Source organism: Mauremys reevesii, linkage group 5 (genome assembly GCF_016161935.1).
Source record: "Mauremys reevesii isolate NIE-2019 linkage group 5, ASM1616193v1, whole genome shotgun sequence".
Lineage (NCBI taxonomy): Eukaryota > Metazoa > Chordata > Testudines > Geoemydidae > Mauremys > Mauremys reevesii.
The window spans coordinates 37892367-37964455 of NC_052627.1; the positions used below are offsets into that span (position 1 = coordinate 37892367).

A 72089-nucleotide genomic window follows, 5' to 3' on the forward strand; every position below is an offset into this window, starting at 1 on the left:
GAAGAAATTTTAGTGTTTGGCATAATAGAGACTTTTTCAGCAAGAAGGGGCTTTCGTATTTTTCTAAATGAAGTTCTTTCAGATTGTAGAAAGGAATACTTGAGTTGGACTGCTACCATTTTTCTGAGACTACCAACAGCTAGAATCAATAACTCTGGAGAGGTGTGTTCATATATCAAAGGTGATAACTCAAACATAAGGCTGACAATTTAAAAGTACATAGTAAGGGTGAATCCTGGCCCCACTGAAGTCAATGGTTGTCTTACCATTGATTTCAGTAGGGCCAGTATATCACCCTAATTGGTTTTCTGTTGAATATTTTTAGCACAAATTTTCAGTTATGAGGGGATAGTGACATCTTCTATCGCTGCAGAAGATGTGTGTTTTGTGGCGAGAACTCCCTGTGACAGCTTTACACATTTGATCCTCTTCCTCCATGAGTACTGTCCTATGACCTTATGGACAGAGTCTGTACTGGCAGCTCATCTTCATTCAACTGCATTCAACTGGAGGGAGGATGTGGTAGTTTGCACAGCCCAAGTGGAACTACCAACCTATGATTCAACCTTAACACTCTAAAAATATCCATCAGTCGTATGCATGAGACTCATTTTAATGCTTGTTCCAGCACTGGGATTAACAGGTACTGCTACAATGGGCTATGATAGCCATAGGAGTTGGTAGGCCTTCTAAGGTCAAGCAAGGCCTATGTCCCAATCTGCAGTGAGTATCCATTCAATGTACAACATATCATGTGGCTCCTTTTTTAAGGGCAGTCTGTGTAACTATAATCAGTTATATGGAATCCAGAAAAAAAAGCAAATATTACACATATAGAATGTACTATAGTGCTGACAACACCACATTGGTCAGTAAGCATTTACAGACACAAAATAGCTAGTATATTAGATTTAATGGCCCTTTTCCTTATCTGCCAGTAGTGCTAATGTGTAACCTCACATGCCTTTTGTATAAGTATGGATGTCATCCCACAGATCTCTGGCCACTTTGAAAAAATCATTTTATTTATTGGCCTTTCTAACATACCCATCAAGCATAATACCTGATTACTGGTGCATCTGAATGTGTTCTTTGAAATGACCAGCAAAATCCACAAGAATGCAAAGCCATGGATTGTCAGGCCATGCCCACAGATGATCCAACCAAACTATCAAAAGTACTTTTTGAGCAGTTTCTTTCATATGCACTCTACTGCCACATACAATATTTGTCACTTGAAATGTGGTGAAATAATAACTTGAAGACCCCATCAGGTGTAGCCAGACCAAGCCTCTGACCTGGATTAATAAAATATTAACTCTTCTAATTTTCCTTAATTCTCTTCCTGCAGCACCTGATTCAATACTGGAGACAATGAGATCTACTAGTGCATATTTTAGATATAAAACTTACAAAACTGTGTTTTGCACTCCTCCCTTAAAGAAGATGTCATAGCATACATTTAAAAAAAACCAACCACCTCAGATATAATCTATAAAATGTGTGCTTAGCAATGATAATAGGAATAACCATTAATTAACAGAAATAACCAATCTTAATTACTACGAGGTTCATATACTGGATTACCCATTTACATGACTTGTCTGAAGAATAAAGTTGGCAAATTGGTTCACATGTGAGCACCTGCTTGTTAGCAGCTAAACTTGGGCAAGCAGTTCACAATGAACAACAATTATATGGCCTATCTGCTCTGTAGCAACGCCTTCTGGTAAAGCATGGCATAGCTGGTACTTTCGGCCTCAGTTTCCCTCCCCAGTGCTGTTCTTCTCAGCATACAGCTATTAGTCTGTCAGACGTATGGTTTAACCTTCCAGCCAAGAAATAAACTTAACCTCTTCCAGGACACCAAGACTCCAACTAAAGAGTCCCAAACAAACAGAGGTTCCTCTGCCCTTTAGAACTGTTCTTCATTCACCCTCAATTTGGAAGCAGTCAATTAATTATGGTACGGGTGTGGCTGGCCCTATCTTCATTAAAGGGCTAGTGACCCTGTGACAACACCACATGCCATTTCTCATTCATGACAATGGCGTGTTTACACGTTTGCTATTCAGAATTGCTTGAATGTTTTGTTCAAATGTGTTCCAGCTTATTGTTAGTTCATGAACTGTTCTCTGTGAACAGTGATGTGAGAATTTGATATTTTTCACTTGATATTTGAGTTGTGGTGTTGGTCATGGTATTTAAAGCTCATCCTCCTAAAACTGATCTTGTTTTATAATTGACTTTTTTGACTTGGTGTTTATTTTCTGCAAATACTCCTGCCAGCAAATCTTAACTTGCATGATTGTTTGCCAAAAAAAAGTGAGAACACTGAAACAAAATTCTAACTATAATTCATTAAAATGTCAGTGAATAATTTCTTTGCACCATTCTACTATCAATGGATGGCCCATAAGCAACATACAACCATATAGTGATAGGGTGAGCTTTTGAACAGCAAAATACCTGTCCTTACATATCATAACAGCTGTTCACAAATGGCATGTTGCTCTCATTTAATGCTATCAGCACGAACCATTCTTGCATTAGTTGTGGCCTTAATCATGCAGTTCCTTAGCAAGTAATTCCATGAAGAGTTGCAGGTGGGAATGTAACTGCTAGTCATTAGTCCTATTAGTCATTGATTGCATGCACCTGTGGCAAACTTGTATATAAAACTCACCTGTGCTAGCTCTTAACAGCTGCTATTACTGCTGTTATCACAATGTATACAGCTCTCATTATTGCTGGCTCCTGTACTATTATCTCATGCTATTCTATTTATGGTGGCTGTCTCATCTTTACAGGTATGATATGAGTTCTGCATAGCCATTGGTTGTACAGTAGACATTTATGTATGTAGCACATTTCTAATGGTAGGGATGAGCAAACAGGATTGATAACAGTACCTGTTGGTTTAAAGTATGTATCAGATAGCTCTTATTTCAAGCACATGAACTGCATTGTAGTACCATTAAGAATATTGGTGCTATTAGGGAAGAACACAAGTTCTTGTCATGTGTATTCACCACGTGGAGGCGTATACAGATTTTATCACCATTTGCAACTATTCAGCTTGTAAGCAAAGCCCTGTTACAAGGTACTATCTAAAAATATGATGCTGTTAGGAACTTGCACTGTTGCTTCAGGAATGTGCAGTTTCTTGTGATAGATGAAACTGTCTCCCCAAAATGCATATATCAAAATGTGTAATATTTTTGCATTGGCAGACATGCCATTTTGGCCCAGTGTGATCTTGTCATGTTCATTTTGGGGACATTATGACATGAAAGGTACACTTTGCTGCTTGTATATTGTCAAAAGATGTGTGTGCATTTAGGCACTGGATCACTCCAGAGCGGGGCCAAGGCAGAGGTTGGTATGTACCTACCATGTGGTGATTTCAACAATTCCTTGATGCTATCTTGTAATATTTTACTTCAAACTTTCCACTAACAGTACTGAGCTAGTGAAAATTATGGATGATTTCTTTGCATATGCAATTTGCTAACATCCTGGGTGCCATCAACTAGCCACCAGCTGGATTGGAGGTGGAGAGGAGTCAGAAATTGAAAGTGTATCCCAACATAAATGTGCAAGCAACCTGCAATTAATGATGTAGCAACCCATAGTGGATACCCTCATGCAATATCTGGGATGAGAGCATGATTCCTGCACATTTTATGTATCTCTCTGCAGTTACAAATATTTGGTTATTGGGTGGAACAGTATCAGCTAATTTGACCAGTGGCATCAATATTAATCTTGGAGAGTTGATTGCTAGGTACAGGTATTACAATATTTCTCTACTGACAGATGTTACTCCTTTCGGATCATGTGCTTTTTACAGTGCCAGCAGTATTGCTAGGTGCTTTGTGTGAGAGGACTGCTCCTTACTGTGTGTATATTACTAAGGCTATTTAAGTTGCTTTGCTGCATCAGGGGAAATTTCCAGTACAGTGCTTGCCTTCCAGCACTACAGGATGGACAGCTTAGTTAGGCAGCCTTAATAGTATCTCACTTGTCAGAAATACTGTGTACCATCTTGGCAAGTGGATTGTATGTTAGCTAGACACCTGTACAAACTCCTTCTTTAGATTGTAAAGGGTGTTGAACATGAGCATAGGCCCCAGTTGTGCAAACACTTTTGCCCATGGATGCCTAACTTGAGTTCAATCCAGTGATTTTAACTGAACTGCTCAAACCGGTGCATAAACATTTGCAGGATCAGGCTCATAGAACGCATGTGACATTATACATCTTTTTACCCTGGGCATTCAGTTCCCAACACCACACTTTTTCTTTTGAGTCAGGAAGATCAAATTGCTGATGTCTATTGTCAAATCAGTCTGCTTTTTGCTTAAGAAAAAGGTAGCAAATACTTGTTAAGGCAAATTTGGCTAGGTTTGATTTATGTGCACATTTCCCCTGGTACACTCTCTTATGGTGAACTCATGCCGTCATTAGTGCCATGGAGTTGTGCTAATTTCTGCCATGTGATGCCATGACACAAGAGCATTTTGTAGCAACTAATGGTAATATTTCCATGTTTTTAGTGGACATGATGTTAATCATAAGGACAGACTTTCACATAAAGTAGATTAAACAACATTGCTTTTGTTCAAAAATGATTTTTCTATTAGGTGAATCTTAACGAGGCATGTTTTCTTGATCCATTGTGACACTACACCCCATATTCATCCTAGTAATACCTTGTTTCTCAAACTGGGGTCGCCGCTTGTATAGGGAAGGCCCCGGGTGGGCCAGGCCGTTTTATTTACCTGCCCCGATTACCTGTCCAGCTGATCATGGCTCCCACTGGCTGCAGTTCACCACTGCAGGCCAATGGGAGCTGCTGGAAGCAGCGGCCAGTATGTCTCTCCACCCACACCACTTCCAGCAGCTCCCGTTGGCCCAGAGCAGTGAACTGCCGTCAGTGGGAGCCGCGATCGGCCGGACCTGCAGACAGTGCAGGTAAACAAACCGGCCCGGCCTGCCTGGATCCTTCCCTACAAAAGTGGCGACCCCAGTTTGAGAAACACTGTAGTAATATGATTTGATTATGGTATAATTGTGATGAATTTTGTACAAGATGGGTTGTGTAAGATGTCACTGGAAAAGTTATGATTTGCTTAATATGAATATCCTACTTGTATGCATGTATTTTGTATCTGTAGTTATGAATATTGACTATGTATCTGTATTTCAAATGTAGTTAAACCTGGGCAACACCCACTAGACAAAATGCTTCCAGTCTAGATATATGGCTGTGATGGGTCTAATCAAGGTAATGTGTCATTAGGAAAAACAATGGGCTTTAGGAGAAGCTTATCCTCCACCCGGTGAGCCTTCCTGAGAACGCTGCAGACAGCCTGTAAATAATGGCTGTTATGACTCAGCAAGGTATACAAGGGCATGTAACCAGGCTACATGACACAGAACTCAATCTTGGATACCAGTATTTTTCCTCAAACTGAGTTTGGGACAAAGGGTTCCCACTATATGCTAAAGCTATATAAGGCAGAAAGTGATATCATTGGTTATTCTTCACTCCCCTCACAAGAAAACACCTGAGGAATAAAGACTGAACTGGGGGAAGTGGTGGACCCAGGCTAAAGGGATTTTTAGCCTGTATATGAAAACCTGGGGCTCCCAAGCTGCACTTGCGTTGCAGTTTGGGCCTTGAGAATCTGCAAATCTGCTTGTATCATCAGCCAGGGTGAGAATTTACTAATTCACATCCTATCTTTCTAGTATTTTAGGCTTAGTTTGTGTTTTTTGTTTATTTACTAGGTAATCTGTTTTGATCTGTTTCCTGTCACTCAAAATCCCTTGTTTTTTTGTAATTAATAAACTTATTTTATGTTTTAATCTAAACCAGTAAGTTTGGAGTGAAGTTCCCTTGAGCTAAGATTCCCAAGACAGAGGCTGTTGCATTTCCTCTCCACATTGAGGGGAGGCGAACTCTATGAGCTTATGCTGTACAGTTCCCTGTGCGGCACACAATGGTATAATTTTGGGTTTATATTCTGCGGCGGGAGAATCTCTGGGGAACTGGGGGTTATCTTGGCTGTAGCCTCTCTGTTGTTGGTTCATGCAGTGGCTGGTCAGAGAGCCTGCATGTAAATGCAGCTGGGTGTGTCCCTGCCTGTGTGAATGCTGGTGAAAGTGTAGGACTGGGAATGGGTCTGTAGCTTGTCACAGCAGCACAGTGTGAGAGAGAGCCCAGACTAGTGAGTCAGAAGGCTCAGTGGTACCTAGGGTGACCAGACAGGAAGTGTGAAAAATCGGGACGGGGTGGGGGGTAATAGGTTCCTATGTTTAAAAAAAAAACCCAAAATCGGGACTGTCCCTATAAAATCGGGACATCTGGTCACCCTAGTGGTACCCCAGTTCCAGGTGGCATGACAGGAGGAACCCATCAACTATTATTGAATGGACTGATATAGAAATCAAAACCCCTTAAATACATTAAAATGCAGGTAGACAAGAGTTTTCAAAACTTCCCTTACATGCATCTCAAACATCTTGAAACATAATTTAATTATGGTGACAGGTAATGAATATAGTGTCCTGAACCACAAAATGCTAAAGCCTACCCACAGGATTAGTATTATCTAAATAATGTACCTTCCATGAGCTTCCTTGTTCTGTCATCCAACTGAGCTAATAAAACAACATATAACTTATTGAGACTGGGATATTTCAAGGGGCTAAAGGGAGTTAGGCACTCAACTCCATTGACTTTGGTCCCACTAAAAATTCCAGCCTTAAAGAAGTTTCTCATTTATCAAATATTTTCAAACCACTAATGTTGCAAAAAGTCAGAGACACTCAGATGCCATGCAGATGAGCACCATAGAAATGCCTATAGAAAGTACAAATAAAAGGGACTGTTTTGCAAAATACCAACCATAATTCTCTTGTAGTAAAAGACAAAGTTCTCATTTAATTCAGTGGAAGCAGGATTTATGCCGAAGTGGAAATTTCCATCTTTTCCATCTTTTCTGTGCTGCACCTCCAAGAGAGAATCCTGATGTAACTTAGGTTATTTTATTGTGTCCATTAAAAGAGTCAGGTATTAATCAGATTTATCTTTGTCAAAAATAGTTGTAAATAAGGCGTAACAAGAAGCACCATGTTGAAAATGAAGGTGGTAGAGAAGTATAGCAAGATGAGAAGCCACAGTGGTTCTCAAACTTTCTAAAGATACTTCAGAATAATTGAAACATTTTGACAGAACAGAATAAGTATGGGCACCAATGATTGATCCCTGTTTCTTCAGAAAAAAAATGAAGCCATATTTCCACTAGGGGGTTCAGACATTGATATATTTACCACAGAAAAAACAGCACTGATACTCAACCATTTGCAGCACTAAAAATGTTGCCTGTTGCAAGAATTTACAACTATAATGCAAGATTCATAGCCTTTCTCTTTATTTATTGGAAAATATCTTGCAGCTGAGTAAAGATATAAATATAAAATTAAATTAGAAAAATTACTTTGAAGTAATGCTACCTTAACTTTATAGTGTTGTTTTATAAGTTTAAGGCTGAAATGCTGGGCTGAGATGGATACCCTTTTATTAGCACATCCACTATGTCCAATGTTGCAGCATATCTGATATGTAAAATCACAAATTATTCTGATCCTGGTGTTGTACATAAGCAAAACAGGACAGCAATTTAGATAAAAAATGCATCTTTGAATTTAAATTTCTGTAGATATGAATTGCAGTATCCATGTTATATGCTACCTTAAAGCCATTTCTGTAGTGTGATTTCCTTTTTACTTTACTATAATATGAAAGGGGGGAAGGACATGTAAGTATCTTAAAAAATACAATGCTGAACTACCACAATCTGTCATGTAAACATATATTCAGAAAATTTTAGAAACTGGTATTGCTGCCTGTACGTGATAAATGACAAACATTTAAACAATTTACAAAATACATGTAATGCTATAGTACATATGTGGAAAAGTTAATGCCAGTACATAAAAGCTATAATGATTGTAGCAAGGATACGACTATTTAAAACAAATTAAAGACTGAACATTCAGAGTTCTTAATGTTCAGATATGAACAACTTCAGAGTTATTGTTTTAATACCAAAAAGATGTACTCTGCAGATTCTAAACCTTTTTTAATAATGAGAGTAAAAAAAAAACAAGTTAATGACTTCTTAGCACTTTTACAAAATGCTAAAACTTGTTTTGTACGTTTAAATCTATTAGTGTTTTTAATATTTCTCAATGAGATAGGAGTGCCAAAAACTAGTTGAGGAGTAACAGGAAAATATTATGTGGATATTTTCATTCTTTTAATTCAAAATTTAAAATATTTTTACTAACTGAAAAATAGGGAAAATTCTTCATAAAAATCATCAGTTGTTTTCAAAATCTCAAATAAAGACTATGAAGCCAACATTTAAAGTTGCAGCAAATGAGGTTTGCTTTTTAAAAACATGGTATGGGAATTAATTCAAGTTCTTCTTATACCTATCTCCAGTACTATCTGCTTTAATAGCAATTTTGCCCACTGAGGCCACAATGGTTCTTCTGTGGTGTGTGGGGGTGTGTGTGTGTTTTTGCTGCTGTTGTTTTTGTGGGGTTTTTTTTTGGGGGGGGGTTAATGGAGAAATTAATCTTATGGTTGTCCAGAAATCTGCTGGGTGAAACTACAAAGGTATGTGTAATCTAAATGTTGTAATGTAGTTTGATTAAATTTGTGAGATCGATACATTTGAGAGCATAGGAAAGAAAAGACACAGATGCCAGCCATGCTTTTCCACGGTTTTGGATGTGTTAACTAGTGTTCTGTACTCAAAGGTGCCAAGTGTACCTTTGTGGATCTGAGCCTATAAGTCCCATTTTTAGGTGCCACTGTGATCCACAAAATTCCCACTTGTCTGCCACCTAACCTTGCAGGTGTGTAAGTTTTCACAGTTAAAACTTCCTAGCTATCTATGTTTCTGCCTCTGGGCATGGGTACTGCTGTCTCATGCTAAGCTTCTGAATGCTGATTTCTCACTTAAGCCCCAGAGCGATCTGGTGGAAGATAGAAGTTCCCCCAGCTGTCTCAACCAGGGGGCCCAGTCCAGTAGGAATACTCGGAGGCTGCTAACCATTTTGGGTCCCATTCAAAATCTGGCTGGAGATGATTTTGGTGCCCCCCTTAAACTTTAGTCCAGTGGTTATAGCAGTCACCCTGGGTGTGGGAGACCTAGATTCAATTCTCCCTTCAGGTGGTGAGGGGGAAGAGAGAGACAGGATTTGAACAGGGGTCTACAACACCGCTCAGGAGAATGCTCAAACTAATGAGATATGGGGAAGCTTTCTGTCTTCCCCGTTGAAGCTATTTCACTATCAATAAAGATTAAAATAGTCAAGAAGAGAAAGAGAGAGTGACTCTCTAGCCTGGTGGTTAGGGCCCCCATGTATTTAGGAGGTGGAAGACCCAGTATCCAGGCCCCTTGCTCTGAGAATTTATGTATACAAAGTGGAACAGCTTCAACAGGAGAGTGAGAAAATCCTACATCAGAATATCCCATAGTTCAGTGATTAGTGCACTCGCCTGACAGTGGTAGGAGAAAGGATTTGATCAGCTGTCTTCTCCCACCCCTGCCTTGGGGAGGAATTTAACCTGAGTGTCTCACATGCCAGGTGAGTGCTCTAACTCCTACGTTAAAAGCTATGAGGTGGGAAGTGGCACCACCTTTTCTGGTCATTTTATGTGAAGTGAGGCAGGTGCCTAACTCATTCTCTCAATAAATAGCTTAGAGTTAGGCACCTAAGCCACCTTCTGATGCCAAGAGAGGGGTTCCTGGTTGGGCACTGCAAGCACTCCCTAAATCCTAGACTTAGGCACCTACCTATGTGAAATAGGTGGGGCTTTAGACACCCTCTGTGTCCTCTGCATCTCCTATTGTCTAACTCAAGAGGCTCCCTACCTAGCAAGGTGGCTTTTATGGATTGCATTCTTAGTACCTCTCTCACCATTCTTTGTATAAGAGTCTCACTCTGGCTTTGTGGATTCCATTGTTTCTGTGATTTTTTTTTAAAGGTGCCTAAAAGTTAGGTGTTGAGCATTGTAATGCCTAAGTAGTTCCTTTGTAGATCCAGGCCATACTATCAGATCTGAAACCCACTGAAGTGGATGGAAAGGTAAGCAACTTAAAAGGCAATAAGAGGTTCCTGAAATACATTAGGAGCAAGAAAAAAAAGAAGGAAAGTGTAGGTCCTAGTTAGTGGGGAAGGAGAGCTAATAACTCATGACATCAAGAATGACTATTTCGTTTCAGCTTTCTCTATAAAGGTTGTTGACCGGATACTTAACACAATTAATATTGACAACCAGGGGGAAGGCATCCATGCCAATATAGGGAAAGAACAGGTTAAAGAATATTTAGATAAGTTCAATGTATTCAAGTTGGCAAGGCCTGATGCAATTCATCCTAGGGTACTTGAGGAGCTAGCTGAAGTAATCTCAAAGTCATTATCAATTATCCGTGAGAACTCCTGAAGGATGGGAGAGGTCCCAGAAGACTAAAGAAGCGTAAATATAGTACATATCTTTAAAAAGGAGAACAAGGAGGACCCAGGAAATTATAGACCAGTCAGCCTAATTCGAATACTTGGAAAGATATTAGAGCAAATTATTAAACAATCAATTTGTAAGCACCTGGTAGACAATGGAGTTATAAGGAAAGGAACAAATCATGCCAAAACAAATTAATTTCCTTCTTTGGTAGAATTACTGACGTAGGGGTTGGGGGGAAGCAGTAGACATGATGTACTTTGAGTTTAGTAAGGCTTTTGATACAATTCTGCATGAGATTTTCATAAGCAAACAAGGGAAATGCAGTCTAGATGTATTTCCTGTAAGGTGAGTGTACAAATGATTGATACTTAAGTAGTTATCAATGGTTTTATGTCAAGTTGGGCAGGCATATCTAATGGGGTCCTGCCAGGGTCAGTCGTGAGTATAGTATTAGTCAATATTTTTATTAATGACTTGGATAATGGAGTAGAGAGCATGCTTACAAAAAATTGAAGATGACACCAAGCTGGGAGGAGTTGCAAACACTTTGGACGTCAGGTTTAAAATTCAAAATGTCCTTGACAAATTGGAGAATTGGTCTGAATTCAACAAGATTAAATTAAATAAAGACAAATGCAAAGTACTTTGATTAGGAGTAGTCAATGTGATGCAGTTGTAAAAAAGGCTAATATGATTCTGGACATTAACAGGAGTATTGTATGTAAGACACAGGAGGTAATTGTCCTGCTGGGAATGCCCCAGTTGGAATACTGATTTGCAAGGCTCTAGTTATAAAGAGGATGGTGTTCAATTGTACTCAATGTCCACTGAAGATAGGACAAGAGGTAATGGGCTTAATCTGCAGCAAGGGACATTTAGGCTAGATATTAGGAACAACTTTCTAACTATAAGGGTAGTTAAGCTCTGGAATAAGCTTCCAAGAGAGATTGTAGAGACCCCATCACTGGAAGCTTTTAAAAACAAGTTAGACAAACACCTGTCAGGAATGGTTTATGTTTAATTGGTCCTGCCACAGCTCAGGGGGTTGGACTTGATAACTTCTCGAGGTCTCTGCCAGCCCTACATTTCTATGACCCCTTCTCTCCTAAAACCAATTCAGTCCCACCCTGTCTTTATTTATTTATTTTTCTGTTGAGAGTTAATGAGCAATGCATGGCGGGGGGGAGGCAGAATGGAGATTAACTACTGCTTGGTGCAGAGGACTGTTTCTAGCACTGAAATTTACTTGTGCCCACATATAGCCTATGTTTACATCTGCACTGGAGCTCAGCAGCCTTCAACTCCTGCTTTGACCAGACAAAGAGTTACGGCATCAAGGCCTAAGTACTCAGGCACAGGTTAGCCAGCTGCAAGCTGAGAAAGATAGCCTACCAGGTAGAGCCAGGATCATAACATGGTAATAGGTGCTAGAGAAAGAAAAGGAATAAAGATGACCTGGCTCAGAGATGAATCTGTACTCCAATTATTTTCAGTAATACCTAGCGCTTATCAGTGATTACAAAACCCCTTTACAAAGGAGTTCAGTATCATTATCCACACTTTACAGATTGGGGAAACTGATTACACTAATAGCATTAATATTGACTCCTCTCTGAATTAGGCCTCTTTATACATTTAGGCTCTGCACTTGTAAGTTTGAGATTTTATGGGCTAAATTCTATTTATCAAATGCTTTCCTATTTACTATCTGAGAGCTTTATTTTGGTTCAGGCTGGCCTACCTTAAATCTGGAGCAGTGTGTCTTTAAAAAAGCAATTTTATCAAAGGGCTGGTAGAGTTACAATGGAGTTACACCTAGGTAACTGGAGCAGAATTAATGTATATCTGTACTGCAATCACAGGATATGAGCTAGTCTTGGGTAAATACCCAGGGTTCTAGGTAGGTTTATATGACCCAAACTGAAGCCCATGCTGTCACAGCGTCACTGCTTTGGTAACTAAGCTCAGGTACATCTATTTGAGCTGCTGTCACACCCAGTACTAGCAGTATAGATTATCCTCTCTCACTTTGAGGTTCTGAATATTCTGGGAAGGGGAAAAAAGAAGCAAAGCTAGCTATGTATGGCTGCATGTTATGCTAATCCATTGTGAAGGCTGTTTGAGTTGATCATATTGTGTGTCATGCTGGGAATATAAAGGGCTATGTGAACAGTTAGCACACCATCTAAATTCCAGAGGGTTTCCTTGTTTTGACTATAATGGGGGAAAAATGAAATTCTCCTCTTCTTTGCCTTTATATTTTATGTCAAGTACCTTTAATCAAAAAAACCCTCCCTATGACAGCCATTATCTGAGCATCTTTCATTTTACTTAACATTCAAAATGGAATTGCTCCCTCTGGATGTTTCTTCTCTTGACTCCTTTCTCCCTCCTCCTGGCCTTGATGATCTCTAGTGACAGTGTTATCAAGGGCACTGCCTACCATGGGAGAATCATCTCATTGTTGAGCTGGAATACTGGTTCCTACGCCATCCCTCTCCACACTGCCAATGTAGGATGAATGGACAGAACCGCCTTGGGTCCTTGCATTCTTCAGCTGCCTTAAATGACCCTTTGGGGCTATAGCATCTGATGGAATTTAAATTCCTTTGCTGACTAATCCAGGTGAACAGCTGACCCAGAATCAGGGGAGCTCAAAGATGACATAAAGTCTCTTTAGTTGCAGATGAAGACAAGGGCCATTAGAACCATTAGAGTATGATTTCATCACAGTAACCAATTCTTTGGAACCTTGACCATCTCTTGAAACTGGATTGCATACTGGATTTGGAATCCAGAGATCTTTCTATACATTTTAATTAGAGTGAAATCCTAAATCCAAATTTGGTTAAAACAACTCGCAGATATAGGCCCAATGGTGATCCATATCATGTGTCCCCATGTCTGCATAGGGAATTAAAAGTTTATAACATACCACATAAACTGGTAAGGGGGCCTATCGTAACATGTGGGGAGAGCAGCCTCTGCAGGACTACTACTCCCCCTCCTGTGCAGGTGAGAAGGGGCAGGAAGTAGGTGGAGCTTTGGTTTCCCACCCTGCAGTAGCTCTCACAACTGTGATGACACAAGGAGGGATGTAATCTGCACCAGGTATAGGGCTGGCACAGTTTACCCCCCTTGCTCCCCAATTCCCCCTGGAGTAAGGAGGGAACTTGGAATTAATCAGTGGCGCAGGGAAAACATATGAATCATTGGTTATTGGTACTGGTTAGGGCCCATACCTAGGATGCGGAGACCATAGTAAAGTCCCTGCTCCAACTGCTCTTTAATGATTTATAAATAGTGGAACAGCTAAAACAGGAGAAAATGAGAGCTACCTGTCCTAGAATAGCCCAGTGGATAGAGCACCCTCCTAAGAGGTAGGAAACCCAAATTCAAATAATTTTTCTCAGTCAGGAGAAGGGAGAGCTGAACCTGGGTCTCCCACATCTCAGGTGAGTGCCCTAACAACTCACTCAAAAATCATAAGCGAGGCCTCTCTTTATAAGGTTGTTTTGCAGGTGCAGCTAAGTTCCAACCTCCTACCCAAAAAGTTGACCAAAACTATGCATCAAACTCATGTCAAATTTGCAAATAGTTTCGGGTAGACCAAAACTGCATTTTGTTTGAAGAAAATAAATTATTTCTTTAAAAAAAAAAAATCACAGCTCTGGTACCCGTTCCTTAGGGCTGGTTAGCAACACCATAATGTAGCTCTTTATCAGCAAACTCTCCTTGCTTCACCCAAGTCTTTTAAACAGTCTAACAACCACAGATTCTTACCCTGAATAACCATCCATAATGGCTTTTGAAGCTCTGTACAAATATTAGCTAATTAACTGTGAAATTCCTTTGTCGAAGATTTCAGTTTTTCTATGTAAAAAAATCCATTGTCTTGCACAAGTGCCACAGTAATCTCTGCCAAAGTAGCTGCTTTAGTAGAGCTTTATTATTCATTTGTTCCAAAACTATTGCAATGTTGCCATGACCCATTTGAAGCGCTGCTGTATTCCAACTTGCAGGTGCCTATATTTCACTGGTGATGTGGAATCATTCTTGTATGTATGTATGCAATTTATAGAGTGCTTTGGGATGCTTCTGGATGAAAGACACTGAATAAATCTAATTTGTCTTCTTATTACAAAGGCTCCAGTTAAACTTCCATTTTAAACTCTAAGTAGAAGCTGATATTATTTCTACTACTGGAAACATTTCTCAAATAAACTTTTCCTTCTCTTGTGCAATTCTCATAGCTGTTTTGTAGGTTTACAGCACTTGGGAGAACCCCTTCTGAGTCTTTTTCAGTTTGATAGCCAATCATTGGAGAAAAATCAGCAACAGCTTTGTAATGCAGTAGCCTAAAGCTGTTTGACCTTCAGAACCTTTTTTCTTTTAGTACTTTCCCTTGTACAACCCTCATAAACCCATAAATAAAGGGAAAACAATACAGTTAGACATTGTGAACCAATCCTGAACTTCAATCTACTTAAGTTACTTAATGGACAAATTGTATTATTTCTTCCTCATGTGCAGTTGGACTGCAAACATCGTCTGACTGTGCAGAAGTTGTTTCTCTTATTTACTGAGGTCAGTAGCTCAGCTGCACAAGTGTGTTGGGGGTGAGGAGAGTGAGGAGGAGAGACAGAGAGAGTGGAGGATAAAGATTCTTTTCCCTTTGCCCAGGTCTGACTCATAACACCCGGTTGTGGGGCAGTGTAGGAGCTATGCATCCGATGTTCTACACTACAGCACAAGTAGGTGAAGAAGGATGGGAAATAGGCGAAAATGTTGTTCACCGTTCTTACACGCTGACCAGTGAGTTAGGTGGTTACGGTGGAGAGAGCAAACTGCATCTCAAAAGAGGGTGAAACAAATCACTTCCCTTTCAGCACAACAGGAAAATTGCAGGAGGAATGGTACCTCTGAGTCACAATGGCTCCAAGTGCTCCCCTTAAAGTGCCTTCACATCATCCCATACTGAGGGTTATGTGCAGAAAGGCACAAACTATGCTTCAAATTCCAACAGTTGTCTTTATCTCCCTTTCAAAGAATTGTACACACCCATGATCCTCTGAACAATTCCTGGCCTCCCCAGGAATTTGGGTACTGTACACCACATAATAGGAACCATGCCCTTGGTTAACAATGATCAAGTTTGCTACCATGATTCCATCACTAAAGAGATACTTGGGGGTTTTGGATGTGCATATATTCTTTGATATATGTTGACTCATTTTCTAGATTGACCATGAACATATGCTTTTGATTTGTATATTTCCATTGCATTAATAAAATGCTAAAAATTCATGTTTGCAATAACAGTACTGACTGTGCAGTACTTGTAATGTATGGTTATAAATGCATCCAATGCAAATTTAGTGTGCATGGATTTTTATTTGACTTGGCACATGAGCAAGTTTTCTTTAGGAGTTGAGTGGACCACCAGACTAGATGGGCTTGTGCAAACTTCATTAAGGAGTGCAGGGAAAATGAATCATAGACTATCAGGGTTGGAAGGGACCTCAGGAGGTCATCTAGTCCAACCTCCTGCTCAAAGCAGGACCAATCCCCAATTTTTGCACCTGATCCCTAAATGCCTCCCTCAAGAATTGGGCTCATAACTCTGGGTTTATCAGGCCAATGCTCAAACCACTGAGCTATCCCTCATCCTTGTATAAGTAACTATAGAGCCTGTCTTTTTTTAATAATTGGAGATTTACCTATCTCCTAGAACCAGAAGGGACCTTGAAAGGTCATTGAGTCCAGCCCCCTGCCTTCACTAGCAGGATCAAGTTGTTATTTTTGCCTCAGATCCCTAAGTGGCCCCCTCAAGGATTGCACTCACAACGCTGGGTTTAGCAGGCCAATGCTCAAACCACTGAGCCATCAAACTTCACAAACTGGTTAGTGTCATGTAAAATGAAACCAGGTGTGGCTCAAATCTGAACCTTGTTTATCCAAATCTTGCAAAGATGAATGTGTGTGGCTGGAATCTGATCCATTTTGGCTCCTCGCCACTGGAGAATTGTTTTGAGGCTGGCTGATTGTAAAGGAATAAATTTGAAATATCCAATTACACGGGATTGTATCAAAGATGGGCAAAACCTTGAGAGGTGTGTGTGGTCTGCCAGGTTTGTTTTGCAAACTGAAAATAGAATGATTCATGTTCATGATCTAATCATCCAACCTACCTCAATTAAAGGGAGGGTAAACTCAGATAAATTGTGGTTGATTGAAAAATATCTCCACAACGTAGTACAAATTATTCATTTAAAAATATGATGGAATTTAAACTTTGATTCTGGACATCTCTGAACTTCATAGGTGCTTGAAACATGAATGCAAGGCCATTTGCAAATTTTAGGTCTTTCCTTATTAAAGTATGGGTTTCTTTAGAGAAGTATGGGTTATTAAAACTCCATTGAGATTAATAGGTGTGCCAGCACAAACAGAAGTAGCCCCAGAGCCTAGTAAGTGTTTGGCTCCATGTTTACTGTTAATATATCAATGTGCTTAAACAGAGTGGTATAATGGTTTTTTAAAAAAAGTGGGTAACTCCATATTCCCCCAAATAAGACTTCCCACATTTACCCTTCAGTATGCTACTGTTTGAATAGGTTAATAGTTAGAAAACAATTAGGGTGAGTAGCAAGGGTTTCAAGGAGTTAAGAAAATTCAGCTCCTATTTCTGCTTCTCTTCCCTGTTTCCCTCTGCACTCCTGCTCCTTCCCAGCTTCAGAATGAAATATCTCCTCTGCACTGCCTGAAATATGAGAATATAGCCGTTGCCCAAAGTGGCAGAGGGGTGGAAGTCTCTAGTTGCATCCTGCCTTACATTTTCTGTTGTGACAGCTTCCTTATAGTTTTTTATAGACCAGTCTGGACATCAGGTTTTCCCCATTCCCAGGCTGTGCTGCAGCATTGATTCCCCTCCCACTGTTGCTTCCTAGATTCAGTGACTGTCTAGGACCTTTGTAGCATTATAGGTGTGTTTAGTCCCAGGATATTAGAGAGACCAGATGGGTGAGGTAATATCTTTTACTGGACCAACTTCTGTTAGTGAAAGAGACAAGATCTGAGATACACAGAGCTCTTCTTCAGGTCTGGGAAAGGTAAATACAAATAGGAACAGATATAGTTAATGTATATTCTAAGAGACCATTTAAGGTGACATGACCTGTTAACGCAATAAAGAATCCTGTGGCACCTTATAGACTAACAGACGTTCTGCAGCATGAGCTTTCGTGGGTGAATACCCACTTCTTCAGATGCAAGTGGTGGAAATTTCCAGGGGCAGGTTTATATATGCAAGCAAGAAGCAAGTTAGAGATAACGAGGTTAGTTCAATCAGGGAGGATGAGGCCCTGTTCTAGCAGTTGAGGTGTGAAAACCAAGGGAGGAGAAACTGGTTCTGTAATTGGCAAGCCATTCACAGTCTTTGTTTAATCCTGAGCTGATGGTGTCAAATTTGCAGATGAACTGGAGCTCAGCAGTTTCTCTTTGAAGTCTGGTCCTGAAGTTTTTTTGCTGCAGGATGGCCACCTTAAGATCTGCTATTGTGTGGCCAGGGAGGTTGAAGTGTTCTCCTACAGGTTTTTGTATATTGCCATTCCTAATATCTGATTTGTGTCCATTTATCCTTTTCCTTAGAGACTGTCCAGTTTGGCCGATGTACATAGCAGAGGGGCATTGCTGGCATATGATGGCATATATTATATTGGTGGACGTGCAGGTGAATGAACCGGTGATGGTGTGGCTTCCATACAAACGGACTTCACTAAAATAAGACAGGAGATCTACATCACTCACTTCACCTCTCTACAAAGGAAAAAGGACTGTAAGCTGTCTAAACTCCTACCTGCCACATGGGGCCACAACCGTGGTACCCCTAACCCACCCAGCAATATCGTCAATCTATCCAACCACACACTCAGCCCAGAAGAAACGTCTGTCCTATCTCGGGGACTCTCTTTTTGCCCTGCCACCCCCACCAACATGATACAGTTCTGCGGCGATCTGGAAGCCTACTTTCGCCGTCTCCGACTCAAAGAATACTTTCAGGACAACACTGAACAGCGCACTGATACACAGTTACCCTCCCACCAACAGCACAAAAAGAAGAACTCCACATGGACTCCTCCTGAGGGTCGAAATGACAGTCTGGACCTATACATTGAATGCTTCCGCCGACGTGCACAGGCAGAAATTGTGGAAAAACAACATCGCTTGCCTCATAACCTAAGTCGTGCAGAACGCTATGCCATCCACAGCCTCAGAAACCATCCTGACATTATAATCAAAGAGGCTGATAAAGGAGGTGCTGTTGTCATCATGAACAGGTCTGACTACCAAAAGGAGGCTGCCAGGCAACTCTCCAACACCAAATTCTACAGGCCACTGCCCTCAGATCCCACTGAGGAATACACTAAGGAACTGAACCATCTACTCAGGACACTCCCTACACTAACACCGGAACAAATCAACATACCCTTAGAGCCCCGACCAGGGCTATTCTATCTACTGCCCAAAATCCACAAACCTGGAAATCCTGGACGCCCCATCATCTCGGGCATTGGAACTCTCACTGAAGGACTGTCTGGATATGTGGACTTTCTACTGAGACCCTATGCCACCAGCACTCCCAGCTATCTCCGTGACACCACTGATTTCCTGAGGAAACTACAATGCATTGGTGACCTTCCAGAAAACACCATCCTGGCCACCATGGATGTAGAGGCTCTCTACACCAACATCCCACATGCTGATGGAATACAAGCTGTCAGGAACAGTATCCCTGATGATGCCACAGCACAACTGGTTGCTGAGCTCTGTGCCTTTATCCTCAGACACAACTATTTCAAATTTGATGACAATATATATCTCCAGATCAGTGGCACCGCTATGGGCACCCGCATGGCCCCACAATATGCCAATATTTTTATGGCTGACCTGGAACAACGCTTCCTCAGCTCCCGTCCCCTTCTCTACCTACGCTACATTGATGACATCTTCATCATCTGGACCCATGGGAAAGAGACTCTGGAAAAATTCCACCACGATTTCAACAGCTTCCACCCCACCATCAACCTCAGCCTGGACCAATCTACACGGGAGGTCCACTTCCTAGACACTACGGTGCAAATAATTGATGGACACATTAACACCACCCTATACCGAAAACCTACCGACCGCTATGCCTACCTTCATGCCTCCAGCTTCCATCCCGGGCACACCACAAGATCCATTGTCTACAGCCAAGCACTGAGGTACAACCGTATCTGCTCTAACCCCACAGACAGAGACCAACACCTACAAAATCTCCACCAAGCATTCTCAAAACTACAGTACCCACACGAGGAAATAAGGAGACAGATCAACAGAGCCAGACGTGTACCCAGAAGCCTCCTACTGCAAGACAAACCCAAGAAAGAAACCAACAGGACTCCACTGGCCATCACATACAGTCCCCAGCTAAAACCCCTCCAGCGCATCATCAGGGATCTACAACCCATCCTGGAGAATGACCCCACACTTTCACAGGCCTTGGGTGGCAGGCCAGTCCTCGCCCACAGACAACCTGCCAACCTGAAGCATATTCTCACCAGTAACTGCACACCGCACCATAGTAACTCTAGCTCAGGAACTAACCCATGCAACAAACCTCGATGCCAACTCTGCCCACATATCTACACCAGCAACACCATCACAGGACCTAACCAGATCAGCCACACCATCACCGGTTCATTCACCTGCACGTCCACCAATATAATATATGCCATCATATGCCAGCAATGCCCCTCTGCTATGTACATCGGCCAAACTGGACAGTCTCTAAGGAAAAGGATAAATGGACACAAATCAGATATTAGGAATGGCAATATACAAAAACCTGTAGGAGAACACTTCAACCTCCCTGGCCACACAATAGCAGATCTTAAGGTGGCCATCCTGCAGCAAAAAAACTTCAGGACCAGACTTCAAAGAGAAACTGCTGAGCTCCAGTTCATCTGCAAATTTGACACCATCAGCTCAGGATTAAACAAAGACTGTGAATGGCTTGCCAATTACAGAACCAGTTTCTCCTCCCTTGGTTTTCACACCTCAACTGCTAGAACAGGGCCTCATCCTCCCTGATTGAACTAACCTCGTTATCTCTAACTTGCTTCTTGCTTGCATATATAAACCTGCCCCTGGAAATTTCCACCACTTGCATCTGAAGAAGTGGGTATTCACCCACGAAAGCTCATGCTGCAGAACGTCTGTTAGTCTATAAGGTGCCACAGGATTCTTTATTGCTTTTACAGATCCAGACTAACACGGCTACCCCTCTGATACATGACCTGTTAACGCCTTTGCAGTCACAGGACCAAAAAAAAAAAAAGTGTGGTTAGCAGGTTAGAGATTGCTGTGGCAGGGAGATTATCCATCATAAATCAGATGACCATGAGCTTCTAATGCAGTTCTTTGATGCACAGGTAGGGGAATCTCCAGTAGCTATAGAGCTGTCATTTTTATCTGAGGTGGGTTTTTTTTGCAGGGGGAGGGCACTGGTGAGACTGCTGCTAGAATACTGTGTCCAGTTCTGATGTCCACAATTCACGAAGGATATTGATAAGTTGGAGAGGGTTCAGAGAAGAGCCATAAGAATGATTCAAGGATTAGAAAATATACCTTATAGTGATTGAGATCCTTGAGTTTATCTATTGAGCTTAACAAAGAAGTGGTTAAGGAGAGAGACTTGATTACAGTCCATAAGTAGCTACATGAGGAATTTACAGTGATCAAGTTTATTATTCAGTAGGTGTCATTAGATATTCTTTCCAACTGATTTCCCTATAAATTCTTTGATTGTAAAGTGTAAATATCACCAGGTGAAATGGGTCTCTGACCCTGATAAGGCCTCTGGGTAATTCTGTAATATAATCAATATATAGCAAGTTTTAAAAATTCTCCATCTTCTGGGCCATAAGGATTGTTAATTCAACACAGCTGTAGAAATTTAAATAACTGGCATGTGGGGACAGGCTGAAATTTTATCCTTTTCAAGCAGATTATATTTATTTATTTAGCACTGACATACTGTCATCAACACATGTAGGCACTTCTATTTTTGAAATGTTTCACTTATCACTTGAATGGTTTAAACTGGATGTTCCCCTCCTCCCCAAAGACAGACTGTCCCTTGTGAAATGCTTTATATATTCAGGCAAACACAATTTCTCTCCATGAAATGTATATGTCTGATTAAAAACTTTACCTTTTACTGTGTACTTGTACTACAGATTCAATGACAGCTGTAAATTTTAACCATTTATAGGTCTTTTTTTTTTTTACATCCTTCTCTCTGCTTCATTCTAAGAAGCATTTAGTACTAGATCAGATCAGTTAATAAGGCACTGCTGAGCTAGTAACCTCAGACCTCTGCTTTCATATCAGCATAGTGATCTCACAAAATCCTGTGCTTTAGCATCTTTCCAGTAAGAGTCCCTGAGCCTGTATCTTTCAGGGGCCTATCCTTGATATAAGACCAGAAGGGAAAAGCTGCTGTTAATAGGCTGAAGAGAGAACTGTGCCTCAGCAACAGTCAAACAAGCTAGTCATGCTGAAATTAGTCCAGTCAGATCAATGGTACTGGATCATGGCTTCACAGAGGCCTATGCCTTGACATCAGCCTAGCAAGCTCTGTTCAGTGACCTCGCACAGCTTGTTTCTTGGCGTCAGCATGTAAGAGGTCCTGAACCAATAATTTCAGGGAGTTTGTTTGCTACTATGTTAGTTGTGACTACACAGAGACCAAGTGGTTCTGATGGTTACCATATTCAGCTATTGGGTTTTTTTATTCTGTTTCCTTCCCAATGATTGAATTCCCTATTGATGATTAAAGTGTGTCTTTTTTTTTTTTTTTTTTTGAAGCAGGACTTTATTTATTTATTTATTTATTTATTTATTTATTTGAAGCAGGACTTTTTTTGTTTGTTTGTTTTTGAAGCAGGACTTTTTATTCATTCTAGTGCTGGACATCTTTTATCTATTTGATAGATGCCAAGACTATTTTTACTTGTATTTATTCAGTTTAATAGATTTTCTTTGATTCCCTAATAATTAACTAACTGCCTAATTAAGTACTCATAATTACTGATGTAACAGCTAAAAAGCTGGAACCATGAGAGAGTTTGTGGGAAACATATCTGAAACTCCCTTAGTAATGGAAGAAAAAAAATTCATTAATACAATATAATAATAAATATGAAATTTAAAGTATAACATTTCCCTATTCATGATCTTTATTGACTCTAAAACAAGGGCGGGGGGAACAATTCCCCTGAAACATAAACCTAATTTCAGAGATAAATGTTGATGTAAAAGAGACACCTCCCCACCTTCCAGATTTATGATCTTCCTATACAAAAGTGTAAATCTACAACAGGAAATACATGAACAGTTGATAGTAAAAAATGATTTTTTTCCACTGGATTCAAGGACAACCCTTCTGGATATAATGATGTACCTACTTCTGCTCTCAGTCATTTTTTTGCATCTTGTTTTTCTTATGCAACTTTATGAATCATAAGGTCAATGAAATCAGAAAAGATCCTGACAATACACAAATTTTCAGAATATGCAGACATATTGGTTTGTGATATTGTTAGGGTTGCCAACTTTCTAATCCCATAAAACAGAACACCACTGCCCCTTCAAGCCCCCCTGCTCACTCCATCACTCACTCACTTTCATTGGACTGTGGTGCAAGAGAGGGCTCCGGGCAGGGGCCAAGAGGTTCAGAGAGTGGAAAGAGACTCCAGACTGGGGTAGGAGGCTGGGGTGCAGGATCTGGCTGAGGGTGTGGGCTGTGGGAGGGGGCTGTGGGAGGGGTTTTAGGGTGCAGGAAGGGGCTCTGGGCTAGGACAAAAGGTTCAGAGTGCAGGAGGAGGCTATGGGCTGGGGCAGAGGGTTGGGGTGTAGGTTCCAGGATGGGGTTGGGGGTATGGGAGCGTGCTTAGGGCTGGGGCCAAGGGATTTGGAGTGCAGGAAGGGGTGCAGACTATGACAGGGAGTTTGGGTGCAGGCTCTAGGAGGGAGCGCCAACCTTGTTCAGGGGCTTGGAGTGTGGGAGGGAGCTCGGGGCTGGGGCATAGTGTTGGGGTGAGGGCTTCAGCTGGGTGTGTGGGTTCAGGGATGAGGCTGGGAATGATGGATTAGGGGTGCGGGAGGGGGCTGGGGCATGGGAGTTGGGGTGCGGAGTGCAGGCTCTGGGAGGGAGTTTGAAGGTGGCAGGCAGCTCAGGGCTTGGGATTGGGGTATGGGAGGGAGTTTGGGGTGAGGGCTCCAGGGGCAGTTACCACAGGCAGCTCCCTGAAGCTGCCAACATGTCTGGCTCCTCGGCGGAAGGGCTAGATGGCTCTGTGCGCTGCTCACACCCACAGGCGCCACTCCTGCAGCTCCCAGTGACCATGGTTCCTGACCAATGGGAGCTGTGGAGCCAGCCCTCAGGATGGGGCGCAGCACATGGCCGCCCCTTTGCCTGGGAGCTAGACATGCAGTCGCTTCTGGAAGCTACGCTGAGCTAGGGCAGGCAGTGAGCCTGCCTTAGCCCTGCTGTGCTGTTGACTCGACCTTTGTTGGCCCGGTCAGCAGTGCTGACTGTGTTATGCTTATAAGAAGCACACAGGATCTTTTTCAGGGGAAAAGGTAATACGCTGCATTTATTGAAGATACAACAATTAGCATATGCATTCAATATGTCTCTCACACACACACAATCCCGCCAGTTGATGTTTATAGTTACCAGACTAGGGTCTGGATCAATCTAGTGGTCACCTAGGTTGATCACACGTAGGTAGGAACCGGGTCCTGTCAGTCGCGACATGATGCTCGGGGAAAGTCTTGGCAGGATGAACCCGAAGTTTTATGGCAAGAGACTGTTTATGTAATGATTTTCCTTCATTGGGACCAATACGTTTTGCACTGTCATGCTGTAATCAATTGTTGTTTGACAAGTGCTTGTTTTCTTAAATTATCCTGCTCGTCTGTTATCTTGTTATTTCATCAAGGTTCTCAGGGAGTTATCCCATGCTGGTTTTGATCACACCTATCTTGTCCCTATTGATTAGTGCCTGTCTCATCTTTAGAGTCATCAGTCTGCCCTCCTCTGACATTTCAGTAGAGGCATGTTGCAACCTCCTGGCACCCTTGCATCTGTCTTCAGTTCCTCCCTAGAACATCTGGTCTGGTGATGTCCTTCATACTTATCACTTAACACACACATTCCTCATTCACACACAAAACAGAACTGATTTACACAGAACATTTTGAACAGGAACATCAAGTTGCAATGCAAAAGAAAAACAATCATAATTTTACTTATTTTAAAATGGTAACCTTCAACAAAGTGGTGATCCTAAAAGGTCTGTTGAAATCAGCCCAGACAAGGATTCTGTCTGATTCATCTCTACCAATGGCACATTAGGCCATTCCTTTCTGCTATTCAGAAAGGGTAGCTGGCAGGATATGATCAAATCATATATTAATTATTATCTTTATTCTTTATCCTTCTTACTAAATTATACAAAACACAAATATAAAATCCTACTACTACAACTGGACTGACCAGGGTCTCTCTTCAACTGGCATCCGGTTGAAAACCAGATGCCTGGCATCCCTATATCTAGTAGGTAGAATCCTAAAAAACGATCCTGCAAAGCCAGTGGAAAATTTTGTTTCTGTTCGCAAGTTTATGATGTTCAAAGAGGACCAAATAGATCTTGTGTCTAGAACACACTATGGTATCTGGAATACAAGTGAAATTAGCACAGTAAGCAAGAGACAAAGCTAAAGAGAGTGGACAGGATTTAAAATCTTTGTTGTTGTTAATACTTTCACCTCCAGTGACTGAAACACTTCAGAGAAAATATCTTTGTTAAAGCAACACCCTCACTCCATCATTGGAGAGAGAGAGAGAGAGAGAGAGAGAGATCACATTCAGTATCTATGTCCCGAAGAGATCCAGGAGCCAAACCAAGATGACCAGACTGGACATTCCTTATATTTCTAACAAAATAACTAACTGGATAAAATATCCTTAAAAAAACCAACAAACCTTTGGGGCTCCCTCTATACATCATACAGAAGTAAAAAAGTGACAAAGCTAAGTTTTTAAAAACTCTTTTTTGAAGGTCACTTTTAAGGAAAGCATGAGGCATGCTAAGACTGGTGCCTATATCTGAGGTCTATTGTTTTTATCCACAGGATTATGTAGAGTGATCAGACTTCTTTGGGGCAGTAGAGAGTGCAACTGAAAGAAGCTGATGTTGAATGTATCATGCTCAAGATTGCAAAACATATACTAACAATCAAATAGAGCATTTCCCTCTACACTGCCTTTAAAGAATCCTAAAATAGAATTCTTTATCTCCAGTTGTTCTTCATGTTCCATGGCATTGTATAATTAGTTGCTCAAACCTGGAAATTTTTTTCCTATTTAGGAATTTATGAACTCTTTGATCATCTAACACTCACATTTATCTCTTGGAAAAATACATGGTATTTTACATATTTGTTCACTGGGCTGCTTCCAGAAATGAATCACCAAGGCTCTTGCTCATGAATCTTCAACACACATTTAAATGTGCTATAGATTTTCATCCCCTGGACACCATTCTTCTAATGAGAGGAGAATCCTAGCTCTGATGTTCTGTAATCGACCTTGTCAGAAATAGTGTGGTTTTGTTTATTTCTTTAAAGTATTACCTCAGTAAAAATTAAAACCTCTATTTATATGCAACAGAGTGATGCTGGCTGCATATTGTAATTAAAATTACCTAGAGGACTAGTGAGTATTCACAATAGAATCATCCACACAGACCAATTATTTCTTTAAAACACCCTCTCTAATTATGGTCTGACAAAGGAGAACTGGTAAAATACATCTATTTCCCAATTTCAGTAATACTATATGGGTCGGTGGTTTAAAGTTTACACACCTTCACTTGGCAGGAGTCAGAATCCACTGATTCCAATGACTGTGCTTACATCCACCTCCAAAAAGCACCATAACCTATAATTTTGAGGCCTGTCACAGTCTGTACACATCCTACCTCATCTCCCCATATGCTACTGAGTTGCTGACTCCCATCTTTGCTCTACCAGTAATGTTAATCTTCACCATCTACTTATTAAATTGTTAAACACCTTTGTACTTTCTCCTGTTCTGCTTTTCATGCATCGGAGGAGCTTTGTAAAAATCTTATCTCCCTTTAGAACCTTCCTTAAAACTCTCCTTTGCCATGATGGCTACAAAAACTTGACATTGGTTAAGCAGCTGGTGTGCTGACACCATTGCCTATCATCATTACTGTCTCCTTGTGCTCCCCCCACCCTGCCCCTTCATTTGTTTCCATTTCTCATATTATACTTATGATCTAACTCCTTCGGCTCTGAGAGTGTAAAAAAAAAAAAGTCAGTTTGTGCATTGCACAATCACAATGGGGTCCTGGGCCATGAATGAGGCTCTCAGACACGGAACACGTTACAAACAATATTAAATATGTTAGGGTTTGTCTTCTCAACTGGGGTAAGTCGACCTAAATTACGCTATGCCTAATCTGTGAATAACACAGCTGGAGTCGATGTATCTTAAGGTCAACATACCCTGGTGTTTTCATTATGTTGCGTCGACCAAAGATGCTCTCTGGTTGACTTACCTTACTCTTCTCAGGGAGCTGGAGTACCAGTGTCAACCAGAGAGTGATCTGCCATTGATTTAGTGAGTCTAAATCAACACCCGCTGCATCACTTGGAGCAGCGTCAATCTCCCTGGTAGTGATGAAAACAAGCCCTTAGTGTCTTTTCTAAAATAGATAGAACATATACAATATGTTTATATTTGTGTGTATGCACATAATTATATCAATACCTAAGGTATGCTAGGCACATCCAAACAGAAGAAAAACAAAGAAGAAATGGTTCCTGCTTAACAATCAAAATTAGATATGGCATAATGATGAGTTGAGACAGTTGAATGGGATGGTGATTGCAAAATAGTATTAGCATCAAAAAGATTCCATAGTTACACAGTGAAGGCTCATGTATAGTAGAATGAAGTAACTGTTTTCATAGCTGGCTAATTACATGTAGTTGTGGCAGAGTTGTTGGCCATGTCTATATAATATATTTATTTGTTGAAACGAATGTTAATTGTAAAGGAAAATTAAAGTTCATCTTTATGAAAGCCTTAATGACAGTCTTTCTATTCATAATGACCAGAGCAAAATATCTGTAGTGAAGCTGAAATTTATTCTGTTCCCTATGTGATGTTTTTGGGATCCCCCAGACCAGTAAGGGGTTCTGTCACATCTTCCTTGTAACCTTGGGGTGCCTTTATGCTGTGCAGCTTTGCTTCAGATCCCTAACACCAGTAGCCAGCCCCCAACCACAAGATCTCACCCTGGCTTCCACCAGCCTAGTTATTCCTTGCCTGGTAACACCAATAGCCTTTCCACTCCAGAGACTCCCAAATCCATCATCTCTGCATTCTTAAGTATGAGACACTTCAACTGTTCCCCTCTGATTCATCATGCTCAAAGGTGTGAAACAAGTCCCATTGTTATCAATTCACTTTGGCCACCACAAAGTTTGCACACCAGAAGCCTTATTGGGCAAAAATAAACAGTTTATTTTATAGAAGAAACACAGCTTTGAAGGTACGAGTAAGGGAGAGCAATCCTCTTCAAGATAAACAGAAAATAAGCAGAAAGGTAACTTCAGGCTTCACACTTCCACATTAGGTAAAGTCCCTTTTCTAGTACAAAGGACCTATTCCTTTGAATAGTTTCCTAGCATAAACAGCACCCACCAAGTGACTTCCCCTCAATTTTTGGATGAAGACCTCAGTTTCAAGCCTCATTTTCAAAAGGGCTTTTTCTTTCTCCACCCCCACCCTTCTTGATATGGCGAATCATGGTTATTCAGGGTCAGAAAATTCTAACTGGGATGTTGAAATGTCTCCCTATTAACCCTAATGGCCCATCATTTGTCTTCCTGGGTTGTACAACCCTAGGTGCTTGAAACTAATCTCATCTGACTGGGGAGGCAGCTCCTCCGTGCCTGACTGCACAATATATTATGAGCACAGATTTCTATATACATGAATTACATAAATTCATAGCCACATTCTGTGTACAGCTCATGGCGACTTAAGTTTAGAACATTACAAGCTTTCATAAGAGACCTTATCAAATATACTTTATAGCAGAATATTGTACACAATCAGTTGACTCAGCTGCTTATTCTTTGGGGTTCAGTTAAGGGTTTCTGGATCTGATTGTCACAACCTACTTCACTCTGATTTGATGGAAATGCAATGTTTCTATAAAATGTTTCAAATCAATAAAACTTTAATAAATATAAGGATTACATTTTTTTTCTTCTCACTACCTAGAGGTCAGTGAAAGTTTAAATGCAACTTCTCATAGTTTAAAGCTGGGATGATTGGGTTCTTTCATATGATTCAAATCACACAGTATTTCTTCTTGTGTTCTTATGTGCTACCCATTGTTCAGAAGGATCAGTGGAAATCATTTTTATTTAAGTCCATGTGGAATGGGTGAGAAAAGGATATAACTACCCCAGAAAGAAACCTGTAAAACTACCTGCCATCTACCAATCCTAGCTGTTCCCTCAAAAAAGGAACTTGAGGTAGGGAGGCAAGGGAGTTCTCCATTGGAGGGTTTGTCACAGCTCCTGTTGGGAAAAGGTAAGTTATGTGAAAGCCATTGGGCTTATCAGGAGATCTCCATATTTTTGGATAGATCAGTAAGCATCCAGACTTAAACTCCAAGAGTGTGAATGTAAATCTGAACTGAATTCTGAATTTCTTAAGGTTTCTCCAGCACTGGGTTTATCTGCCTTTTTCTGATACTAAAACTGATTTACTGCTTTTTTTTTTTAAATGAACTTTGCAATTTTGATGCTGGCTCACTGAGTAGTTGTGTATATACATGAGGTGGCTGATTTACTGAGTGCATATTACATACAATTTCCCAATATTCATGCTAGAGTGTACATGCTTTAAAAACATGAAGTATTTCTCTGTTTCTAAAAACAAGGGCAATAATCCTATTTTCTTCTTTATTTTATTTCATTTTGAATATCTGTCAAGCAAACAATATATGGAAAGCATAAAACACTCAGGCCATGAAGCCAAAAACAAATACCAAACCACCTCACTTCATTTCATTTGTAGTGCTAATGTGGCTCAAGAATTTTGTCTTTTGCTGCATGTTGGTGGGTTTGTCCCCATTTTTCCGTTTGATTCCTGTTGCTTTAACTATACATACTACACAAACTTGCTGAATTCTGAGACATCTGTGGGGGCTAGGTGTTGAAGTCTTGCTTACGTATGTTGTTCAATTAAAATGTATTGGTTAATCTATTTGCTGTGTCCAGGCTGCATAAGTCACATTCATTAGGACTAACTCTCCCTCTACTGTTATGTCAAGAAAAATCCAGTGACCATAAACAATTAACTATGATAATTAATGGACTTATTTGCCTTAGTAAAACCAAAGCATGGAGAATGTGTGCAACACTATTAGTATTAGCTTCAAGTCTGAAATATTTCATTCAGATTTCACAAAAGACTTACCCTAAATGACTTTTATCAATGGCTAGATGCTCAGGTAAGAGCCACTTCAGAAATGCTGAGAGATAAAGTTTGGATAAACTGGTGCATTTCGTATTATGAGCAGCTGGGTGAGCCCTGAACACCATCCCCAAGTGATTAATCTTTAAATGGCGTTGAAAAGAGAAGGGGTGCTTAAATAAATCAAAAAGTGATTTTAATGAATTGGGAGCTTTTGGGTACTAAATGTGTCTGCCTCTGATCTGAATTGGAATTACCTGTCAAAAATTCATCCATCATTGCAAGCTCCAGCCAAACTTTCTGACAGCAGATGTTTCAGGAAAGCGACTTCAGATGGGAAATACGCCTATCAGTGTATAGCATACCCAGGAACAAAAAAGGACATAGAAAACATTTCACAAGTAGCAGAAATAACTTCTAAGTCTTATATAAATCAGTAAACTAGGTTTGTATAATTTGTAAATATGAATTCTAACAAATCAGTCATTGAAATTACTGTACTGATCTTAGCTGCTCTCTCTATATGCCACTTACCTTAATTTTCACAAATATTGAGCTATTTCTAACAAACTTAAATGTAACATAATGCAACCTGTGCAGACCCTCTGATTCCCAGACATAATCTACATTAAGATGAGGGTAGGTTTGCGAGTACGTATAAGTAATTTAAGGTAAAATACATTACATGGATGTTGTAATTATCTCCCATACAAGTAATATAATCCCAAGAAGTTCACAGTTAAGGTCAAATTTAGACAAAACTAAACATGTTAAGGTAGGGAAATACTTTGTCTGCTGCTAGGATACAGTAACTAATGCTAATGTATTGACTGGCCAATAGATTAGAGACAGCTTTCTGTTTTCAATTGCTGAAGTGGTTTGAGGATGTCATACAGAAATCAAGAAAACTAGACAAGCCTTTACCTGGATACCTCTTGGAAGACAGAAAAGGAGGAAGGCAACACATCACATAACCATTGAGAAAGATGTTACTGTCATGGAAACAGACTACAATGCAGTAGGAAATGTGTCAAACAGATAGTGGTGGAAACACAGGGTGTGAAAGCATCTAAACAAAACCAATTGGAAATGCACAGTTAAGATTAAGTCTTGCATCTGAAGAAGTGGGTATTCACCCACGAAAGCTCATGCTGCAGAACGTCTGTTAGTCTATAAGGTGCCACAGGATTCTTTGTTGCTTTTACAGTTAAGATTGTTTGATTACCCCAACTCTGCCCTGGAGAAACACCATTCAATAAACATGTTGATTTAAGACATTTTAGATTAAACATACCCCACCTCTCACCCCTCATTGTATCCACCCAGGGATGGGTTAAAGTTGTTAGGATACCCTAGTATGCTTAAAGCTAGGCACATGCATATGCACCTTCTTGAATCTGGACTTCAATACATAGAAGGTACCACCTTTCCATATTATTCTCTTACAATAACTGGTACATTAAAAGCCTTAAGTATTTTAAAGGAAAAACAGAAGAAATTGAAATATGTGCCAGTGTTTTCTAACCATATGTTAGTATGAATTACTTACTGTCTCTCCCAAGAGAAGGTGTTGCAAGTAGGATTTAATTCAATTTCAAATGTACTGACAGGTATAGCTTTCCATTTTCTCACTGACATCTGTCCACTACTTGATTTTGTATTTTGATCCCTTTTGATGTGGTAACAAGGGAATACAATGAAAGGATATCTCCTTGCAACTGATTGGGGAGGGGCGAGGGGGGATGGGACTTATGATGCTACTGTCTCTCAGATGGCATTTTAGTGTACTCTAAGAAAGTGACCTCTGAAGGTAAATTGAACGTATTAAAAAGGTTGTTATTCCAGTAAACCAATATCCCAAAAACTGTTTGTCAGCTACTGTCTCAAAACCCTCCATTCTATTTGTCAATTTTAAGAGCAGAATCCATCAATCCATTACATTTTCATTGTCACAAATTTACTTTTCAACATTTCCTGGTTTACACAGTACTTTAAAATCATATTTCTAACATAATTGAAAGCAATTCACTTATAAAATAACTGCTGACAGATGGATCCATTTATATCTTGTACTTAATGTGCTGGGCTTCTTATCTTGTCACCCATGTCTAGTAAAAGATGAATTCTCAAATATGTTAGTGTCTCAAAAAGTCTCAGTCTGATCTAATACATCAGGACCATAAGAGTTTGAGTTCCACTCTGTCTCTTATTAAACTAGCCAGGACAAATATTTTGAGGAAAACATCTCATTCTGTCTGTTTTTTACTTGATAATTTTCAAAACTACAGCATTGCTGCCTTACACTAAACTTACTGAAGTCAATAGAAAGATTCCCGTCAATGAGACTATAGATAAATCCCTGAACACCTAAAATTAAGTTAATTATAGAGCTGGGGCTGTCATAGGGTCCAGGTGATAGAAACTCTTAAGCAGCTTTCGTGGTAAGCAGGCTCTGCTCTGTGGAGCTAGTTTTACTTCTCTCTGAATGCCATCTTGAACTGGGCTTGGATCCTCCCTTTGAAGGAGCTGCCCTCTCCAGGTTAGACAGGCCTCACAAGTGCAGTGGGTTGGGGCTGACTGCATCTAGAGAATCTCTTCCCCACCTTCCTGACTGAGGTGGGAACTTCTCTCATCACAGAGGTTCTAAAACATTGCCATAATGTGGTCCACTTTAATAGGGGGGGATTTGCTACTTCCTCCGACTCATTTATAATCTCACGGGCCACTTCCCTCCCATTTGTCAGAATATAATATCCCTGGCACAATATTTTCCATGCAGTAACATTAAACAGAATATTCATGTATTTTAGCTCTCTTCTTTTGACTTTATTTATTTGTTTGTATTGTAGTAGGGCCTACAGGCATCCAGCCCCCTTTGTCAAAACACATGACAAGTGTCCCTGCCCCCAAAGATTTATAGTCTCTGTTGAGCAAAAAGATTGCTATCTGTTATTTTCCTTAGCTGACAACAAGGAGAAGAACCAATACCATATGTCCAGCTAATTGGTTATGGACCACCGTGGCGCAAACTGGACCACAGTTCACACTATAATAGTTTTTAATACATTTCGTAGACATTCTTAATCATTATCCCTAACCCCTTCATTAGTTGGAGTACGTAGACAAAAAACCATGTCCTAGGTCAACCAACCTTGATCTCCAAACCACTCCAATTTTATACTGGATAGTTTATCCAGTATAATCTCAGTGTGGGAAATGTGACAGGTGTTGCAGTTACCCTTCCTCAGATCAACTGTCTTTTCATAAACAATAAAAAACACTTTCATGAGCATGGAAAAAAACAGTCTATCCAGTATTTGTTCTGTTTTAAAGTGTGGCACATTCTATTCCTCTTCCCTGACTGAGGGTCCTTTTCCTGTAATCAGCCAGGGGCAGCTGTATATTTATTTTTAAAAAAAGTGTTTGATCTTTTGCCTATTTTGGCATTCTCTGCATGAGAGTTTAGTTTCCAGACCAGAACTCAGGGGACAGAAATTTTAGTCCCAATCATAAATTTGATTTAAGTGCAGTCCACCTTGTGCATATATCTCAGGCTAGAATTCAAATTGGAATAATGTTAGTGTACAGACTAGCCTGCGGCATCTCTGGAATTTAGTGTGAATTGAAAGAATTCACCTCTGATGTAACCTTGAAGTAACTAAGGCTTTTGCTCATGTGGATAATCTCTTCTAAATTAATTCAGGATCACATGTCTTCCATGACAACCATGGTACTATCCCAGGTATTTTGTTTTAATGCAAAAAAATTGTTTTACTCAATCCTAATTTTTGGACTGGATTGGAGAATGGGACGGTTTCTCCCTTGTCATGGTGAATCATTTACTGCCTCCTAGTTGAGAGCAGGGGTCAGTTCTGGTCTTTTCAGCTTGTGAATTAGACAATGGATTCATTATTATAAAGATTGTCAATATCTCCCTTTGAGACGGCAAGGTGCCAGCACCAGTCAAATGAGTAATTGTTAGATTTCCACCTCAAGAAGCCTAATGTTGTTGAAACTCTTTCCAATTGTTGCCTTTAATTTCTCTTTTCTAGGGAAGATTATTAAGAAAATATAAGTTCTTTCCTTATTATAAACTTTTTGATAATTTCAAACTACTAGTAGTATTTCATACCACTCTAAGAGTTACACTCATTCTAAACATAAACAGCCTGTATCCATGGGCCCTGAAAAATATAAGTATCAGGATTCATGCTCATTCCTAATAATGAGTGTGGGACATGACTAATAGCATAGAGAAAATGTTGGGATCACACCAGTGTAGGAAAAATCAAGTATACAGCTAGATGAGCAATCATTGATACTAAAAAAATAGAATCATAGAATATCAGGGTTGGAAGAGACCTCAGGAGGTCATCTAGTCCAATCCCCTGCTCAAAGTGGGACCAACACCAACTAAATCATCCCAGCCAGGGCTTTGTCAATTAACAGTCTTAAACACCTATAAGATCAGCACAGGATAATAATCACGGGAGCCAGGGAAAGACAGTAGCTAACCAAAATGAGTGAAAGAAGCCTAAACCTTTAAGCAGTTACTTAAGATGCCTGTTCCTGAACCTAACAAAACTAATAATACTTCCCTGATCAACCATCCTGAAGATAAGGCTCAAACATGGGCCATTTTCCATTCTTATTACTAACTATTGGTTACCTTATCAATGTGTAATATGATGAACAGAAACATGTACAAGACCTTTAGGATCACTGAAAGCATTTAATCACTGGTTATGATGTGAGTTTGTATTACCAATAGCTTCATACATGGCCACAAAATAAAATACCTACTACAGGTATATCAAACTAAGATTATGAAATCATCATAATGCCAATGCTGTGTTATCAGATTTGTCGTCATTGGAAAGCAGCTATCTTGGCTGATGCATAGGAGCCTAATTGAATCCTGGGTAATTTCAGATCTGAAACATAGGAGACCTCCAAAGCCTGAGGCTCTAACTTGAGCTAATGAGCCAGGATCTCTAGCTAAGAGCCATAGTGCACACTATTTTCTGCTGATAGAACACGGAGTGGGACATCTAACACACACTGAGCAGTGGGTACAGAGGAACCCAAACTTACCAATACAATTTTCAGCCCCTTCCTTGTGCAGATATTTCCAAAGCATAATATGACTCATTGTTAGGCACTTATTCCTGATATTCAGTCTAAGTTTATCTTTACTACATTTCAAAGTATAATAGACTGAGGGTTTGTTTTTGTTTTTTACAAACTTCTACAGTAGGTGTCTTTAAAGCACACATTTTCTACTGATAAATCACACATTCCATTTCTCTTCTATAGGACTGCAATGTGTCTGCTACAAAGCATAGAGATTTCATATATCAGAATATACTGCAGTGTTGGATCAGACAGTCAGTGTTAGCAAGTTCACATTCAGGAAGTCCAGTTCAAATAATGTTCTTGTTTTCAATGTGAACAGTGAATGAATGGTTAGGGAAGAAGTGTAAATTTATTTCAGAAATGTACCCAAGAGGCCTAAAGTTCATTTTTCATGATTAATGTCTCTTTGCTTTAACTAACTATTGTATGCCAGAGGGAATACTTAATAAAACCATAGACTTTTTCTATTTTCAGCAAACTGAGTCTCTCCTTTTAGAATAGGCCTAGGAGATATTTACCTTATTTATCCGTAAAACAGAAAAATTGTTTTGTAGAGACTTTATTTTTTCCATTATATATTCACATACTAAGTGTAGGGAAGATAGTCCATATTAGGATTTAGGCCTCAATAACGGGATAAATGTTTAATGAAACATAACATTACTGGGGATGTTAAAAGCGGCTTTCTGGCTTGTAGGCTAAGGGGTTATTAGAATGAGGTGACTCACTTGCCCTGGACTCTGCCCCCACCTCTCAGAGTTACTTTCCAGATGTCATAATGAACTCACTGTCATGAAGATGTGTGGGAATGAGTGGAGGTGTGGATGTTGACAAGCCATTAATTATATTTGAACAATTAAGACATTTGACTTGACCTCAAGGGGAGGTTTGTCTAACAACTCCATATCACATGCCATCTTCTTGCATCCTGTTTTCAAGAGACATCTGTTTGTGATTATCAACTAATTGCTGCAAGACACATACACACTAACCCGGAATCATCTATGTGACGTCAAGATGCCAGGCCATTGGTTCATGTAAAAACTATGGTTAACTGGCTGCAACATCCACTTGGCTTTGAAGATATTGGGGTGTCTCCTGAGGCAGAGTACAGGGACAGTGATCCCTATGAAAGACCATATTAATAAAGAAGGAGGGTATGGTGGTTCTCTCTCATTGATGACATCACCCAAAGTTGTATCCTGCTCTCTTCCCTGGACTGGCCAACCAAAGAAGAAGAGGTGAGAGATTGACAATCAGCTAAGCCAAGTCTGAAGTTTCTAACAAAGAAAGAAGATCAGACTCCTGCACAAATGCAGAAAGCTTCAAGTTCATCCTATAATAGATTGGAACTAAAATAATATTTATTGGTATTTCTAAGACCAAACGTGACTTTCTTAAAGTTGTGAAAAATCCTTCTGTAGGGCAATTTGAGGCTGTTCAAATTTCTCATGTGCCCATTAGTGTATGTATGCATGAATGCATAGTTAACTGTTCCCCAAATTAGACAATAAACCCATAAGTGTCTTGTCTAAACAGTCAGATATCTGAGTTATTCTATGACCTATGTCATTCTAAAGCTACTATAAGTGTTTACAAGATTATAACAGGGTTTAATATAGAACTAGAAAAGTTCATGGAGGAAAAGTCCATCAATGGCTATTAGCCAGGATAGGCAGGGATGGTGTCCCTAGTCTCTGTGTGCTAGAAGCTGGGAATGGGTGATAGGGGATGGATCACTTGATTATTACCTGCTCTGTTCATTCCTGTGGGGCACGTGGCATTGACCACTCTCAGAACACAGAATACTGGGCTAGATGGAGCTTTGGTCTAACCCAGTATAGCTGTTCTTATTTGTGTAAGACTGCCAAAAAATGCAGGCATCGTATTAAACTAGTGTGGGGAAATAGTTAAATAAAGAAAAGCTTAACAGGGTTTTATTGTACAGTGAAACAATGAGAAAAAAAGCAGATTTAAAAAAAGGAAGCTACCATGAATTCATTTTAAGAGCCAGAATTCCTCAAAAACCATGGCAAGAAATAGCCTCTGCCTTAACAGACTCTTAGCTAAACTGCTTAAATCAAAAGGGAACAGCTTCTGCCCTCAGCCTTTCTGTAAACCCTTAAGAGAAATGTTTTCCTTTTTTTTTATTATAATTGATTTAATTACCATAGTTATTGTAGTAATTAGCAAACCAGACAAATTAAATTGACTTATTGATTATATTTCAATTATAACCTTGATTTGACCATTGCATTGGATTATTGTAAATTAGATTAGTAAAACTAGCTAGTTATAAATTAAATTAGCTAACAACATCTTGCTTAAACTCATATTTGTTTTATAACTGCTTATTTAATCTTTTAATAAACTTATAAACCAGTTCAGTGTATTTCTCAAAACTTCAATACAGATTAAGTATGTACAGGAAATAATTGACATCATTAAAATCATTCCTAAACCCATCCAATGTTTTAGTTACTTAAAACACTTTGTTATCCCTATATAAGATTCTTTCAGAAATAATAAAGATCATAGACTTGGCCCAAAAGCTAATAACAAGGGTGGAGAAGTTTGGAAACTATCATGCCCTGAATGTACAATTTTTCATTCCTCACTGAGTAAGCAGATTTTATGATTTGAACACTTGCCTGTTGCATAATAAAAAACCGGAGCTTTATATTTGTAACTAAACAGCACCTGAGAACCAAAATGAAAAATTAAGAAACTGTTCCACTTGAGTTAAAGCATTATGCTGGGCTATTGAAATGATCACAGATACCTCAGCTGTAGTATTTAGGCACTGGTAATTATGCAACAGATCAGATTTCAAAATTAATTGAGTTTATATGCAGTTAGGACAATGTGGCACTAGGCACTTCCCTGTCTCACTGAGTAATTCCTCAACTTAGGCTGTGAGTTAATTTGCACATATAATTATATATTTCAGCTATGAAACTTCTAGTATAACAAAATCAAAGTAAAAAACTGGGTAGTATTTTTTTTTTACTTGTACAGCCTACTTATTTTTATGGAAGATGAGAAAAGCTTGCTACTAGGCCTTTGAATACATATGGATCCTGATTTAACATAATAAGCTGTTAGCTAGCCAAAGTGTAGTAAAAAAGAATGCTTAAGTGACACGTTTCTATAGAGAAGTTAAAATACCTTTTTTAGTACAACACTTTACTACTTTGGAGTGCAATCATGTTTTGTTCAATAGTTATGTCTATGTGTAAAACAAATTAGAAGCATGTTAGTATTAGTGCATGAGAGTGGTTACCATAGAAATAACACATGAAAAAGTTCTTGTTCCTCTTTAATTTTATGAGCTTCAAGTGACAACTTTTGACATTCTGATCTGATTGAATCTGAACCTAACCCAAATCCTACTTTCCAAAACAAACTTTATGTTGTCAAATTCAAAGCCTGACAATTCATCCAGCCAGAATGGAGGGGGAACAAAGGTTCATTCCTAATAGTAGAGACATAGATTTATCCATGACATTAGGATTCATTGTTAATAATGTTTAGTCTGAAACTCTGTGGAGGAAAAGATTGATTCTGAGTATTTCATAAAGTTTATCACAAATTCTTGTATAATCTGCATGACATTTACTTTTATTCTCTTATATTCCTTCTGCATCTACCCAGCTTTTACCATGATAGGACATGATCAGAAAAGACTGGACATCAAATACCTTTGAAATAGCTGTGAATTATACATTATGCACAGTTGTAGAAACAAAGTGTGCATACTTAGGCAATTTGGGAAGGTGTTTACTATCTAAAAGGTCAGTATTTTCTTAGATATGCTGTTCCTATTGAAGTCAACAAGAGGTCTGATGCTGGCTTCTGTGCAAGCAGACTCAGACCCTGTATGTTTGTGGTATAAAAAAATAGATGACATAGGTGGAAAGAAGTGTAATTTTAAAAAGATGAAAATCTTCATACAAAAAAAGATGGAGAGGAAATTAAAAAAAAAAACAGTACTGAAAATTAGTTACCATTCTAATTTTTGCTGCATAAGAGGGCTGTAGTGACATCAAAGGACCAAAAAACCACCAGTTGTGGCTACAGTAGAATTTGCCTGGGACAGGCACTAGAGAAGACAAAGGCTGCTTAAGTTATATTGGAAGCCGCTCCAGTTCCTAGAACATCCCAGGTTCAGGCAGGTACATGCCACTTGGGAGGTAAATTCTAAGTTGTGTCTTTTAGAAGTTCAGCAAAAAATCTCACCCTGAGAGCTTAATAAGTTATTTCAGTATTAATACACATAGAGTGTTAAGAGTGCAGCACTTAGAACTTTCAAAGTGATCTGCAAAGAGGACACAAAAGCTGCTTTGAGAGAGTCTAAAAGATAAATTATAGATACAATTTTAAAATAGCCACCTAAAGTTGTTCAGCCTAGGCAGGGGACATTTAGGGGGTCTGTTCTGCTGTAGGGATACCTAGAATCCCTGATGTTAATGGGAATTTCATATTGTGGATTTGATTCAACTCTCACTGACTTCAATAGGAACACTGACACTTTAGTATGGTTCAAATAAGCATCTAGTTACTGTATTATCCACATTCTATGACTGTAACACTATGACCCTCCCTGCACAGATCTAAATTGTTCTCTTCTCATCCCTCAAAAGTCACAGCCACCTCCCCTAACCATCCCAGCTCCCTTTATCAGATATGTTAGTGTCCTGAAGCTAGGTTACAGGCTGCCAGGGCTCATCTACCCTGTCTGAGTCTTCAAAAGTAGTTATGGAGTGGCCCTCTAGTGCTACTTCTCCCCTCCCTCCCGTGGGTTAAGGGATGGCAAGATTTTTCAAAATAAGCTGTTTCCCTCCCAATTCACAAATCATCCATCTAAATACTAGATGTATTAATAGTGAAATAACTACAGTTCTCAAAGTGATGCCTGCAGCTCAAGTGGAAGTGGGATAAAGTGGCTTCAAGCTCACCTTTAAGCCATTGAGAAAATCTGTATGCCAAAGCATCATTTATTCACTCAAAACTGTTATACATACCATCTTGTACACAAAGTGAAATTTGTAAACAGAAGCTTTTGGCTGTCTTTTAAGGAATTCATTTTATTTTGCCTCTGCAGTGTAAATCCAGAACAGATATATGAGCAAGATCAAAGGGTAACTGCTGTTTACCATATCACATTCATTGTCCAAGTCATTTTACACCATTTTAGCAGTGCCCATATCGGCACAAATTAAGAAATGATTTTGCATGTTTTTATTCATGAACAGGTTGAATAGTGCAGTAGCTGAGAATAATAAAGAGCAAGTCAAACATCTACATTGAACCAGGGGTGGCTCTAGGTATTTTGCCGCCCCAAGCACTGCAGGCAGGCTGCCCTCGGCAGCTTGCCTGCGGGAGGTCCCTGGTCCCGCGGATTCAGCGGCATGCCTGCGGGAGGACCGCCGAAGCCGCGGAACCAGTGGACCCTCCGCAAGCATGCCGCCAAAGGCAACCTGCCTGCCGCCCTCGTGGCAACCAGCAGAGCGCCCCCCGTGGCTTGCCGTCCCAAGCACACGCTTGGCGTGCTGGTGTCTGGAGCCGCCCCTGCATCGGACATATAGGAAAGCAAGCTCAAAATGCAATATTTTTTTTGTAAATAATATTCCCACAAGAACAATTTACCTTTTCTCTGTTTTCTTTGCCCTCTCCTTATCTTGGGTTTACTATGAGTTTCCCTTAAATTTAGACTATAAGATCCTCAGGGCAAAGTCCTTGTCTTTCTATTTGCACAATGTAGACCTATAGTGATAGATACATAATATAAATTTCCTGGCCTGGGTAGTGACTGTGTTTATATTGTGTACATAGCTGAGGTGACTCCAGTGTTATGTATAATTTCCTCTTGGTCTCCAGGATTTAGTGCTGGTGATTTGTCATGCAAATTCTCCATGGTATGTTTGCCAACTTGATGGTGGATTAATAACATTTGAGGCATGCTTGATATGGCAATATTAAAAAGGATGATTATTCAATGTATACACATGCTCACCCACTGGTACTCATCTATGATTTTCTTTCTGGAAGCTTTCTACAGTAAGTTATTTCACACTGGAGCTTATTTCCTTAACCTTATCTATATAAATATATATCATACTAAAAATGAGTGAACTCAAAAGGTTCAGATAATCCCCTCAAACTTGAATATAGCCATATTTCTTTTTATGTAGCTTCTTTTAATGATGCCCATCACCATAGAATCTGAATGATTCTCAAGGGAGAAAGCAAAAATATATTAATGCAGAAAGCTGAGGCTGTTTTCCTGCTTCTTCTGAGACAATCAGGTTAAAATAAATACACGCTCTCTCCTCTTCTGCTACCCCTTTTGGCTTCCTTTTTATCTGCTTGCCATCACCTCCTTTTTCTTGCTCTTCCTCTTTTTCCTTGTTCACTGTTATGTTTATGGAATGCTACACTGAAAAAGTGAATTTTAGATTCCTTCTGAAGTCAGAAAGATTTATGGTCTTTCTTATCTCCTCCCATAATGAATGCAGAGCCTGGACCTTGTTTCTGAGAAAGCCCTGCCTCTTGTTTTCATGAGCGTCACTCTTGAGGCTGACACTTCGTAGTTCCTGAAATTTGCCCAGGTCCTTGAGGGAGTGAGTACTGATTATGAAGGCTAAGCCAACTTCCTGCTGAAAGTTTGGGTTTTCGTGAACTGTTCAATCCAGTTGCAATTGTTTTTGTATGAATGAATCACTTTTGAACAATAAAATACTGAATTCAGTCTACTGCCTCATTTCTTAAGAACTTACTGATTCAGCAAAGCACTTAAACACGTTTCAGATCCATTCATTCCTAAAATCTTATATTCTGATAGACTGTCGGTTGTTGATTTCAATTATTGTCTTCCTGGGTTCTGTAAGTCTTTAAGGATTTCTCTACACTAGGGACATTTGTAACAATTTTGCTGCCCTGGTGCAACCCCTTGGGTGCTGGCAACAGTTGAAGCATGGACTGTAGGCTGGAACATGTTCATCTTACCACCATGTCATCTAACTCAGAGCGACTATACAAGGAGGCCAGGTCAGAATATACTTTTCACTGTGTCACAGAGTTCAGCACTTTCATGGTAATATATATGCTTGCACTCTGTCTAAATGACAGCTTCTACCACTGGTAGTACCAGTAGAGCTACAGGGATGAAGAAAAATGCTTTACAAATCTAAGGACCAAAATCTGCATAGTGTTGCAGATTACTAAATTTACATCATGATCATTAGGTAATGGGCCATTTTAACCCCCTGTTCACTCTATAAACTTCCTCAGCTCTGAAGGATGCCAGAAGTACAGCTCTTGGACAATTGAGAAGATTCCAATGTTATCTCTGAAATGTTCTGAACTTACTGAACCTTAAGAAAGGGTTCCTCTGTCTGAAAATGTCTTTTCAGTTCTATGGAGCACTTGTTCTTTCTATCTCCACAAACTCAAACTAGCCAGTAAAAAGAGTGAGCTAATTAAGCCTTAAGAACTATGAAAACTCATTTCACAGTGATTCTAAAATGTATAACCTATGATGCACAAGCTTTTGTTTTAAGATTCTAAAATTTCCCCTGGTACCTACCATCACTTGAAAACAAACTCTGAAATTGTTTAAACCTATTTGCAGCTTCATATCTGCTTAGTCTAAAGATTCTAGTGTACCTAGAGCTTTGACTATATTAGAAAATAATTACTTCTTGCAAGACAATCCATCAGCCCAACATGATATAGTAGAATTCACTAAGGGTGTGCTTCTGCTCCTATTTAATTTTATACTATAGGAATTTAATACTATAGGAATATTCTCTTTGGGTATATCTACATGGCAATAAAAGATGCAGAACAAGGCCACAGCTGGCCCGAGTCATCTGACTTGGACATATGGAACTCAAGCATGTGCAGCTATAAAAATCCAGTGTAGATGTTTGGGCTCATGCTGGAGCCTGGCCTCTGAAAACCTGTGAGGGTGGAGTGTCTCTGAGTCTGGGCCCAAACCCATGTGTCTATACTGCAATTTTATAGACCTACAGTCTGTGCCCCAGGCAACTGACCCAGGCTCTGAGACTCAGTACCACAGGTTTTTGGTTTTGGTATCACATTGCAGAGATACACAAAATGTTTCTAACTCATGCATCTGTACTCTGATTAAGGAGTCAGGTGGAAAAAAAATATTATGTGATCATATAAACTATCATGATACACACATGGTGACTGAATTAAGCTTTAATGAGCAACTTTATTTATGGCATTTTCTAATTGTTAGTGCTTGACTTTCCAACCTAAACAATACATATTGTATTTTTTAAAAATGCAAAGCTACATATCTAAATAAGCACACAATAATTTAGTTTATAAGAAAGAACACAATGAAAATAGCAACAGCTAAATTGTAAAAGTAGAAAATCTATATGCAGTACACTCAAAACTTAGGATGGATGGAGAGAAGGATAAAGCAATGGAAAACTGTGTTTTCTCATCCTCTTGTCATTCCCTGAAGACTGGCCAGTCATAAAAACTTTTAAAGTTAATATTGCATTTGTGATTGATGCCAAACTGCATTAAGCTTTTATATCCTATTTGAATTGAGCTGCAGAACAATGAAAGGAATCAATGTTTCCTGAATGCTACAAAACTATATTGGGATTATAGAATCTGAACATGAAGACAAGGCACAGTCTGCTGTTTGAGTTTTGCTCCTGCTACCAAGGGCTAGATTCACAAAGGGGGTAGAGAGGTCTTAAACACCCTGTCATCTAGTAGAATTCACAATGCTGAATTAGGTGTCCAGGCTCCCCCATGCATTGTATGAGGAGTGCTAGGTGTCTAAAAGGGATTCACAGAAGGCCGCACACTGAGCAGAGAGCCACCTAAGATAGCCAGTAGGAAATACCAAGATGGGGCGTGTGGTCCTAAACTCACCCCTCAAAAGATCTAAGCTCCTATCAGGAGTGACAGCCTTGAACCTATTTCTAGTGTTGGGTGCCTAACCCAGGTGAGCCATTTCATGCAAAATGACAGTAATGGTGGTAGTGCCCTCTTTCCCGCACCCCACCCCAAGCCCAGTAGCCCTCATTGGTTAGAGTGCTAACCCAAGATGTCAGAGGCAGATGGGGAGTTCAAATCCCCTCTGTCTGATTCAGAGCAAAGACTGGAACCCAGGTCATCCATGAGTGCCCTGACCACTCTATTTGGCCCAATGAATATGTAAGTATTTCATACCCAGTGGAACAGGTTCTCTTATAAGAGATTCCAACGGCTTTGTCCCTGTCTACCCAAAAGCACCAAGCACCACCATCTCCTCAGCTGCCTTTTGTGTGGATTAGGCATTCTCTGAGCATGCCTACTGGATTGGGCCATATGGGAGAAAGAGGTGAGGAAAGGCAGTTTGTGAATCTTGTCGGGGCTTAGGTGTGAATTAGGCTCTGAACTGCTTGGTGCTGTGTGAATGCCTATTGGTAGAAATGTAGACACCTAGTGGCTTGACCATCAAAACTTAGGAGCCTAAGGAATTTAAATTTTTACAAGGTTAGAGGTAGCTGAGTAGGTGTTTTGTGAATACGAGTAGTACCTAAATATTGGACTCAGGCTCCGAAGTCCCCCTTGTGAATCTAGCCCCTTGGAAGATTTTGGAATGTCATTATATCTAATACAACAAAATAAGGCAAATATTTAGAAATAAGAGTGACAGCACTAATGTGCTGTTGTGTTTTCTAAAAATGTTGATTCTTTATCTCTAAGCAAACAATTCTAAAATATTACAGATTATCACTCATGAAATATGAGTTATATCATCTCTCTTTTCTGAGGAACATAATGTGCTTTACAAACTTTAAGGGTCTGCTTCTGCTGCCCTTATCCATAATGGACTAATACCTTACTCTGCATAAGGTTTGGGGATGAATATTATTTCTTAATACCCATGTTTAAGCTAGTTGCTACTGGTTTATATAAATCAGAAATGTAGAGCTAGGAGGGACCTGGAGAAGTCATCTAGTCTATCTTTTCCATGCTGAGGCAGAACTAAGTATACCTACATCATCCCAGACAAATATTTGTCCAACCTATGCTTAAAACCTTCAGTGACAGGGATTCCACAACTCCAGTACTTAAGTATCCTTATAGCTAGAATATCTAACCTAAACATCCCTTTCAGCAGATGAAGCCAACTAGATGTTCTCCACTGAAGGACAAAAATGGATCACCATACTCTTTATAAAAGCCCTTAACTTATGTTAAGACTGTTTTCTGGTGCCCCCTCAGTATTCTTTTCTCAACTAACATGCCCAGTTCCCTCACCCCCGTATTTATTATAAACTTCTCATAAGTCAGGTTTTCTAAATGTTTTCTCACTTGTCATATTGTTCCACTACACTTTATAATCTGTTCCACACCCACAAGTATATATTTTATAATATTGAAGGGGAATCGTGGTCCTTCACATCACTGGCTCTAGACAGGTAAAGTTTTGAAGATGAGGATCAGATTCTTGAATTAATGCTGATACAGAATGGCAAATTGCTACAGTGGGCCAAGCACCTATGAGATGCGATCTCATTTATCTGTTCCATTGAGGCAGTGGGCTGCCACGTTTTGTAGCCACTTAAGCTCCTGTTTGTCGGAGCAGCAGATAGTATTGGAATATACTGCATTAACAAATGAAACAAGCATAGGCGCCTCCTTGACACTTACTTGTTGTTACACTTAACAGTATGCCACTGACATATCATCTTAGTCAATGACATTGAGATGTTGGTAAATGGGGGAAATGTACAGAAAGTGGTTCCTCACCCCCAAGCATATTTGCTCTCTGATTCAGTCCATTTCAAATGAATGGAAAGCTGGAAGAACCATGTACATGTATAATATTCAGTTTTATCTTTTTCTTTTTTGAAGGCAGGTTTTTAGTTTTTACAATGATCTTTTAGTATCAGTGTTGTTTTGTCATTTCTTTGTAAAGAAGTAGCAGTGCTGAATCTTTATCATATTGATTGTTTTACATTTTTTCGTCTCAGGTGCAGGACAATACACAGCACTGTTATTGCATTATTATTTTTTCATTTGTATCCTATTGATTTGCTGCTAGTAACTTACAGGTCAATTTACAAAAAAGATTGGGTATGATTTATAAATTTTTTCTAAAAGATTATGCCACAATGGGAATGCTTTTATAAGCCTGTCATATCTCCAGGTTTGTTTTTTCTCCTCATGTGAGTTCAATACATTAATAGATTAGTAGCTCAGTTCCACCAGGACATCTATGACTTTCACATAATTTATATCAATAAGTGTCTGTACACAAGCTTATAGTTAAATTGGTATTTTTACTCCTGGGACCTGGTCCTCCTCTCACTTCCACCTGAATAACTCAGGAATAACTCAGCTGAAGCCAGTAGAATTACACTGATATAAAAATGGTGTAAGAGGAGTTTGCATATGCATAACCTTGGCAGATTTAAAAACCAATATTTAAAAACAGAGGTGAAAATTACTGAAAAAAACATTAATATGGCTTTACTGAAATGGACCAATATTAATAAAAAAACAAAACCAATTCTATGTTATGAACCATTGCTGCTCCATTAAGCCACAACCAAGTTTGTTATACTGCTGTGTGATCTCCTCCTAGAGGTATTTCAGCTTCCAGAGCCCCTGATCAAGCATCTTCACCACCAATGCTACCTCTGGGATCAACTAAGTTAGGTACTGAATACTTCCAGAATGAGGGTGTGGTTTAATTGGAGCTAAGACAGAAACTTTCCCCATCTTGATAGAGTTTGAGATTTTGGCTCCCTCCTCTCCCCCCACACACATGCCATCCTTTATCAGCACAAAGTTGAAAGCTCAAAAAAAATTGCAAACTGTTAGTCTGAACAAGAATTCAATTGAGGTGAATCAAAAGGTTTTCCAAAATAAAGTAATTTGGAACTTAAGAATTTTCATTTCCAACTTTTGTTCAAATATATTTGAGTAGAGAAATTTGTAAAAAACAATCATTTCCTGTGAGCGCTTCTGATAAATTGACTTTTTTAATGGGAAAAATGGTTCACTGAAAAATTCCCAATAAGCTCTAGATCTAACTCCAATAATCAATAGTAATGGACATGCAAATCAAAAGTCAATCACCTCAAATGGTAGGTAGTGATCAAAATAGCCTGTGAAATGCTGGATGTGGCTATACTGGGATGACCTCCCAGAGGTGTGGGGGAAAATAGTCCTGGGGTGGAGGACAAAGGCTGTAACAATTGCACCAGATGACACTCCTGAACAAATACTCCATTGCAGATGTGTTGGTATGACTCACCTTTGTTTGTTAAATTCTAACCCCTAGAATTTGATAAGCAGGTCAGGTGAGGGATAGGGCTTTTCTCTGGTGAGCAGGAAGAGGCTGTCAGTCTGACAATGGAATTGCCAGAGACTACTTTATTTGTAGAAATGTAAGGTTTTAGTTGCTTTTCCTCTGTAACTAAGCTACAGGGAACTGTAGGCTTTCTAAAATATTCAGACAAGATATGCTATGCAAACCATTTCTGGATTTTTTTGTTTTTGTTTTTAACTATTCTCTGTTTTTAGTATATCTTCTTTGAGACAACTGTTGGATTGGGTAACTTCACACATACTGGTCTAAAAGAGATGAGAATTCCTCAAAACCATAGAGAAGTGTTGAAAAATAAAGAGTCTCTGGGAGTCTCCTCTCCCATCAAGGTGTCTCAAAGGTCTGTGTCCAGTGATCACAGCGGAGAAGCTAAAATATCAAGGAGACATGAGTTGGTAGTGATGCAAGTGACTCTTCCCCCAGAAGCAATCTTTACTGTCTCTTTTTTCATAGTCCTAAGAGTTGTATTTGTAGCAAGTAATTAGTTCTCTTCTAAACTCCTCTGGAACATTCTGAAACTGATGACTGGCCTACTGAACATATGTCTTAATTTTTGTACATGCTGTGAATCCACAGACTAGCATGGTTTCCTCCTTTTTACATTACGGGTGGATGGATCTTCACTCAAATTTATGTTTTGGCTTATTTTTCCTTACCTCACTCATACTACTGAAACAAAGATGCTGATAAAGAAAATTCATATTACACAAAAATGATGTTTAAAAGAGCATTGAGGTTGCAAAGTCAAGCTCAAAAGAATGCCAGAGTTAAGACTGTCTGTGCAACCTTAATTTGTCACCTTGTGCATATGCATGACACTACAGTCTAATTATATGATTATACACTTCCCCCCACAGGACCTGTCTTATTCAGTGCACAGAATGGACAGTAATCACTTAATGAACATCTATTCAATATTTTGTTTTCTCTTCATTGTTCAAAAGATAGCCCCATGTCTTATTTACTGTACACTATTCATAGCATGTTCTGACAGAATAATTAATTTCTTTATGAATTTTTCTATGGAGCTTATCCCTGTAGTATGAGAGTGCTTCAAACATGAATGAATTTATTTTCACAACATACATTTTACAAATGGGGCATAGACACTTGAAGAGATTAAGATTAGAGTATCCATTAATTTTGGGTGCTCAAGCTGAGCTACCACTGGCCTGATTTTTCAGAATACTTAACATAATATAGTACTTCACATGTTCAGAGCACAGTTCCTATTGATTTTAGGTGCAGTAGTGAGTGTTCCATGCTTCTCCAGATCAGACTACAGAGTCTGAAGTCAAGCACCCAGAAAATGACAGTTAGTGACCATCTTTGAAAAGTCTGATTTTGTCACTTGTCCAGCATCATGTAGGAGCTCTGTGCCAGAGGCAAGAATAGAATCCCATTTTCTAGAGCAGAATCCCAGAGCCCTAACCATCTTCTCTCTTTCAGCAATCTCCCCCCGTCACTCAATACACATCTTCCAACTTCTGCACCAAATGATGCAGGTGTCCTACAAACAACAGCCTCGTTTACTACACAGCCCTGATTAATTCCTAGACCAAATCCATCCTGTGCACCAAATGAGGCAGGGGGCCTGTGGGAAAAAATATTATGTGGTTGTGTAATTGAAGACTGCATCAAAAAGGGGCTCAAATTCTGGCATTTTTTAACATCTGAGTGCTTCACTTTGCAATGTGAATGTTCTTTTAACATATGTGCAATTCCTTGGGTTTTTTTTTAATTAAAGGAAGCAAATGGAATAAACAGAAATTCCATCATGTGGCATCATATTGACATTCATATGGGTCATCTGCCGGGTTGGAATCTTTAGATCCATTGCATAGACCTCTGCCTCTTGAGCTAATGGAGTAACTGATAGCAGTAATAGGTTGTCATCCCCTATGCAGACCACTACCAGAGGGAGATGGGACACTTGGCCAGTGTGTTTCACAGATATATGCTAATATTAGAGGAATAGTAAAAATCCATATTTTAAAGTTCTGTTCCAGGCTTCTCTAGTGGGCAGAAGTCTGCCCATCTACCCATCCCCCAAGCCTTGACCCTTCTGACCCATCCCCTTCAACCTGTTTGTCCCAGTCATGTCTCTTCAACCTAAGACCAATGTTCTCATAGCCAGCCCCAGTCTCCACTCCTCAGTCTTCTCAACCAGCAAGTACTAGTCTCTTCCTCTAGCCACCTCTCCCAGTCCCCCGTCACTCAGCCATTCTCAGTTCAAAATCTGATTTCTCTCCTGCACCCTCACCTCCAGGTTGTCCTCTACCCATGTTCCCCTTCTCCTGACTCCCAGTCCCAAACACACTCCCTGGGATCCTCACACAATTTCTATGTCCCTCACCTGTCCCAGCTTCTTGTCCATGTCCCCAGACAATCCTATAATACCATCACCATCCTGGCTCCCCATTAGTTATGTCTCCCCTCCTCTCTCTTCCATTCAGCCATCCCATAGCTCCTTATCCAATCTCTCACATCAACCAACTCCAAGTCCAATCCCATGACTCCTACCTCCATTTTCTTCCCTGGCTCCCAGTCACAGCCTCCTTGCTCAGCCAGTTGCAGTCTGCTTCCAACTCCTAGTCCACTCTCCCCTCATGCAGGCCTCCAGTCCCAGTATTACCTCTTGTCCCCAAACTCCTTTTCCTGATCTATTCTCCCCCTTTCCACTACAGTCCTTGTCCCCACTGCATTTGAATCAGGCAGTTTCCTCCTCTAGGCTGCCTGGGCTGAGAAGGGGAAGTCATTGAGTGCAGAGGACAGACAGGTTCCCATATCTCAGTTCTGGTGCCTGTACTCTGGCCTAGCACAAGTTACAGCAGCCCAAAGCTGCAATTCCAGAGAAAGTTCTGCTCAAACACAGGCTGCAGCATGCCCGATATAGACAACATCTTTGATTAATTTAACTGCTAAAAAATTTAAGAAATCTCTGCTAAGCAAATGAAAACTGCAGTTTCTGAAAAACTAGCAATTTGGTCAAGTCTAGGGAGATTTTCACAGGAAAAAGGCACATCCATAATACAAAGGTTACCCCCTACCAGTTTCAAGTCCCTTCTCCAAAGCACAGAAAGCTAAAACTTTCTTAAAGAAGATTGCCAATTTTTTTTTAAAACATGGGCAAAAACAATGTATTTGTCACTAGCTCCATTCTCTGAAACGGCTGAACCATTTTGGTTGAACTTTCCCAACAAATTCAGGCAGACACCTGACATGGAAAATCTCAGCTCAAATGGTTAAAGTTTGGCAAAGTTTAAGCAACTGAAAACAGGGTCTTATGATGGGAAGTGTCAGTCAAACTTATTATAAGGTAGTACTACCAGACCTGCCTAATATATAAACAAAAACAATGCTTTACATTCTTCATCTTTTAAATGTGGAATTTAAACAGTTACATGGCAAGCTTTGCATTACCCTTTGATATTAAAGGAAAGCAGAATAACAAGAAAATATAAGCTTACATTTATATCTCTAGAAGTTATGGGGAACTACCTAGTTAATAGCATGACTTGTGGTGTTGTTCAACAATAAAATACAACATTCCAGGTAAGACATGGCACTAATAGTTCTGTGTTAAATTATTCCTTTGTAAATTGTCCGTTTAATGCATTTAGTATTTGATATGGCCCCTAGTCCTATGCAATGTCAAATGGGTCAGATCAAGGTGCAGTGGATCTTTGTATACCCCAGCAGGTCTCTGAAGTGCTGCTAATGTGCTGTCTATTAATTTAGCTGCTAGAATATGAATATTTCATGGCTGGATCCCAAAACAATGAATAAAGTGTTTAACTGCAAACCAGGGGGAAAAAACAATATAGATTTAACTCAGTTACTTAAGACAATGATCTGACAACAGATTCCTCCTTTCTAAAATGTTCACATGTGAAGTCATTTCTACTTTTTGGTAAGTTATGAAAACACATTACAATATCTTGGCAGACAGTTCCCTTTTATGCAAGGCTATTATAGGAGACCTGCCCAAGCAAATCAAGTTATCAGTCTGCATATCAGAACCTTAATCATTTGAGTTTTGCTCTCACATGCAGTAGCAAACAGGATAGTCATTTATATTATCTCTAATGCAAGTGCAGTTAATATTGTTGAACCAGCAAAAAGTTTGGATCTTTGGGATCCCAACCTGAACTCTCGTAAGCTTAGATTTCAGGAGAAAGTTTATGTTTAAACTTTGTCAATATCATAATTGCATATTGTGTACAACCATCATACTGTTTTGTTGGGTATTTCTTATGGCCACAGAGCTAACATCACATAAATTTTAACAACACTTTCATGGTGGTCAATCATGATTTATCTATTTCCATTCATCTTAAGGATAAAGATATGTGTTTACAAGCTGTTTTTCTGGTGTGCAGAAGCCAAAGATTGAACACTAAAGCAAATCATGTAGATTAAATACCAACAGCCATAAACTTCAGTGGGTTTTAGAGATTGAAATTTTGAGTTCTGTTGGAAAGTTTTACTGGTTCTTCATAAGAGCTATAAAATAACTGATTTTGTAGACAGTTTATGATACATTATGTTGCAGAAACATACTGAATTATGAAAGGTAAAAACTCAGAATGAGGCTATGAATGAAACATGTCAGAAAGTTTGTTTTCTGTTTTCTAAAAAGTAACTAGTGTATCAAATATAAGCTGATCTCCTCATAGACATGACTAAAATGAGTGGTCACTGTTACAGGGTGGCACAGATGTCTCATGAATGCCCCTTGTTTGGGTTTGTCTGTGCACTTCTTTCAGTCTGTGGTGACTCCTTGTGGCAATTTGTTTGATCATTGCTAGTGACTCAGCACTCCAGCCAAGTCACACAGTCTGTATGGAACACAACTCAAACACACCCCTTCCAGGGTATTAATTCAAAGTCTTTAAGTGTCCCTGATCCTGGTAAGGGGCTGTGCCCCCAGGGCTTCCCCCTTTCAGACTCTTAACCCCATTGGTCTGTTGTGGCCCCAGCTGGGCCTCACCACTGTTAAGATCCCCTTCTGGGGGTTTATCACTGCCAAGTATAGGCCATTTCCCTGGTGGCTTAGGAGGGCGTGGGGGGGAAAGAGGGAGACCCAGGCCCTCCCACTATTCTGGATCCCAGCCCAGTGACCCTAAGAATAGCTGTCACATGCAACCATGTCCCTTTAACTAAACTGCTTTCAGTTCCCTGGGCTACTTCCTCATGCCCCAAGTCCTCACCAATGTTTCTCCTTTACCTCAGTCTCTCCAATGTTCAGGCCCAGCAGCCAGCCAGGAGCCCCCCAGTCCCTGCCAGCACTGAGCTGTCCATGGTGCTGCAGTCCTTCAGGCCACTAGAACCATCACTTTCACTCCTCAGCAGGCTCCAGACAGCACTGCAGTTCCTTTTATACTAGCCTGCAATCCCCTGATTGGCTAGCCTCCTTCACCCCCCCCCACCCCACCCCCAGCCCCAGATTGGCCATATCCCATGCAGTCTGTCTATGGAGCTTGGCGGATTCCTCTACTATTCTTTTCCTGGGACAGGTGTGGCAGGACCCTAAGGCCTCCAGTAGGGGGGCTCTGAGCCTGGTACACCTCATCACTGTAACAATATTTCAAAGCTGTGTTATCATTATAGCTGCACGTAAAATTTTGGCCAAAACTTTCCTCCTGTAGAAAATGCAGGTTTGGGATAACAAACATTTTGAGAATTCATGTTAATTTTGGTGAGTCATTTTGGTTAAAAAAGACTAAATAAAACACTGGTTTTTCAGGCTAGATTCATAAGGGGAAATCCCAAACTGAGAACACCATGCCACCCCTCCTTTATGAAATAGGCCAGTGGCTGGTCCACTCACATGGGTTGTGGAAGATCCAGTTTCACATCCTGGATCTGAAGCAGGGACTTGAACTCAGGGTGTTGCTACTCCCAGTGGAGTATCAACACCAGGTAATAGAGTCACTTTCTCTGCTCCAGTGGCTATTCAACTATGTCAAGCAGAGATTTTTCACCTGGTCTCTCATATCACACCTGAGCGTTTTAACCATGGGGCTATTGAGAATAATAGCCACCACTTCTGTTTTATGAATCTAGACCTCAATTTACTTTATTTTCTTAAAACCACAGATTGAAAATACCTAAAAGGAAATATTTCATTTCAGGTCACACAAGACCCATAACAATTTTTCATTTTGCTGAAAATTCAAAAAAATTGCTTTTGTTCACCCTGAATCATTTCCTGATTCCCCCCACCACCACTTCCAGTGCAGAGATCTAACAAGTACCTGTGTCAGTATTTGATGGGGTTTTTTTTGCAGCAAAGTGTGTGGGGGGGAATATAGATGAAACATCTTCTGAATCTTCAAACATGCTTCATATTGATACAGAAAAACGCATCATGGCAAAACCCTTCTGCAACTTCATAGTTGTAGCCCTCTTTTTGACACTAAAACAGAAAGTCTCTCCATTTAATATAATTTTGAAGTGTCACAATGTAACTAAATTTAGTAATTATTCACTTGTGTGTTAAAAGGAATAAAATTCATTTTCTTAGTGTTTCCTTTTTTCTCCACACTGTTCCAGAATTTGTTTTATATATGTGTGCATATACAAATGTACACTGATGTGTATATTACCTTCCCAATCTCTCTCTCCAAATATCAACATTTATTTGCTGAGAAGGTCTAGTTATTAACAAAAAAAGTGTTATACTAAATCACTCATGACTGATCCAAAGCATACTGAAAATAGTGGGAGACTTTCTACTGAGGAGTGGATCAGGCCAGATAGTATACTTATGGACAGAATCTGAAAGCATAAGTCCACATGATTATCTTTTATTCCCTCTGATTTGTTTTCAGAGTTCTTTTCAATGTATGTATCTGCCCTTGAAAGGAAAGGAGAACAAATCTGAACAGTTTCTATTTCTATTAACCAAAAATGTTGAAATATGCTACTGGGAGAAAAAATAGTTTTTTTTATTAAATGAACCGTAGAAAATCTCAATATCTGTCTTAGAAATGAGGAGATCCATTCTGATAATTTATCAGCAGAATTTTTATATCAAAGAAGAGCTGAAATTTTAAATCCATACATCTATCATCTTTATTATGATGTTTCTGGGGCTACTGTTTTTATATTACCAATATATCTGATATCCCTCTGGATGACCCACCATTTTTTTTATTGTAGACTGTAATCCCAAAGCACAGTAAGGTATTGGATATGTTCTTGGATATATACACTGTCTAAATATCAGTTTTGTTCTGAAACAAGTTTTTATTTATTGGGGAACAGACAAAGATAAGAGCATTACATCAGTTCCCACACAGTTTGTAATTATGGCCCATTTGAGGATACACAAGTCTCATAAGCCACACAATTTTATAGGTTGTGTTCAGTAATTTCAGAACATAATAGAATGTGGTCTACACATTTTTCTTGACCTTCACAAATTCATGGTGTACTGTGCAAAACTATACCTGGAGCCTTTGCCCGAATCAGCTACTTTGCCTTTCTACTAGTGCTTGATTTCTCTGCTTCTGGCTTTAGACGTCTAGTCAGAATGTATATACCATTATGAAATAATCTAATTACTTTTGTTCTGCTTAATTTTAAAATCAAGAAGAAAGATTCTTAGGGAAACAATTTTTTTTCTGAAAATTCAGTTCTGAGGTTATTTTAAATGCACCAATCCCATACCTATGTCACTTTCTCAGATTATACTCATCAAAGTGATTCCTGGAGTATGACATTCGACACTTCTTGGAAAATCTGTTAACAGATGGCCACATACTATCCTCTACTACAATAAGTGGAAGATAAAGTACACCTAAAGAGCTGTCAAATATGGGCAGAGAAGCCAATCCACCCGATTCTCTCTCCTGTTCCCATCTCTTATTGAAGCACTTCAACTGCCCTGTACCTCAACTACCCTTCAGTCCCAATTCTGGAAACGCCACACTGACTTGCACCTACAGCATAATCAAATAATTACCATTGGCTACTGCCACCTCCATGACAACAGAGGGAAGGTGGCATGACTCTTTTATTTTCCTTTTTGTTCTTTGATAGTCTTAATTGGAATCCTGTGGGTGAGAGTGAATGGGTTGTAAAAGGAGATGATAAACTTGTACATTTCAGCAAGTGTGAGGTTGACAGAGTAAACATATATCAGTTAATGGGGCATATTGGGTCATTGCTGGAAGAAGGCAGAGTAAAAGTTGCATGGGCAATCTTAACACTGCATATAGACACTATAGATCAGAGCTGGGAAGAGTGAGGAAATGGCTAAACTCTATGGAATGCTTTAGTTTTTAGATTTCCTATATAAATCCGCTTGTTACTGATGATCAAATCACCTTTCATTCCTGCTGCCTTGTTTCAAATCCACCTGGGTGGCAGGGAAAAGAAAGGTATGTATACTGGTGAATTAGCTGTGCTGCTATTGGGAAACAGTTTATTCTGCAGATTTTGACAAGTTGCCCTCTACCACCAGTTCCTCAAGGGGAATCTTCTACACCAGGGGTACGCGTGCCGAAGGCAGCACACAAGCTGCTTTTCAGTGGTACTCACACTACCTTGGTCCTGGCCACCAGTCTGGGGGGCTCTGCATTTTAATTTAATTTTAAATTAAGCTTCTTAAACATTTTAAAAACCTTATTTACTTTACATACAACACTAGTTTAGTTATATATTATAGACTTATAGAAAGAGACCTTCTAAAAACGTTAAAATGTATTACTGGCATGCGAAACCTTAAATTAGAGTGAATAAATGAAGACTCGGCACACCACTTCTGAAAGGTTGCCAACCCCTCTTCTACGCTGATGGACCAACTCTGAGGCTTGTGGAACAAGCTATGTTCAAGTCTTAAACCACACTGAGAATGCATAGGACAACGATTTGAGACCTAACATTTGTATGGTTAGTTATAATATTTAGAAACCTGTGAGTTATTAAATCCTGTTACATAGTCTTTTCCATGCATCTCCAATATTAAAATCAAAGGCAATCCTTACAACATGTAATTCTGTATTATTTGGGAAACCATTTTCTCCTATATTTTGAGTTACTGCCTGACCCTTTAAAGATTCTCAGGTGAAAGCTATACGTCTTTCATGTAGTAAAATTTGATTTATGCTCCCCTATACAGGAATAGTGAAGAAAAAATAGTAACATTCACACTGGTACACAGAGCTTGATATAGCCAACAGGTCTTTCTGTAGCCTAGAACTGAAGCTTCCCATCTCACCATTAAACTTCGGAGGTTGCAATCTCAGACACTGATTTAGAAAGGTCACTTTCCTTTTATTTCTCCCTTCCCATTCAGTGTGTCTTAGAAAGCCTGAGATGGAGGCGTTTGGGAAGCCAGGGATGAAATCTTGGCTTTATTCAAGCCAATGAGAGTTTTGACATTGGCTTCAGTGGAGGCAACAATTTCATCCCAGGTATGTATATAAGACTTTAGTAACTGAAGTTATTTGAAACACCATGGCTTTCTGGCACCACGGATGTATCCATGCATTCTAACCACCCTCCCCCCAGCATTGACATTCTTGAAAATCTCCTTTTATGCAGCCGTCTGGCAAGTGCCATCTAGGCTATAGTGGCATGGGAACAACACTATCGTTATGTCTGCATTATGACATCAGTTTAATGGTTGACCTTTCTAAGTCATCTAAAAATAAACAGGCATAGTTAGTTTTCTTTGAAATGTGGTGAGCCTCAGGAAGGGGCACGTCAGGAAAGTGCAGGGTGGGATTACTGATCCAAGTCTGAGTCATTTGAGCCCAGGTTTCCGGAGACAGAAGCCCTGAAGTAGAGCCATTTTTAAAAAGTAGCTAGTTTTGTTTTTTTCCCCCAGAGCTAAAAATCAAGCTATTAATATACTATGGGATAAAATAGTCTCAATCCAAGAAGATTTACCCAAGGCAGTGTATGACACTCACTAAATCTTTGGGGGACCCAAACTGATGACAGTAATTAGGAAAATGTATGTTTTCCATACCAGTTCAGAAAGACATCTAGAGGGTTTCCATTCCCACTACATTCTAAGTGCTCTAGAATATGAATGGATTGGTTTAAAAATTGGTGTGCATCCCAAGGGCATAGGGTAGTATTAGTGATGCAGATTTAGCATCACATGACTGACAGATTCCCCCAAGTTACAGTTTCTGCCCCCACCAAAAAAAAGTTTCCTTCACCCGCCTTGGTTTTGGGGTTGCAGTGGAAGGAGGTTCAATGCGGATGGATGATGGGGAGGAGCGAGAGGTCTGGCACACACACACCCCCCATTCTACCAGTGCACTCCAATCTTATACCCCAGCCACCTTGCAGCCCCAGGTCTGCCACTGCGTCCCAACCCCCCCTACATTCCACAACTCTGCCAGTGCACCCCAGTCATCCTGGGCTTCCCTGCATGCCACAGTTTTGCCAATGCACCCCAACCTCCTTTACCCCAGTTCTGCCAGTGCATCTCAATCAATGGTAAACCAATGGCCCTGCACCAGCAGCTCTGCCGGTGCACCCTAATCCTCTGCATGCCAACCTCCTGAAACTCCATCTCTGCCAATCCCCTGCATTAGTAGCTCTGTAAGTGCACCCCAACCCCTCCTACACTCCAACTCTGATACCCTCCTGCACTCCAAAGTTTGCCAGTGCACCCCAATCCTCCTGCATGCCACCCTGCTTGGACCCCTCCCCACCAGCTCCGCCAGTGCACTTCAACTGCCCTGTACCTCAACTACCCTTCAGTCCCAATTCTGGAACTGCCACACTGACTTGCACCTACAGCATAATCAAATAATTACCATTGGCTACTGCCACCTCCATGACAACAGAGGGAAGGTGGCATGACTCTTTTATTTTCCTTTTTGTCCTTTAATAGTCTTAATTGGATTTCTGTGGGTGAGAGTGAATGGGTTGGAAAAGGAGATGATAAGCTTGTACATTTCAGCAGGCGTGAGGTTGGCAGAGTAAACATATGTCTGTTAATGGGGCATATTGGGTCATTGCTGGAAGAAGGCAGAGTAAAAGTTGCATGGGCAATCTTAACACTGCATATCCTGGTTTTCAGAAGTTTGTGTTCTACTTAGCTCACCATTCTGCAAAGGGATGACATACCACCAAGCAACCTTAACTCAGCATTAACATAGGGTTTTTTTGCCACTGAATAGGTCGACTTTTAATTAGTGCAGCAGTTTAAGAAAGAGACTCACTTTATTAGACTGTGAGTTTAATTAGACTTCCATTATTATACTGATCACACTACACTGTTTTGCACTTCAGAAAGTGCAGTCAATTTCTTTTCAGCTGGGTTATTCCTAATAAAATAGCATACTGATGCTGCAATATGATTTCCATTCCACGTTGTGCTGTTCAGAGGCATCATTGCTCTGTGAAGTCCCTGACATTCCAGGAAGGTCCAGATACTTCAAGATATTTAGGTCCTAAATTTCTATTGATTTCAATAGGAGTTAGGTGCTTAAATACCTTTGGGGATATGGGCTGAAGTCACTAACCAGGGTGAGACTGGGTGAACCTCAAAGAATGGTTTGTTCTAGGAAATCAGTTTTCTCTGACTCTTTCAGGCCTCATTCATTGTGGTTGGGATGCAATGTGTATAAATATTAGTTAAATACATGGGGACAGATTCTCAGCTGGTGGAGCTCCATTGAAGTAAGTGAAAATAGGGCTGAGGATCTGGCTCATTAAATTTATCTCACCCAAATCTCTGGTTGCCCTCAGTTTGAGAAAATTACAGCTTTGCATCTTGAATATTTTTACTGGGCTAATTTCTCTCCTGTTTTTTCTCCAACACAGCAGTATTACTGGAGTCCAAAGGCAACTTACATATTCTGGAGCAAACATGTTTCCTAGTCAGATGACCAGGAATAAACTTTTTTTTACTTTAAAGTAGAATTATTTATTTTGCCACTGCCAGCACACCTGAAATGTTCATTTTTAAATCCTTATAATACTGTATGAGTCATTTGTTGCTTATTGCATTCCATATCATTCTAGAGCTTCCACTGCTGTGGTCCATATCAGAAATCCCTTTGAGTTTCTCATTTATCTATGTTCTCAAGAATACTATTGGCCTCCATCATTTCCAGGACAACCTCACAGGAGTCAAGAAAATAGAGTCAAATCCATTAGCATTCATGAATTTTCCATGTTCAGTTCTTTTAGCCATGTTTTCTTATTAACCCTAGATATGTAATTAAATCAGTGTTGGCCATATTTTCAAAGATATTTAAGTGCATAAAGATGCAGATAGATTTTCTAAAGTGACTTTATGAATTAGGCACTTAACTTCTACTATTGATTTAATTAATGATGAGTGTGATTATATTACTGGAATGATGAGTGTGATTATATACCAATGGGAATGGTAGATTCTCCATCTCATGATATCGTCAAATCATGACTGGATGCCTTAGTAGAAGATATGAGTTACTGAGGCACAAGCTATTGTGCTTACTACCAGGGTAAGCATGTGAAAGTCTTTGGCCTGTGTTATGCAGGAAGTCAGACTAAATAATCTCCTGATCCCTTCTGGCCTTAACATTTATGAATCTGCATAGTATTCTTGACCTTTTCTTTTGCACTTCAGAAAGAGTGGAACATGGCTTACTTTACTGAAGGCACACCTCGTGTTTCAAGGATCATTTTTAATGTGCTGCAAATCTGTAGTCAGTCATTACAGGTCTATTAAAGACCTCAATTCTGGTCTTTATGTGACCATCAAAAGAGTTTCAAACAGGCCATTATTGCTATTACATCATGTTGCTCTATCCAAGCAAACACTAAGCACCAATTACAATGAGGGTGACTTACCATCAAACCAGTGCACAGAGAAACATGCTTCAGAAGCATAATTTACCCAGCCACCAGAGCACAATAAAACACCCTTTATTTCTGATTTTATTGGTTCTGTCTGCTCTCATCTGGTGCCTGAATATTTTATCTGCTAGCACTACCTTTTCTAACACAGTAGAAACTACATGCTTGACCTTTTATTCACTTCAAATATTTTCACACTGTTATGGATAAGTGACAGAAAATGAGCAATAAACACAGAGCATCAAAAATTTACTGTTTTGTGTTGTGCTTTTTCAAATGAATAGAAAGAGAAATGCATTCTGATTTTAGACATGTTCTTCTGGGACTAAATCCTGTTCCATGGTTACATGGGAGTAGCCACTCACTAGCACCTTCCCTATCATTTTCTTATCCCTTATAAGAAATTCTGTAGATGTTTAAGATTTCAAGCCTGCAGCAGAATGGGAGCCAAGGAACTGTACGTCTTTACTCCAGGAGCAAAATGTACAGTCACTTGGCAGGAGGCCTTGCCCCACGGAAGAATCTCCAAGAATCTGTGCTCTCTCTCTCTCTCTCTCTCTCTCTCTCTCTCTCTCTCTCTCTCTCTCTCTCTCTCTCTCTCTCTAATGACCTGCAGCAGTGAATCCTGTGCAGTGTCTAGAAAAAACAGGGAAATGGGATCCCAAAAGGGAATAAAAGTTTTTTGACTATTGAAGGCGGATTGTCAGATCCTGGGGAAGAGGATAAGGCTATCTCTCTGTCTCTTTCCAGCTCAGTGTTTTGAACCTTTGTTTTCCTGAAATCAAATTGCCCTATGGACAGAATAGTGGTGTCCCCTGGCCCAACCACAATTCCTATGGGGAGTGGATCTCTGGATCCATCCTCTCCCAGCTGTCATTTCTTTTTCAGAGAAGGCAAAAGTCTACTTGCTCTGGTCCAGTCATCCTTGCCAGTTATTCAGCTGGAGAGGCATTGCCTCCACATGAATCAAACCTCAGTTTCAAGATTATCAGATAGTTTGTGGTAGTTCTGGAACTTAGTGATGGGCTCCACAGTGGGGTATAGGAGAAGGGTGAGAAGCTACAGCAGAGCTTCACTTATGATGCAGTCTAGAAAAGGGTGTGTCAAACATCAGAATACACGTAACCTATCGCAAATGAAGAGCACAACTGGGCCCAATAGCTCCAGTCAAGTTGTGAAAACCATTTGTGTCATAAACATACAGCTAAGGGTAGCATACAATCCCTCTTTATCCTGTAAAGGGTTAATTTCTCTTTTACCTGTAAAGGGTTAAGAAGCTCAGGTAACCCAGCTGGCACCGGACCAAAAGGACCAATAAGGGGACAAGATACTTTCAAATCTGAGGGGGAGGCTTTGTTCTGTCTGTTCTGTGTGTTTGCCGGAGACAGACCAAGGAAGCAAGCAATCCAACTCCTATAGAGTTAGTAAGTATTTAGCAAGGAAATGTGTTAGTTTACTTTTATTTTGGCTTATGTTTTCCTTTGTGTAAAAGGGATGTTTATGCCTGGTTTTGTAACTTTAAGGTTTTGCCTAGAGGGGAGATCTTCTGTGTTCTTGAGTCTTTTGTTATTCTGTAAAATACTACCCACCCCAATTTTACAGAGGTAATTCTTTTACCTTTTCTTTAATTAAAATTCTTCTTTTAAGAACCTGATTGGTTTTTCATTGTTTTAAGATCCAAGGGTTTGGGTCTGTGTTCACCTGTACCAATTGGTGAGGATATTATTCTCAAACCTCCCCAGGAAAGGGGGTGTAGTGGCTTGGGAGAATATTTGGGGAAGGTAGGGCTCCAAGTGGCCCTCCCTAAATGTTTGTTTAAATCACTTGGTGGTGGCAGTGTTACTTAATCCAAGGTATCAGAGAGAAATTGTGCCTTGGGGAGTTTTTAACCTAAGCTGGTAGAAATAAGCTTAGGGGGGTCTTCATGCAGGTCCCCACATCTGTACCCTAAAGTTCAGAGTGGGAAGGGAACCCTGACAACTTGTGGTCCAGGATTTTTGGCCTATGCCTATTTTTGCTAGTAGTGTGACAGCAGCAAATGTCCTGTGTGCATAGCACTGGCTTCTTGTGGGTTCCCCAGGCTATTCACAGAGTTTGAGGACCAGCCCTATTGCTTATTATGTGGGGGTAGAAAGCTTCCCTCCCTCAACAGAACAACATTGGGGAACACTATTTTTTCTTCAGACCTAGCCTCTCATCCCCAAGGTTTCACTGCAAGATCAGGCAATCTGACCAAGTTATTTAGTTTTATGTGCGGAAAATGCTAAGGTCCTGTTAAAGCAAGGTAAGTATTAATAACTCTAAGCATAGGTGTAGTCCCACTGACGCCAGCTGGATAACTCACATACTCAAATTTAGGCCTGTGCCTGAATACTTTGCTGAATCACAATGTAATCAGAGGGGGTGGGGGCAGGAGGAGACACCATGATTCTGTCCAGAGGAGGATTTGATTTCAGGAAAACAGAAGTTCAAATCATTGAGCTGGACAAATGATACCAGCCTATCAAAAATACCCTGATATTCCTGCATGCAAGATAATGGGGAGACCACAAACCCCTCTGACTGGGTGTCTCTTTCTTTCTTCCCTAATGGACTGGAATTGTAAAGCTCTTTATGAATATTTTGTCTGCTCTCAGCTGTCATCCCCCAAAGTTTAGAGACATTCTAAAGATTTTTTTTAAAAGTCTGTGACACTCAGATATTTTGTCAGTAAGGGAAACATGGCTGTATTAATACAGACACACTGTATCCATATTACATATTTATTTCAATATAAAGAAAGGAAAGAAAAAATGTAGGGGAGAATTTAACACACTATCATGCCACAATGGGCAAGAAGTTGAGTTTTGACTTGCAAAGTATTTGGGAGTAGATCAGTTCTGCTCTGCATTGCTTGTTGCTTGTGTCCCTAAAGCCACTGAGCCACAAGGTTCACCTCAGCATAGAGGGATCTTCCACAGATGTAGAGCCAATGTAGCCTTTGCTAAGCCATCCCACACCCTGCTGCCGATGAAGGGGTGTTGTCAGAGGGAAAGATCACAGAGGCAAGGCTATCCAAATCTCCCTTGATCCCTAGCTACCTTACTGGCCCCTTCAGGCTGTTGGCAGTTGAAGTAACTAATAGCCCAGGAACAACGGGATGAAATGGCCACCATCCTCCCACCCCATCTCCTGAGCTGATCTGTGGTCTCCTTGGCTATTGTCAAAGATCTGAGTCATTCCCTTTAAACAGCTATATCTTTAAGAAAATAAGCCAACACCTCTGAGTATCTAAGCAGACCACAACAATGACAATAAAACAGCCAGTGTGCTGCTAAAGCCAGGAAGGGAGAGATTTGCCAAGGTAAGACAGAGCAAGAAGAACCATATTACAACAGAAAAAGACAAACAAGTTCTGAATAGTATAAGAAATTGGAAATGAGTTTAAGAGATGTAATGTTGCTTAATTATGCTGAAATCATGAGATAACTGAAGCATATAAGCCAACGTGATTAACATTTGCTCAAGACAATTTGGAAAAAAGGTGACAAGTTTTGGAATAAAGTTTATGTTTCTCCTCCTTTACATCGACTTTTATATTTTATATTTGTATTTTGACATTTATATTTTGATCCAGGATACCAATCTTATTCTTTAAAGGCTGAATCTCATGAACATGTTGCAGGATCAGGCCCTCAGATATTAACAAAGGATTTAAGATGTTTTTCTATCTCCAAGGTTTGTTATTTGTATTGAAATCAGGGCAGTTCTTCCATTGCTTTGTTTAAATTTGTTCATACTTTTATTTATAAAATTATGTGCTTTTAACTTTTTATAATATATAATGCTCAGGTAAACAGAATTTTAAATCACTATGCTGCCTGTTAAAACTAGTCTACTGTATGTAATAGTACCTATTAGCAAAACAATGGGTAGAGAATAATGAGGAACACACTGTGATGTGAAACTGTTAGTTTATCCATAGATACAAAATTCCCTATGCTACTTGGGTGACATGAACTTGCTTCTCCTGAGGTCAGAGGTAATTATTTTTTCACATTAGCTGAGACTTGGGCCTCTGCTGTACAGAAACTGTCTTATGTGCCAGATTATATGTGGCAAGTTTGTGATGTGACATATTCTCTAATGAGGATTGCAGTGACACTACCAAACTAATTTTAATTAGAACCTTGAGTAAATTTAAACCTGATCTCCAGAGTTACTAGATTAGTGTTTTATTCTCTTAGTTGCTTAGCTTGTGAGGCTTAAAAAAAAGAAGGATATTAGAGATATTTTCCCATTTTTTAACTTCTGTGACCCTATCAATGAGCAAAGCATCTCTGATCTAACTTGTGCAGTTCTACTCTTGTTGGGTGGTGTCCAACTGTAGCAAGGAAGCATGGTCTCCTTCAGATGCAAGCCGCCTAGTGGACAGAGCAGAGGGTTGGGACAGGAAGTGGAAGGGGACAGATGTTTCTTCCCCACTGCTGAATTGAAACACCAAGGAGAACCATTGATACCCCGGGGACAAGCCTGAGCTTCCAGAGAACTGGACAGTCTGCCACTGAGTTGCAGTGGTGTATCCTGGGGAGACTGAGGATGACCTATGGACACAGGTACACCCAAGCAGGAAGCAGCCCAGGGAAACCAGGCAACAGTCCGGTTCAGAGCGGGCCTGAAACAAGTTCAGCGTGTTGTGGACAGATCCCTGCTGCCCCAGTGGTGGACTACTCTGCCCCTGTTAGGGCCCTGGGCTGGGGCACAGTGGAGTAAGGTAGTCCCACATCCCCCTTGCAACCGCACTCCTGGGATGGCAGTACTTCCCCTCCTTAGGCCAAGAGACTTGCTCTCCTCAGTTACCTCTACCTGAGCCTCATAGGCTGGGTTTGGTGCTACAGCTCTGCTTGACTGCAGACCAGAGCCTTGACTGTTTGCTGTCCTGCCCTGCTTAAAGGCAAGGTGAATAAACTACTACTGCTCTGCTGTTTATGGCCCTGCCCTGCCTGAAGGCCAGGGCCTATTGAGAACCGCTAATTCCCCACCTCCATCCACCTTTTCCCTTTGCTTGGAGAAGGCTCTGGGAGACCCAAACTGTGAGAAGGTGTGGCGTTCCTGAGACACAGACGCAGAGCAACAGTCCTACCAGACTACACCAACCAAAACATGTTGAATTTTTTGGACAGCTTGAAGAAACTTTTTCCCCCCAGTTCTTAGAGCAATATTTCTGAGAACTTTTATTAAGACTACGCCTTCCCTCAGACCTTCTTAAAGGAGACATGTTTTGCCCATTTGTTTTGGTTTCCCCATTTGGATCTTTCATTACACATCATTATAATCTTTCTCCACTCATCTATATATGAACTATAGATTGAAATTAGTAAAGTTTTTCTTTTTAGTTTCCGGCTTCTTTGTCATCACTTGGGAAGTACAAAGGACTGGAAACTGACCACAACTAGCCAGCAGAGAATTCTCTTATCAGAGGGGAGCTCCCTGCTTATGCAGATGTGCTGGGTTAAGTCCCTGATCTTCCAATCCTTGCCTCCTGGCATCAAGGTATACTGGGAGTTGTAAGACTTGAAGGGAGTTGTGGGTGTGGTGAGCTTAGTCCCACCATAATCATGCTTGTTGTGCATCATAAAGTTGCCTACTATCAACTTTATGCTGGGGCCAGTGTTGGTCCTGAGAATCGTGGAGGGATATCCACCTTCCTGATACCCTCTTCCCCTGCATCAAGCAAAAATCTAGACCATATTTTATACTTAGTTTGCCTCATTTACCCAACTTCTGTTTCAAATACCACATTGCTTCTTCTCAACCATAACCCACTATCATCTTTCTGCATGGCAGAATATCCAACTCTACAACTCCATGGACTACAAAGAATGATAGAAGCTAGAATAAACTTTCATATAAAAAAGTATTTAAGGCTACAAAGATTTAACCATTAACATTTTTGAATTCTCACATGCTGTCCATTCCTTGTTCTAAATATGGAACCACTAGGTACTGGTCATTTTATTTATATATACACACAAAAAAACCATATGGACAGGACTTAGAACATGCTGTTGACAAATTTGACTAGATGCCTTACATAAATGTTTGGTAAGCACACAGGAGGCAGGCTGCTTGGATCAAATGCACACCACTTTGAGTAACTGTACAAGCACCCAACTCATACAGAGACAGCTCAGTCTTCTGGACACACCTGTTTTTCACACTGGGAATGCCCAGAAGCTTAAACACAGGTAAACTCTTCATGTAGTAACTGTCCTGATAATTCCCCTTTATAGCTACATTAATTCTTCTCGCCTATTGCCCACAAGAGTTCAAAGAGTCACAAAAGAGAGTGAAATCAGGTGGGGAGAAAATGGGGTCATGACCATGCTACCAGATAGCCCAATGTGCCCTCTGTATAATCCTCCTAGAGGTACTGACCCTGAAGCAGAACAGCTTGGCCTTTCACAAATTCATGCACATCTTTCTTTAGTTTTATTTCATACTTGTTTGCAATGCCTGAGTTTCACTTGTAGTTGAGGCTGCAGGAATGTAAAACTCCATTGGAGTCTTAAGGATTTACCTGGTGAAGCAATCTGCTAAATTAAATGGGTTAAATCCTGCCTCTATTCAAGTCAATGGGACCTTTGACGTTAAGTTGATTAGGGACAGGTGTTCACCTAATGTAATTATAAACTATTATACAACCTATTGGGTGGGGTTGGAGGCAGGTGAATTCTAGGTAGAATCATGACAAATGACATTCATGCACTGTAATGTCATGCCTTTATAGTATATTTCATTAGGTCCCATCGGAACTGCCAGTGAATACAGGAAGAGTGGCATGTGGATTGGATGGGCTGAAGCTCAGTGTAACATCCAGGAATCAAAGAAGAGAAAGCAGGATGAGTTTTTTAAATGAAATGTGACAATGATTTAACCCTTCATCTGCTACTAGTCTGCCAAATGTAACTAAAAGGGTGATGTAAGTCAATGCAGCGCATAAGGGCTGTGCATCCCATACATTTCAATGCTGGTACACTAAATTGCACCAAGTGGGCATATGGCCCATTATGTTTAAAGTATCTTGCGTGTCTCTGAAGTTTTGTTTGCTTGTTAAATTCAGTGTCAGCAGAGGCCCAACCAGTGAATTTGGGGGCGGAAGAGTAACCCGGAACTGAAAATGTATTTGTCCTATAACCACAGTGAAGAGGACGTTAACAGATTAGTAAAAATGTCAAGGGATGGGATGGTGGAATTATTCCCACCACTGGTCATATCCATGCATGACAGTATTATAGGGAGCTAACATTAAGTTTTTACTTCCATTAAGTGAAAAGAGCCATGGGTCTATAGCAATTACAGAGACCCAGGCCACTGGTTGAGGTGAATGCAAGACTGTCTTTATTTTCTGTTTACGCAGATCTTTATCTACTTGCTATATGCCCCTAGTTACCATCCTGAATAGTGGCTCTAAAAATTCACAACTAACATCACAAATTTGACATTTTAGGCAACAGAAAAGGATATTCCACCACATGGAAAGAAAAACCATTATACCCATTTCAAGAACAGTACATTGGATTCCAAGACTGAATTCAATATTACCAGAGAATAGTTCCCTTTCCCGGGTCCTGAAACGCAAAGTAGTGATTAGAGTTTGCTGTCTTTGGTAGGCATGCATATAGGGTACCAATCTGGCTTGCACAGTCAGTGAATACATGGAAAACATTGACAAAATTTTGCCTGAAGGACATTTACAGCTCTGATACCTGTGATTCTGCATTTAGTCATTTTTGCTTAGAAAGCCAAATCTTGTTGTTAAGTCCAGACAATAGCATTTTGTAATATGTTCCTGATACATGGAATGGTAACTCTGTGATTAATAACTGACCAAATGCTTAATTATCAACAGAAGGGACTGCAATAAATGTAGCAGTTAAGCCAGATGACAGAAGCAGAAAGAAATGGTGCCAGACTTCCTCGGCTTACAGTGACCTTTAGAAGGCTGTTGTCAGATATACTTTTCCCCTACAACGTATTTCTAAAAAGGACAAGGTAGTTGAGCAGGTCAGTTACTTTTAATGTACTGTTCAGTGAGGTGGAAATATGAATGCTTGACTATAACTTCCCTTTCCTGCTATTGAGAGCTTTTCATAATATACTGCACAGTCTGGTTTCCAGGCACCAGCAGAGAAGTTCTGCTTTTGTTCACCTTACCTGAACAGAATAGAAGATGCAGCTTTTGTTTCAATTAAAAACTTATATAAATCAGAACAGGGAGAGCTTGTGTGTCAGAAATACAAAAATACAGCTTGAAGCTTGGACAAGCTTAGCAGCACAGATTTTACAAATTTGGCCTGAAGAAGTCTCCCTTAGGAGATCTTATTCTTGTAGACTATGGAAACCTTCTGTCTCAGTCTCAGCTGTGATAACATGTCAGAAGTATGCACAAAAGGGCATGTTCTCGGCTGGTGTAAGCTGTTATGGAGCCAATGGAGTTACATGGAACTGTAACAGTTTACACTGTTACAGCTGAGGCTCTGCACCCTTGGGTTTCCACTGCTTGACCACATCAAGCAGTTGGCAGACATGACAGAATTTGAACACAGATTATTTTAAAAAGGAAATCTACTTTTATTATCTACTAATGGAGTTCTTGGAGCTTTCTGTGCTATCTAAAAGGAAGATCTAATTCAAGTATAATCTCCTGTAAGAAAAAAGGGGCGAGGAGGATAGAATACGTTCATTTGGTTTCATGGCAGCAGAAGAGGTTGTTTCATGAAATACTGACAAGGGATGGGAGGGTGAAAAGAGGCAATGAAGGTCAGTATCTCAAGGGATTACAATACCAGATGGCAGTAAACACAAGTTAAGAGCTTCACTGGGTATGAATCTTCCTCTTCCTGTCATCTCTGGATTTTTAATATAATTTTACTGCATATTTGTCATAGCCCCTGGGAGGTTATATAAGGGTCAGATTCTGCTGGACAGAAAACATGTTAATATATACATAAAGTGAGCTATGCATCAGCCTGCTTATTATTAACCAATGTGTCCCAGAACAGATGTGTCTGTTGGGAACACAACAATAACAGGACTGCCTGTAGGACTGTTATAGGATGACCTGTTTTGTGGGGGAAAACAAATACACATACGCTCTGTGACCATGACTGAACAAGGCACCTAATCACATGCCTAACTTTAAATATGTAAAATCTCATTGACTTCAGGGGGACTATTCTCATGCTTAAAATCAGGCATGTGCTTAAGTAGCTTGCTGAATCAGGGATTCAGGTAGAGCTAGATGACAGTTTGTCCCTGCTGCTAGGTTTGGATAAGTCAGCCTTTGAATGAGAAGAGGAGTAACACAGGTTTGGATAACTTAGTATGGCTTCTATAAAAATAAAAAAAATACATAAAAGATTATTCCTGGACAAGTGATCTGAACTTTCTTGTGGTTAACAGGGAAGAGACATAATTTTCCCCTTAAACTGTTTGCATTTCAAGCAAAACAAAGAACACATTTTTCCCCTCAAAGAAAAACTAACATGACAGTAATATAAAAAAAAACAGACAGAAAACTGTGCATGTTTATGCTAATGCTATGTAATTGAACATCCAATGTTTCAGTTTGGTTTCTTGTCAGAATCTTTTGGGGTCATTTTCTGCTACATTACAGTTTTCTATTTATTTTTAATTCTACTAGCATATAAGCAAAAATAAAAAAGCAGCCCAGTATAAGGCAACAAATATAAAGTGACACTCATGCATTTTCCATTATCCTTTAAAAATTAAATGAGCCCTGGACTTTCATTTGGATTTGTCTCCCAAGGATAATGTATTAGGGCATCCTAGAGGAGAAAATTCCCTGTTGATTTTTGTTTGTTTGTTTGTTTGTTTGTTTTCTTCTAATCATAAGGGGAAAAAAAGGAAGAGTGAACTGATATCAGACTGATGTCACGTAAAAGACTGATAAACATGTGGGCACAGGGAGGAAATTTTTGTATCATTTGTGGGAAGACAAAATTACTATAAAATACCTACAGTAGATGTTACACAGTAATAGAATGAGATCTTTTGTTCATTTTTGTTGGCAGAGTCTTTCTAATCTCTAAAGACAGCTAGATTAACACGAGAATTGGTGAGAGATTTCACATACCCTAAAGCCAACTTCCTTCTAAAAGTATGAAAACCTTGATTGGAACAATTAATTAAAAACTTTTCTCCTGAAGCCAAAAAGTGCCTTGCTATAATTGTAGGCAGATTTTTTTTGTCCTTCAAGTGAATCTCTGCTTTGTGTGATCCTCTTTTAAGAACAAGGGAGCTCAGTAATGAAGCTTTCATAATACTGTTTCAGTGCTAAAGGTAATCTATTTACGCCAGAGTAGCATGTTTGGTCTCACTCAGTTTGAGGATACAGCTGACACAATGCAAGGGAAAATGCTACTTATCCATTTTCACATGTGCTCCACAAATAGCCCCTATGAAAACAATGCACAGAGATGCCATCCATGTAAATGTACAATAAAATTCTTCTAAATAAGAGACAGCCTTTGGGACCCTATGGCTGAAGATGTCCCATCCTCCTTTTCAATGTCCCCCAATCTTGGGGAAAATATAAATATAAAAGATAATCTCAGCATAAAAAGAAAATAAATTTCCAACTCTTTCTTCCAAGATAGTTCTGAAACTGAAAATGGATATAATGAAGATTAATTGCTAGGCCTGAAAGATACAAGCAGCTGATCTTCACTTCTGCAGCTGAAAGATTCCCTCCATCCAAAAATCCACCTTCATAAATGCACACTATTTATGTAAAAAAGAGTTACTCCTGGGGGAATTCTGTGCCACTGCGCATGCGCAGAATTCATGTGTCCCACAGAATTTTATTTTTTTCCACAGAAAATTCATTGTGCCAGAGAAGTGCTTCAGTTCCACCTTTCACCCACCAGAGACCTCTGTGGTGCCAGAACAGCCAACAGCATGAATGCAGCAGGCTGTTATGGTGCCACATTGGCCGCTCAGGGGCAAAAAGTGGAACTGAAGCACTTCTCAGGCACAATATATTTTCTGTCTTTGTGCAGTGGCACAGAATTCCCCCAGGAGTGAAAATTCATCAGAGCACATGGACTCGGAGCTATTGGGATGACAGCATTGAGCCAGAGGCTAAATGGGAGTGGGGGTGCATGGCCACATGGGGTTGGGGGAGGAGGCTTCAGGGACCCATCTGGATGGGGGGTGCAGGGACAGGGCAGATGTGCCTGACTGAATGGGAGAGGCTTCGGATAAGCCAGGGTCTTCATGGGAGAGGGTCTTCCCCAACTCCCTAACAACACCCCCCCTCCACTGCAAAAAAACCTGTTCCATACTTCTCCCATCACACCCAACAACCTTCCAGGATCACTCCAGGCATCTTCCTTCTCCCTCAGTGCCTCCATTACTCCTGACACTCCCAAGCCTTTGCACTGCTTCTGACAGGTGCAGGAATACATTTCTGTACTGTAATTTAAATAAATTACTCAAAGTCTTGTATTAATATGCCTAGCAATATTCAGTGTTTTTGAACAACAGTGCTATATAGGTAA

General features: G+C 40.0%; 1 long non-coding RNA gene across 1 annotated transcript; it reads left to right on the forward strand.

Annotated features, from left to right (window-relative positions):
- The first annotated feature begins 2717 nt into the window (after window positions 1-2717).
- On the forward strand, window positions 2718-41932 carry LOC120405514. Its single transcript, XR_005598633.1, has 3 exons — window positions 2718-2810; window positions 38979-39118; window positions 41843-41932. It is a non-coding gene; the product is annotated as an uncharacterized LOC120405514 (long non-coding RNA).
- Window positions 41933-72089: the final 30157 nt, after the last annotated feature.